Source organism: Lygodium microphyllum, chromosome 9 (genome assembly GCF_053477565.2).
Source record: "Lygodium microphyllum isolate KBCC chromosome 9, Lygodium_microphyllum_v1.1.10, whole genome shotgun sequence".
In the NCBI taxonomy this organism is placed as follows: domain Eukaryota; kingdom Viridiplantae; phylum Streptophyta; class Polypodiopsida; order Schizaeales; family Lygodiaceae; genus Lygodium; species Lygodium microphyllum.
In genome coordinates, this window is record NC_141143.1 from 164,174,545 (window position 1) to 164,246,633 (window position 72,089).

Below are 72,089 nucleotides of genomic sequence, written 5' to 3' on the forward strand. Positions count from 1 at the left end.
ATCAAACGAGGCCTAGTTTGTAGACCCGCAACAAGTTTCAAAACCCGAAATAATAAAAAATACACTGTAATTATATTTTTTCAAAGAAAATGGTTTTTTTTTCGCATTTTATGGGGTTAGCAATGTTCTTATAGGCTGAAAATTGATGGACATGTTGTTTTCTACTGGTTTTAGTCTTTCATAATAACAAACTCAAAAAACATACACTTAAAGTGTGGAAAAAAATGGGAAAAACCCGAAAAGCATGGTTTTTAGAGGAAAAATGGGGTTTTTGGGCTTAAAATGGGAAAAGCATGAAACCAAACACCAATAAAAACTACATGGTTGCTGTTCAAGGAATTAGGAGCCATAGCTCTAAAATAATGCTAATTTTCTTCCATTTTTATTGATAATAAATAAGGAAAAATGGGAAAAAATGCTTTTTAAAAGGGGGAGAAATGGGAAACGGATGAGGAAAATTATGGATGTGTCTGTGAGTGTATAATGAGGATAAAGCATGATGATTTGCCTCAGGTTATCCCCATTTATATGTTTTTGTGAGTATTTACTACTTATTTCTTTGTGCGAAATACACATGAAATCACCCCTTTACCTATGCAACGAGTTTTTCCCTGAGAAGGGTGGACAATATTGGTTGCATGTCTTGAATGTAACACACCAAGAGACAAATGAGAATGTCAAGGCCTATGCCAAGAAATGAAAGCAAGTTCTTCGTAAACTAAATACTTATATTCCCATTCCAGTGGCTGCCCAGTTACAATATTTCCTAAATGGATTGGATTTTAATATCCACGTGCAACTGAGTAGTGTTGCTTTGGCTGACATTGACATTGCTATTACCCAAGCAGAAGAAGTAGAGTCGCTATCCAGGTGCAGCTGAGTAGTGTTGCTTTGGCCGACATTGACATTGCTATTACCCAAGTAGAAGGAGTAGAGTCGCGCTTGCAAGCGGCTTATGCAGCAAGGATAAATTGAAATGGTAATAACTTGGCCTTAACCAATGGGAGTCAAGGGGATCCCATGTCAAATGCGAATGGGAGAGGAGGTATCATGTCAAATCTGTCTATGTTACCAGCTCCTCCTAGCATGACTATGCCCATGGCTAGTTAGGCGGCCTCACTAAATAGTGGGGGCCAAACAATGAATCCTAATGTTGTCCCAGTAGATCAATGGCCAATCCCTAATCAAGTGCGTAGGCCCATGGGATGACAAACTAACGATCGCCGCTACAAGTCGAGTGCCTCTAATGTCCTTAGTGAAGTTAAGGACATGATGAAGCACTACAATGATATGATCTCTGAACAGTATCGACAAATTGTGGATGTCAATTTTCTTAAGAAGCAACATAATTTGATAGGGATTCGACACTGTGAAGAGGGTGGCCCCTCAAGATTCAGTTGTAAGTGGTGTGGTGGCCAACATTTCCCTAGGAATTGCCCAAATGTCAAATGTGATATTTGCAGAAAGTTTTGCCACTTAGCTGCTCCTTGTTAGAGTAAGATCAGTTCTCTCCAACAAGGAAGTAAACAACCTAGTCCAGTTAGTCATCGCACACAAGGGAATAATCTCCAACAAGATGAGGGACCAAGACAAATACTGCAACGAGGAAAGGCTGTTATAGAGGAGTTGACTCACGGCAGTGGAGTCACCCTTATTGAGGTTGTATGTGAAAATGATGATAAAACTTCTAATCCACGAGCCATAACAAGAGGGCAAAAGATTAAAGAGGGTGATAAAGGAACTGTAAACCTGTTGAGGGAAACCCTAAGTAGGATGCTAGGAAAAAGCGAGTCCTAAATACGGATATGGAAGGTGGACCTCTAAGGCCTGTTGACGGTAAAGTGGATCCCGAGAATGATAGAGAGGTGCCAAGAAAGAAGACAAAAGTAAAAAAAGAGGCACTAAAGCTGGCTGTCCAATGACCAAAGGAAAGACTAGTTTGGCGCGAGAAGAGAACTTTGGCTAACTACCATGACTTTGACCTAGCAAGTTCTCTTTGCGAAGTCAAACCAGATGTGAATCTCCTACAATTGATTAAACTTTCTCTAGGAGTACGCAAAGAATTCAAGAAAATCGTGTATATCGGGTATATAGTAGAACCTTTGGGCATAGCTAGAGTGGGAGAAGATTGGTTTGATCATGCTGAAAATCATTTCCCTAGAGTTCCAGTGTATGTGAATGGAATATTAGTAGAGCATGCTATCCTGGACACTCGATCCTCCATCAATATCATAAGTTCAGACTTGATGGAGCGACTAGGTCTCGAAATTCAAAAAGACGGCTCCACACTTCTTAGGATGGCGGATGATAGTCTAAGACAACTGGAAGGTTGCATCACTAAAGTCCACATTATTGTTGCAAGCATGGAATGCTATCTAAACTTTAGGGTGATAAGGTTTGCAGGATGTCCTAGCTATCAAGTTTTGCTAGGAAGGCCCTAGATTTTACGAACATACTCTCAAGTCAATATACCTGCTGGTCAAGTGATTCTAGGTCAAGGTGCCCATCGTGTAATAGTGGATGCTTAACCTGAGTCTCCTTAGAGTGAGAGAGCTCCTTTATCCTCCACTGAACTAGAAACAGTAGATGATCTATCTAATAGTGAGACGTCATCGAGCGATGGATCTAAGGAAGGGTCCATTACATAGGATATTTATTAGATAACCTTGAATGAGCCGATAGAGCCTCATGATCAAATAAGAGACGCAGATGTTATTGAGCTAGATCTTGGTACGACTAGTGATTCATGGCCAATCAAATTGGGTTCTATGCTTAGTTTGGAAGAGAGAGAGGACTATGTGTCCCTGATTCAGGAGTTTCATGACATCTTTGCTTGGAGCCATGTCAAACTTTAGGGTATTCCTCCCAATCTAGCTGTGCATACTATTCCTGTAAAGGAAGGTACCTGCCCTATCAGAAAGTAAGGCATATGCCTTTTGAATTAAGGGAGGGGTTGTTCGAGGAACTACAGAAGTTGTGAAAAGTGGGTTTTATCTTCCTTGTTCAGCATACTGAATGGTGCTCACCAGTTGTGATCAGGAAGAAGAATAATAATTAGATCTGGCTTTGCATAGATTTTAGAGAGTTGATTAAGCAAAGTGTTAAATATTACTACCCGCTGCTGTTTATTGACCAAATTTTGGATCAACTAGCGAGTAGGGAAATCTATTCGTTTATGGACTACTTTGCAGGGTATAACCAAATGGCGATTGCTGAGCAAGACAAGCTAAAAATGGGATTTATTACTCTCTTCGGTACCTTTGCGCACCATGTGATGGCATTTGGGTTATGTAATGCACCAGGTTCGTGGCAAAGAACAGGCAACAAGACATTTGGTGACATTTCCCCTGAGGAATTGAAAGTATTTATTGACAATTTGGGGGCAGCCATCGTAAGGGATAGACAGTTAATTATCTTACGGAAGTGTTTGAGCATTGCAGACAATTCTACATAGCTCTCAACCCACGGAAGTGCATCTTCAGAGTCCCTTATGGGCTCTTGTTAGGCCATGTGGTCAGTTCCGTAGGTATTATGGCTGATCTTGAAAAGATCAATGTCATAGTCGCCATGAGTCCACCGCGTACTCCAAAGGAAGTGCATAGCTTTTTGTCATCGGTAGGGTATTATCGGAGGTTTATCGATGCCTTGGCAAAGAGAACGTTGCCACTGACAAATCTATTATCCTTTAATTGTCAGTTTTCATGGAGTGACACTTACAAAGTATCTTTTCATGATGTAAACCAAGAGCTTGCCAAAGCACTTGTTTTAAAAGCACCTAAAAAGAGTGAAATGTTCTATATATTTTTAGCAGCAACTATGTATAGTATCAGCTACTGTTTGGCCCAAATTTGGGAGAAAAGTGGTACCATCCAATAGATTTTGCTAGTCAGAAGTTGGGCATATCAGAAATTAACTACATCTATATGCAGAAGTTGTGCCTTGAGATGGTATTTGTAACCAAGAAGTTCAAGCACTACATTCATTATGAGAGGGTGGTTTTTTATATGAAGGCGGAAGGGCTTCAATTATTGTTGAATAAGTTATAGCTGCCTGATCATTTAGCAAAGTGGTTAATCACTTTGCAGGAGTTTGATTATGAGATTAAGAGCAAGCCGCCGAAGCTTCAGGGCATTGTCGAGTGTCTTGTGGATTTCGGAGAGCCAAAAGAGGTCGTGGCTGAAGGAAGTGACATGGAAACATTGTTTAAGATTGATACGGCATCTATTCCCTCCTAGTATGCTGCTATAACGCACTATCTTTCTACGGGAGAGACTGGAGCTACTCTATCAAAACCCGAGAAGAGGAAGATTAAACAACAGGCATTGAAATTTTCCTTGATTGAAGGGACATTATATCAGCAAGGTGTTGATGATATCTATCGCCGATGTGTGATGCCTGACGAAGTTTCCTTTATTTTAAAAGAGTGCCATGACTCCGCTTGTGGAGGGAACTTTGCTGGGTGGTTGACGGCACAGAAGGCTTTACGAGCTGGTTATTGTTGGCCGTCCATCTTCCAGGATTCATTTGACTATGTTAAGAGATGTGATACATGTCAAAGACATGACAGTCGAGAGAATAGAAAGCGTTCACTTGCGCCTATTATATGGCTATCCTTCCATTTGATAAGTGGGGCATCAATTTTGTGGGACCTATTACCGCATCGTCTACTACTTAGAAAAGATACATTATAGTAGCAACTGATTACAAAGTGGTCAGAAGCAGGGATGATGAGGTAGGACAATGCAAAAGAGACTGCTAGTTTCCTACTTGAGCAGATCATCTACCATTTTGGTCCCCCAAAGGAAATAGTATCGAACCGTGGAACTCACTTTTTGAATAAGGTAATTAGAAGCCTAATTGAAGCATGGAACATTAAGCATAATAAGATGACCCCCTATAATTCGCAAGCCAATGGACAAGTTGAAAGTACTAATAAGCATCTTGTGGGTATCCTATCCAAGATAGTCTTTGAAAAGAAACGGGACTAGGATACAAAATTATATGTGCGGTTTGGGCATATAATACGACGTTTAAACGAGCCTTTGGCCACACCCCATTCAAATTAGTTTACGGGGAGGAGTGTGTTTTGCCCTTAGCAATTGAGTTGCCGACCATAATATTCACAATCAATCATTCTTTGGGTGATGAAGATGCCTTATTTGAGTGGTTTACGACTATAGCCCACTTGGACGAGCTCAAATTGCAGAGTTTGTTGCACTAGGAGATAGCTAAATGTCAAATGAAGCAGTTGCATGATCTAAAGGCAAAGAAGTATACCTTTAGAAAAGGGCAATTAGTTCTGTATTACGATGCGTGTAGGGAGCTATTTCCAAGAGAGCTGAAACCTCGCTGGGATGGCCCTTACAAGATAGTTTGGATAGGTAAAAATAAGTCCACTATTTTGTTAGCTGATCTACAAGGAGTGGAATTTAAGAATAAGGTTAATCTTTATAAGATTAAACCTTATTATTTCTTAATATGCTAACGCGCTAAATGCATTGCAGGTCCATGTTGGGGCTGATTTGAGACCTGTAGGAGAGTTTAAATTCGTTGATGGGGCGGTTAATTCCTTATTTGGAGCACCCATATCTAGAGCAAAGATATCATCAAGGGAGGCTAATCTGGTGGAGCAAGGGATACCAAGTGGTTGATCAAGAAGACGGTACCTTTGTGTGGGAGATTAAAGTTTTCTACTATCAGTGTTTACAAATATTAACAAGCATCCCTATTGAGTTTAATGAAGAAGGTGGGATGGAGCCATCAGTTCATCCTCTAAATATGTTGAATTTTGATTATCATAATTATGAATAGGGGAGTTCCTGATGGCTGGCTATGTAAACCCATTGTGGATGTACATGTTATGCTTTGATGGAGCATCCAGGGGGCCTCATAGAAAAGGGAGTGTTGCAGTAGTTATCCAAGATCCCCAACGTAGAGTTATAATGAAATTAGATGCTTATCTCGGAGTGGGATTCACTAACAACATGGCGGAGTATAAAGCCCCGATTATGGGATTGAATATTGCCAAGAAAGGTGGCATTAGGCGGTTGTTAGTAAAAGGGGATTCCCAGTTGATCTTAAATCAACTTATGGGATATATATAGTCTGGAATCCTATCCTTTGTATGTATCATTGACTTAATGGGACATATACAGTCCGGAATCCTATCCTTCGTATGTATCATCAAACTACTATAACCCTACTTGATGAATTTGAGAGCATATCTCTTCAGCTCATTCCACATGATTGGAATCAATTTGCGGATTCATTAGCCAATTTTGCTTATGAGGAGGACCTCTTTTTCAACTACGGTCCTAGTTCGAATGTTGTTGTTGATAATGAGGCGGGACATGGTCACTTGTGGGGAATGTTACCACACATTATATGGCAGGTGATGGTTGATATGGGTAATGAGAAGAGTAGCCGAGACCCATCTACCACTATTATCTTGGACCCATAGGTTGATTCGATGACATGTTATGTGTACGCCTCTTACTGTATATGCAGGAGGTATACGTCATAACTTGATTCATTTAGTTTAGGGCTGAGCACCCTGTCTTTCCCCTTGGAGTGGAGCGTGTACTGTTTGTATACCTGCCCTCTTTCAAGGAGGGATCTATATGAGCAGGTTTGCTTGACTTCTTTAGGCCAAGAGGGCCAGCTAGTTTGCAGTGCAATGTGCTATTTGTTTAGGCCAAGAGGGCCCTATGTCTGTTTGGTGGGGGCACATTTAATGGGTTTTTTTTGTAGTGATTGCATCATACAGGCTTCCATTAAGGCTTCCATAAGCATTGTTTACCCGTGCCTTCGTGGTTTTTAAAACTGCGTCTTGTAAGGCCAATTTCTGCGAGGGGGAGAAATTATCGGCCTAGTAGGCAGTTTTGGAGATCGGGAAAAAGGGGAAGGAGGGTTCACAGAGTCCAAGTCCACTGCCCCAATGGCTCCTAAGCAAAAGGCGAGAGGAGCACACGCGGGAGCTTCCACCCTGAGTACGCGAGTGGACAACGCCTTGGTTCCTAATGCCTAGGTTCCTAAAATTAATTCCTCATGAAAAGGATGCACTAGGCATGTTTAATTCTTGTAGGCAAGTTAAAACACATTGGGAAATTTATTTGCACGTTTGATCTGCAAAAATTATTTGCATGTCGAGTATTTGCAATTGCTTGCATTTCCATGGTCAAGGGTAACTGCAAATTCTAAACGCATGATGCATAAGTAAAAAGACGGAATTGTGCAAAGGCATCTTTGTTGCATCGCGCATAGGACAAGGCATATAACACATAATGCATAGTTGTGATTTGTGTATAAAATAATCGTAGATGCCCATTAAATGATGTCCAAATTAGTTGCAATGCATGGAAAGGATTTATGTACTTTGTGAATTGCATGCGATGATAATTACATCCTAGGTTGGGTTAAGTGCTAAAGGAAGGATTAAGTCAATGATAGACTCATGGCATTTTCTCAAGCATGGAGTTATTTATCAAAGTTTGAATGCATCTTCATTAAAAATATTAATTTTTTTATCTCATTGCATCATTATAGTTTAGGGCAAGGAAAAGAAAAGATCATTGTAAATCTTATAGCTGCATAGAAGGAAAAGGTCTATAGTCTTGAAATCGCAAATTTGCATGTTAAATCAACTAAGTAATTCACGTATAGTTGAGTTGCTCACATGAAAATCATAAAGGTACGATTAGATTGCATATGACGATCACCTCAAAGTGCTAGGTCGGGTTATGTTACGTTAAAATTCTGCCTAGTATCGCACTTGAGTTGCCAACCTAACATTTCCGATCCCAAAGATCCTACCCACATTCTCGAAAATGTTAGGATTGTCAGATCAGCCGTGCAAGAATGATCTAGGGTTCTCACCCTAGTGATTGGATGACCAAATGCTAGATTTCCACAAGGAAACTAGGAACCCTAGGGCCAAAGAGTTATTGGCCTAGTAGATTTAGGGGTTTGGATTGGGTCAAGAGGACTCCCAAAGGTATTCTTAACCAAGGAATACCATGTGATGGAAGAAATAATCCCACAAGCTAGGTGCTGACACCTATCTCGTGCAACAAGTTGCAACGTCGCATGGTTTTGTGTCTAAATCACAAAATAGTATTGCCACTCCTTAGACCAAGTTTGGTGAGTTCGAAGCACAAGTCTAATCTTCTAGAGGATGAGTAGTCATCCTACTACACCACTCTTCCTTGGACTTATCTGCCGAGCTAGGGGAGTTATGAATTTGCCAAGAAAGCAATTGACCAACCAAGTGAGGACAACGGGGTTGTCCAAGATTTATTGATCTTAACATAGGGAAACCTAAGGTAATGAAAATTTGGGTCAATAGGGTATAAACCCTAGCCCAAGGATAAAGGGGTAAACAAGCAACTTAGCTTATGAAACCCTTAGGATCTTGCCAAGTCACGATTGATCCCAGAATCGAATGCTGGATGTATTTGGAGAGAAGGATTCACACCTTAGCAATTGGCCGTACAAATGACCACTGGAATGCTCGTGATTGTACACTTAGGAGAACTGTTTGTACTTCTTCACTCAAGGAACTAATGCCAAAAATAACTAATGCTTCAGGTTGAAGGCCTGGAGGGAGAGGCAGCATCAGTTACCTCTGACTGTCTGCTTGACCCTATCCAAGGGGGCTGTTAGCCTCGCCCGGTATGTGGACCGAACCCCCCGCAAGAGATCTCTCCATGGGTGCTACTTGGAGCAGGAGGACGCCTGGGTGCTAGTGTGGGCTTTGGCTGTAAATCCCTTGCCTTCGGATCTTGCACAAGAGGCCGACGTGACTCGAGATTGGATCTCGAAGCTGCATACTAGTCAACAGGCGGAACTTGGAATAACGATCCTGAGGATTGTTGGAATAGCCTTCAGGTGGATTATATGATGTATTCCAAAGACTGATAAATAAATATCAAATGTTGAAAAGGAACTTGCTTGACATTGTTTTTCTATGTCATTGCCTCATGAAGGAACCAGTGCTTAATTGGTTAATTAAAGAAGATACTTTTGCTTGTCAAACTAAATGTGGTAGGTAATTAGATAACTAAAGCAACCAAGGACAGTGCGGGGTGGATGTGACCCAGGGTCCATCCCACCGAAGGGTGGTTGCGGTTGGCTAGGAACTTTTCTCAAAGGAATTGATAGCGAGGTAACAATGACCTAGAATCTAGAGTGCTAGAGTCCTGATCTATATTGTTTTAGGGGAATGGAATGGGACTATGCCTTACGGGCAGAGAGGTCAAGCTTCGCATCCCTCTCATTTTCCACTCTCCTTGAACCAAGTGCAGTATTAATCCGCTTCGACCTGATGATTTTGCACAAGTAGTTTGTCTGGGGCTCGACGCTAGCTACCTTCTAGGAACTTGATCATTAGGGAAATCCTGATTCAGGTCGGTCCTAAAAAGTGGGAACGACCGAAATGCTTCTGCTTCGTGGCAGACTTGGGAAGACCTAGATTTCAAACCCTGTGACATTCCTTGGGAGTTCCGGGTGGCGCTTTCTAGACTCTCTTCTCGATGGGCTGCTAAGACGTGTCCTACAAGTGGACAGGGGGACACATTACAATTGGTATCATAGCATGGTATCAGAGAAAACCAACGAGGATCTAATATTTATAGGAAAAATTAATGAGAGGAAGTAGAGCAATGTTGCCGATAAGAACATTTCCTTACTTACCTATGGATGCTGGCCTGCACAGTTGCGAAGCATGGAACAAATTCTTGGTGTTCTAGGTAATGTTTATGACTGCAATGTGTGCTTTGGATTACCAACAGAGGCTAGGCATGATGAATATTCTAGATAGTATCTACAGTCCTTCACCCCTGTACGTGGAATGGAGATGGACGGGTGATTCAAGAATTTATTACATAGTTGCCCACTGACTTGCATACCTTCGGACCAACTTGAAGAGAATCAAGTGGATGGAGGATTTAAAGATCGTGAAGCTGTTCATCTTTGTTGAGGTTCACACAAACGCAACCCTACATGTCGGCGATTGAAAGATTAAGCAGAACAAGTATGTGTACAAAGAAGTGACTCGAATAATCCTTGCCGATAAAATCAAGGTGTTGGGGCGTTATGAGAAGAACAAGTATCAAAGGAAAGGATACCCTAAGCTTCCTATGACCTATCGATTCCTGAAAATCCATGACCCCAATCCATATTATTACTCAGTTCCCGTAGCACAACTGGGCATTAAGATTTTTATCACTATCTGTCTTGGCTATAAGTGTTGGTAAAGGATTTAAGTGATTAGGTCACTTGGCTAAAAGCTGAACTGGGCATGTTAATGTAATGTGAGAAATGCTTAGCAAGTTTTTAACGTAAAGAATCTTAATGCCCAAGCACAACCTCAAATGCAAATTCCTAGTCCGACCCCTGCACCAAGTACAGTTGTAATTCAGGAGAAGAAGTTTCTTCTCAAACAAATCAAGCCACCTGAATTTGATGGTAAGGGAAGGACTGTCCAAACTGATGCCGAGATCTCGATAGAATCCATGGAGGATTACTTTGAAGCAGCAGGTATTACTGCACCCGCTAACCAAGCGATGCTCGCCAAACTGAAGCTTACCGACGAAGCAAGACTTTGGTGGAAGCAATGGTGCAGAGACCAAGGGATCTCGGAAGGGTCAGTTACTTGGGAGAAGCTTAAAAGAGTTGTGCAAGGGAGATATCTACCACTTGCCTATTGCACACAGAAGATGAACGAGTTCTATGAATTGAAGCAGCTTGGTATATCCCTTGATGCATACTATTCAAAATTCGTCTCTCTTAAATTACGCGCCACAAATGGATATGACACAACATGTGTCAAAGTTTTGTGCCGCATTAAGCTCACCCATAAACACCCCTGTGGAATCAATACGCCCAACAGATCTATAGGATGCGCTCATTCGAGCTGCACCGTTAATACAGGAGGTGCAGACCAAGCCAAGGAATAACATGACTTGGTCTTACAAGGATCAGAACAAGGGAGTGTATAGGTCTCAGGCTAAGAGAGCGTGGGGCCAAAATTAGGCACAAAGGAAGAAATCTAGGACCAACACTACCAACAATTTTGTTCCTACCCAAGGTAATGGCTGCAATCTCCGTTGCTTCCATTGCAAGGAGCCTAGTCGTTTCAAAAGCTAGTGTCCCAAGCTTGGCAGAGGACAACGTCAAGGGCCATTCCAAGGAGCCACCCATGGACAAGGAGCCACCATCAGGGCGAGAGGGAGAACCTCCACTATTGCCAACAAGGAGCTGGGTGATGAAGAAGACCCAACCATGGAAGTTGACATGGAGAGGGCAACAGTTCACACCGCTCTTCACAAGAAAGGCCCGAATCGGCAATTCTCAGTGATTCAAACCCCTTCGCATTATCAAGGTAAAAGCTTCAAAGCCTTGATTGATTGTGGCAGTACACATGCCTTCATTTCACCAATATGTGCAAAAAGATTAGGAATTGCCACATTAGATGCACCTACCTTACTTGTGGAATTAGCATTGGGTAATAAGTTTACTCTAGTAACTGACCATAAGAGTCTCAAATGGATCTTTACCCAGAACGAGCTCAACATGAGGTAACGTCGGTGGATTGAAGTGTTGGAGGAGTATGACTTTGAAATCAAGTACCGACCAGGAAAAGAGAATCTACTTGCCGATGAACTCAATAGCAAGGCATTCCTTAATTCTTTAATCCTGCAAAATCTATCAACAGCTAGATCTCTAACTACAAAAGTATCTATGCCAAATAACCCTATACTTGAGTTAGTTAGAGAGGAAGCATGCCACGATCCGGCCTACCAAACAATGCTAAGGGAAATCTCTATCAAGGAACAGAATCAAAAGCTACATGCTAAGTATCATGAATTTTCTATCAATAATGGACTTGTCTACTATAGAATAAGGCTGTGTATACCAGCAAGCCAGTCACTTAAGCAGAAGATATTGTGGAAAGCTCATGATTCCCCTTTCGCAGGACATTTTGGCTATGCTAAGACTCTTAATGCAGTTAGGAAGAGCTACCATTGGGAGAGGCTCAAAGGTGACGTTCTCAAATATGTCACCGAGTGTTTGTCTTGCCAATGTATCAAAGCCAAACATGTCATGATGCTAGGGAAACTGCAACCGCTTGACATCCCCCAAATGAAATGGGAATTCATCAGTATGGATTTTGTTATAGGCCTACCCCATGTCCAGGGAGGGTACAACTCCATCATGGTTGTGGTTGACATGCTTACTAAGGTTGCACACCTTATTCCAGTAAAGCCAAACTATAAAGCCTCAGACATTGCAAGATTGTTTATCAAGGAGATATTCAAGCTACATGGTTTACCAAAAGAATCATTAGTGATGGTGATTCTCTCTTCACATCACACTTCTAGAGAGCTATCTTTGAAACTATTGGGACTCAACTCTGCTTTAGCACCGCTTACCATCCCCAAAAGGATGGCCAAACAAAGCGAGTAAATCAAGTCATGGAGGATATGTTGAGGGCATACTACTGTCGTGAACCAAAGATGTGGATTCAATTCGTGCCTTTGGTTGAATTTTCCTACAATGCTTTTTACCAACAAAGCATTCAGATGACCCCTTTCCAAGCATTATATGGTCATGACTGTCAAAGTCCCCTAAACTTTTCAAATCCAACCTTAAGTGTTGGAGCTTCAAGGCAGATGTTGGAAGAGATGGAAGACCAAATAAAGTCAATAAGACATGACATCCAACCGGCCAAGGATAGACAGAAGGCATGCGTGGAATTGAAGCATCAAGATATAGTCTTCAAAGAAGGAGACATGGTCTTCGTTCGAGTATGCCCTAAAAAGAGTTCCCTATCCTTAGGAGATTGCAAGAAGCTAAGTCCAAGGTATTGTGGGCCGTACAAAATCCTCAAATTCCTAGGACCTAATGCTTATAAATTGCAACTTCCTGAGAACCTAAAGGTTCACAATGTATTCCATATCAGCCTATTGAAAAAATATGTACCTAATCCTAACCATGTACTTCATGATCAACAAGTTGTAATGCCTAGTCAAGGAGTCCTTGAACTAAGGCCTAACTAGATCTTAGATGCTAGGGAGAGTCAATTAAGATCCAGAATCTTGAGAGAATGCCTCATCCAGTGGAAAGATTATCCCGAAGAGGATGCCACTTGGGTAGATGAAGGCACTCTTAACCATCAATATCCCTAGTTTATCTTGAGATGAGGACATCTCCATTCCTCCAAGGGGGAGAGAATGCAATATATCAAAATTCATGGGAAATTTGTTTTCTCTTCTCACCGTTGGGACGGTCATGCTGGAAGGGGAGAGGGAAATAGAAGGCCAGCAAGCTCCTTGCTAGAGCTTGCTTGGCCTCATGGCCATGCAAATTGACACGTAAGGTGAGGAGGACCTTATCCCCTCCCCTATATAATTGAGGGGGGGGAGGGGGAGGGGGGAGGGGGGCTGCAGGCTAAAGAAGAGGGGGGAGAAGCGGAGATATGTGAGGAGAGACGACTGACAGAGGGCCGCCATTCTGAATGCTAAGGTAGAGAGAGAAGGGTAACAGACAACGCTGCTGCCGCCCAGCTAGCACTCGATACTGTGCCAACCCCCCCTGCACATGTCCGAGATGGTAGCCGACCAGCTGTTCCCCGTCGCCGCCATCATCTCATACACCACCTGCAGCTCCTCCGGGTCCGTGTAGGGGTGGTGGGTGTCATCGCCACATCAGCCGCCACCCTTCACGCCATATCCAATATCTGTTGAGCACCCGTCAACGTATGAAGCTTCCAAAAGCTTCAAGGAGGGAGCTTCATAAGCCCCCATTCCCTTGGCCTCAAAACCACTATCTTTTCCCCCCTCCCCGGTGCTAAACTCAATAGCCCTTTGTCTTGGGCTGTATAAACCCCTTTCACCCCCCATGATGAGCTTTTCAAAAACCTTTCATCCCCTTTTATGCGCCCTCTAAAAACCTTTTATGACTCCCTGATTTAGCCTTGAGCCCTTTCTTATGGGTTTCAAAACCCTTAGCCCTTCCACCCCCCTTCTTGTGCGTTTTAAAACCCTTTGTATTATTACACCCATGATTTAAACCTTTAAGGCCCCTCTTATGGGCTTTGAACCCTCTTTTTTTCCCCCATGTTTTATCCCTTGAAACCCCTTTCATCCGCGTATCGTAAAACCCTCCAAGGGCCCTAATTGTGCCTATTATTATCCCCCCTGCCCCCCGTGTTTAACCTATAAGGCCGTTTTCCTTGTGTTTAAAACCCACCCTCATTTTTCCCCCTCGTGTTTAAAACCTTTGGCCCCCTTCCCTTGTGCCATTTTGGAACCCCCCTTGTGCTTAAAGCTCATAAGCCCCTTTCCTCTAACTTTTAAAACCCCTCACCCCCGTGTTTTAAACCATCACAAGTCCTTAACCCTTTTCCATGAATGTTGAAACATCCCTTCCCCTCCCAAAAGAATTAAGGTCTTAAAAGGTCTTATTAAACCCCCTTCCTCATGGTTAAACCCCTTAGCCGTTCCTTGCCCTTTTCAAAATACCCTTGGGACTTTGGTTTTTTTTCTTTTCTTTTCCCCCACTTGAAAAAGACAAGAAGAGTGTTGAAGTGCAAGGGAGCAACGGTGGAATTCCAAGGAGGAGTTGTAAAGCTGCTTCCATGTCCAAAAAACTACAATTGCGATGCCTCCTAAGAAAGTCCAAGGCGTAACCGCGGGAGGGTCATCTCCCGGTATCCATGTGGATATCTCACCCCAAACTCAGGTTTTCCTTCTTAATTTTTATTTTATATCGTTGTAATTCAATCATGCAAGGTTATTTGTTAGAAATAGGATATATTTTGTCCTAGTTGTTTACGATGAAGGAACCTAGTCATTAATACATTTAATGGAACATGCAAAATAAATAAAGCATAAACGTATTTCTAGCAAATAGCTTTATGCATTGAAATGAATTATGAGCTAGATTGCTACCCATTAAAATAGTATACTTCGGTTAAGCCTAAAGGTATAAAACTGCATCTCGCACTATTAACCCCTATTCTTTTTGCAATGAATCATCAAGGAAAGTGCAAATCATGAAATGACTCTAACAATGCATAAACTCTATGAAGTTATTGTTGTTAATTGCATAAATTAGCAAGAAAAGGGTTGCTTATTTAGCATGAACTTTGTTCGCAAAGAAAAGGGAAGATTAGTTGAAATTAACCTAACCTATGACTGACCTCGAATTGATAAGTTAGGGTTTTTCATAGACAATGAATCATGTGGAAGTAATCTCGAAATTATCTTCTAGAGTTAATCAAATTGATATAAACTTAAAAAATGCCTATGCTGTGAAATACCCGATGGGAATGAGTAAAATTCCAAGAAACGCCTATACCTTAAATACTTGCCCACATTCCCTGAATGTAGGGTCTATGAGTCGTAATTCTAAAAAGAACTAGGGTTTGTCCCTGAGATTCTTACAAAGATGAAGCTAGGCAACCCTAGGTCTAACGACGTCAGCTTAAAGAACCTGAAACGGATTGTTTCGTGACTCCATTATCGCATAGTAGGATGCGGAACTTGCGCAGCAAGTACGGAGTCATATGGTCTTATGATTGGTTCACAAGAAAAAAGGCCAAATTCTCGCAACAAGGATGGCGGATCCTTATGCAAGTTATCTTGCAAGAGGATGAATACTTTGGTATCCTTCTTGAGTAAGGAAGATTAATTGAAAATTAAAGACCGGAAACTGAAGTACCCAATGAACTTAAGGTTTGACCAAGTTGGGTTAATAGGGTGCGCCCTAACCCAGGATATAGGGAATCTTGCCAAGTTGCAAGTCATCCCGGATCGAGTGTTGGATGCATTCGAAGGGAAGGATTCATTCCTTAGCAGTTTGCTAATAATAAAAATCAATGGAAATGTTTGTGCTTGCTACAGTTTTTAGGGAATTGTTTGGCTTTGTTTGATCAATGAATTAAAAGATAAATGGATATCTATACTTCAGGTGGAAGTCTTGAAGGGATAGGCAGCTTCAGTTACCCCCAACTGCCTGCTTGACCCTAACCGAGGGGGTTGTTGACCGCGCCGAGAAAGTGGACCGAACCCGCCATGAGAGGTCTCTCTTTATTGAGCGCTACTTGGAGTAGGAGGACGCTGGGATGTCAGGGTGGCTTTGGCCCTAAATCCCTCGCCTTCTGGGTCTTGCACAAGAGACTAACGTGACTCGGGATTGGATCTCGCGGCCAGCATACTAATCTACGAGCAAAAACTTGGATTAGTGATCCTTGTGGATTACTGGATAGCCTTCGAGTGGACTGTGGATAAGCCTACGGGCTCGACTCTTTGTATTTCAAAGATAAATATGATGACCTGTTAATAAGGAACTTGTCTGATATTGTTTTTCTATGTCAAGTGATAAAATTACGTGAATGAACTAGTGCCTAACGGGTTAATTAAAGAAGCTGGTTGTTACATGTCCAACTAATGTGTTAGATAATTAAATAACTAAAACAACTCGAGGAAAGTGCGAAGGATGGGCCATAGGTCTGTCCTACGAATGGGTGGTCCTGGTTGGCCGGAAACTTTTCTCAAATCAGGAGGAACAACGGGATGATCGTTAAAGGACATGAACAACAAAAGCGTTGACCTAGAGTTATGATTTAACCCAATTTACGCTGTTTTAGGGGAACGGAATGGGACTATGCCTTATGGCAAAGAGGTTGAGCTTTGCATCCCTCTCCTTTCCCATTCTCCTTGAACCAAGTGCAGTGTGAATCCGCTTCGGACCTGGCATTTCTGCGTAAAGTAGTTCGCTTGGGTCCGACACTAGTTGCTGCTAGGAAATCACCAATTAGGAAAACCCTAATTCAGGTTGATCCTAAGTGGGAATGGCCGAAATACTTCCGCTACGTGGCAGACGTGGAAAACCCTAGATCGCAAACCCCGTAACATTCCATGGGAGTGCCGGGCATAGCTTTCTAGACATCTTTTCCGATGGACTGCTAAGACGTGTCCTAGATGATACTAGTGGACACGTTACAGTTGGTATCAGAGCCGACCAACAATGGAATTGTTTTTATGAAATCTTAATAAGATGAAGTAAAGAAAATGTTGTTGTCCAAACATTTTCTTACCTTCAATGCTGTCTTGCAAAATTACGAAGCGTGGAACAAGTTCTTGGTATTTCGAGTCATGTGTATGACTGCAATGCATTCTCTACTTTATAGACAAAGGGTTGGGATTATGAACATCCTAGAGTAGATCTATAATCCATCACCTTTGTACATGGAACGAAGATGGATGGGTGCTTCAGGAATCTACTATATAGCTGCCCACCGGTTTGCTTATCTACAAACCAACTTAAAGAGGATCAAGTGGTTGGAAGACGTGAAAGTCGTGAAGCTATTCATTTTTGTAGAAGCTCACATAAACTCAACTTTACATATTCGAGCTCGGAGGGTTGAGATGAACTCATATGTATATGAGGAAGTAACCTGTATAATCCCCGCCGATAGGATTAAAGTGTTGGGCCACAATGAGAACTATGGATTCCAATGGAAAGGATATCCTGAACTTCCAATGACTTACTGATTCCTCAAGATCCATGACCCGAAACCTTACTATTATACAGTTCCTGTAGATAAATGTAATACAACGTTGTTCTCCTAAAACTAAATGTAACAATTGGCTTATCATCGCATGAAATGTTGTATTCGAAAGGGCTATGGCCATATAAATACAAATAAAGACTTCTTTTTATCAATGTCTAATTGTGCATAAGAGTTGATGAAAAGTTAAGTAGCTACATCATTTACATGATAGCAGAATTGAAGATGTAAAATAAATTAAAGACGATTATCGTATAATAACGTTAAGAAAACCTTTATTCAGGCACAACACCAGGTACAAGTTCCTAATTCGCCTTCTACATCAAGTACTGCTGTGATTGAGGAGAAGAAGTTCCTTCTCAAGCAGATTAAGCCACCCGAGTTTGACGGGAGAGGCAGATTCGTCCAAGCTGATGCTGAAATTTGGATTGAATCCATGGAGGATTACTTCAAAGTAGTCGGTATTGCACCTGCCAATCAGGCTATGCTCGCCAAGCTAAAGCTCACCAGAGAAGCCAGGCTTTGGTGGAAGCAATGGTGCAGGGATCAAGGGATCACAGAGGGATCTGTTACCTGGGAGAAGCTGAAGAATGCCGTGCAAGGAAAATACCTGCCACCTGTGTATCATACGCAGAAGATGAATGAGTTCTACAAGAGAAAACAATTGGGGCTCACGCTTGATGCATACTATTCTAAATTTGTCTCACTTCTTAAGTATGCACCGCAGATGGACATGACACAGCAGGTGCCCAAATTTCGTGCGGGTTTGAATCCACTAGTCAATACCCGTCTCGAATCTATGCATCCATCAGATCTTCAGGGCGCACTCATTCGAGCGGCACCTATAATTGAGGAGGTGCATGCTAAACCAAGGGTAACAAAACTTGGTCTTATAATGACCCGAACAAAGGAGCATTCAGACCTCAAATGAAGAGAGTTCAAGGTCATAATCAGGGGCAAAGAAAGAAAGAAAAGACTAGCAATGTCAACAACTTTGTTCCTACTCAAATCAATGGCCGAAACCTCCGTTGTTTCGATTGCAATGAGCCCGGTCACTTCAAAAGGCAATGTCCCAAGCTTGGGGGAGGACATCACCAAGTGCCTTTCCAAGGAACAGGCCGTGGTCAAGGAGCCGCTTCCCGAGGAAGAGGAAGAACCACCTGCATTGCCAATAGACAAATGTGTGAAGAAGAAGAAGAAGAAGAAGAAGAAGAAGATCTGACCATGGAAGTAGAGTTTGAAAGGGTGACAGTCCATGCCGCTCTTCACAAGAAAGGGCCGAATTGCCAGTTCTCGGTGATTTAGACACTGTCAAACTATCAAGGTAAAAGTTTCAAGACCTTGATTGATTGTGGCAATACACGTTCCTTCATCTCACCAACATGTGCAAAAGGATTAGGAATAGCCACAGTAGAATCACCTACCCTGCTTGTGGAATTGGCAAATGGTCGTGAGGTTACTTGTACTAGGCAAACTGCTAAGGTGGAATTCTTTTTGGGAGGAAAGAAGACTTCGGTCATATTCAGAGTCATGAATTTAGGTATCCATGAGTGTCTACTTGGAATGGATTGGCTTAAGCCTAACGATGCCCACATTCACTATGAAAAGGGTCAAGTTTCCTTTCGAAACTCTGAAAGGGAATTAGTCACAACTCAAGGTGATGCTGGAGTGCCAAGAATCCAATTGGCCAAAGTATCTCGGATCATAAAAGGATTACCTGTTTACTTGATCAAACTCAACAAGTTAGATCAGAAGCAAGAGTCTAATGAAGGACCTTCTTCGATAAAGGAATACACGGACATATTCCCTAAAGAGTTGACTGAACTCCCGCCTCAAAGAGAAGTGGATCATGAGATTAAGTTAGTACCAGGAGCTGCGCCAATTGCAAAGAGACCTTATAGAATGTCCATACCAGAAGCAATTGAGCTGAAGGAACAACTCAAGCAACTACTAGATCAGGGCTACATCTGGCCTAGCAATTTATCGTGGGGAGCTCCAATACTATTTCAAAAAAAGAAAGATGGGACACTTCAACTATGTATTGATTACCGAGGGTTGAATCAATCAACAGTCAAGAACAAGTATCCTATTCCTAGAATAGATGAGCTTCTTGATCGTCTTTAGGGTGAGAAAATCTTCTCCAAGATTGATCTCAGGTCAAGTTACTATCAAATAAGGATCAAGGAAGAAGATATCCCAAAGACGGTCTTCAATACAAGATATGGGCACTTTGAGTTCCTAGTTCTGTCATTCGGGCTTACGAATGCACCTGCCACCTTCAATAGGTTAATCCAGGATATCTTTAGGCCATATCTTGATGATTTCGTGCTTGTCTTCTTCGATGACACTTTAGTCTATTCTAAACAAGAAAAAGATCATGAACCCCAACTTCTGATTGTCCTTGAGACAATGAGGTCACATGAGTTGTATGCTAAAATGAAGAAGTATGCATTCTTCAAGCGTCAGATTGAATATTTGGGATTCATAGTATCAGCAAAAGGAATCTTAGTGGACCCAACCAAGGTCAAAGATGTGCTTCAGTGGGGCCAATACCAACATCCGTCAAAGAGATACGCAGCTTTCTTGGATTGACAGGATGGTATAGGGTCTTCATCAAAAACTATGCTTTGACTGCAGCATCTCTAACGGACTTACTGAAGAAGCAAACTTCCATTGCATGGTCAACTCTCGAGCAAAATAGCTTCGATAGATTGAAGAAAAGTTTGGTATCAACACCTATTCTAAAACTTTGAGACCTCAATAAGGAGTTTGAGGTAGTAAACTGATGCTAGCATTCTTGCCTTGGGGTGTGTACTTATGCAGGAAGGTCATCTAGTAGCATACTCTTCAAGGAAATTGAAGAGTCATGAAAAGAATTATGCTACGCATGATCTGGAAGAATTGCTAGCAGTCATCCATGCTCTAAAGCTTTGGAGACACTACCTATTGGGTAATAAGTTTACTCTAGTAACTGACCATAAGAGTCTCAAATGGATCTTTACCCAGAACGAGCTCAACATGAGGAAACGTGGATAGATTGAAGTGTTGGAGGAGTATGACTTTGAAATCAAGTACCGAACAGGAAAAGAGAATGTAGTTGCCGATGCACTGAGTCGCAAGGCATTCCTTAATTCTTTAATCCTGCAAAATCCATCAACAGCTAGATCTCTAGCTACAAAAGTATCTATGACAAATAACCCTATACTTGAGTTAGTTAGAGAGGAAGCATGCCACGATCCGGCCTACCAAACAATGCTAAGGGAAATCTCTATCAAGGATCAGAATCAAAAGCTGCATGCTAAGTATCATGAATTTTCTATCAATAATGGACTTGTCTACTATAGAACAAGGTTGTGTATACCAGCAAGCAAGTCACTTAAGCAGAAGATATTTTGGCTATGCTAAGACTCTTAATGCAGTTAGGAAGAGCTACCATTGGGAGAGGCTCAAAGGTGACATTCTCAAATATGTCACCGAGTGTTTGTCTTGCCAACGTATCAAAGCCGAACATGTCATGATGGTAGGGAAACTACAACCGCTTGACATCCCCCAAATGAAATGGGAATTCATCAGTATGGATTTTGTTATAGGCCTACCCCAAGTCCAGGGAGTATACAACTCCATCATGGTTGTGGTTGACATGCTTACTAAGGTTGCACACCTTATTCCAGTAAAGACAAACTATAAAGCCTCAGACATTGCAAGATTGTTTATCAAGGAGATATTCAAGCTACATGGTTTACCCAGAAGAATCATTAGTGATCGTGATTCTCTCTTCACATCACACTTATGGAGAGCTATCTTTGAAACTATTGGGACTCAACTTTGCTTTAGCACCGCTTACCATCCCCAAACGGATGGCCAAACAGAGCGAGTAAATCAAGTCATGGAGGATATGCTGAGGGCATACTACTATCGTGAACCGAAGAGGTTGATTCAATTCTTGCCTTTGGTTGAATTTGCCTACAATGCTTCTTACAAACAAAGCATTCAGATGACCCCTTTCCAAGCATTATATGGTCATGATTGTCGAAGTCCCCTAAACTTTTCAGATCCAACCTTAAGGGTTGAAGCTTCAAGGCAGATGTTGGAAGAGATGAAAGACCAAATAAAGTCAATAAGACAGGACATCCAAGTGGCCAAGGATAGACAGAAGGCATGCACGGATTTTAAGCGTCAAGACAGAGTCTTCGAACAAGGAGACATGGTCTTCATTCGTGTATGCCCTAAAAAGAGTTCCCTATCCTTAGGAGATTGCAAGAAGCTAAGTCCAAGGTATTGTGGGCCGTACAAAATCCTCAAATGCCTAGGGCCTAATGCTTACTAATTGCAACTTCCTGAGAACCTAAAGGTTCACAATGTATTCCATATCAGCCTATTGAAATAATATGTACCTAATCCTAACCATGTACTTGATGATCAACAAGTTGTAATGCCTAGTCAAGGGGTCCTTGAACTAAGGCCTGACAGGATCTTAGATGCTAGGGAGAGACAATTAAGATCCAGAATCTTGAGAGAATGCCTCATCCAGTGGAAAGATTATCCCGAAGAGGATGCCACTTGGATAGATGAAGGCACTCTCAACCATCAATATCCCTAGTTTATCTCGAGATGAGGACATCTCGATTCCTTTAAGGGGGAGAGAATGTAATATATCAAAATTCATGGGAAATTTTTTTCTCTTCTCACCGTCGGCGACGGTCATGCTGGAAGGGGAGAGGGAAATAGAAGGCCAGCAAGCTCCTTCTTGGAGCTTTCTCGGCCTCATGGCCATGCCAATTGACATGTAAGGTGAGGAGGACCTTATCCCCTCCCCTATATAATTGAGGGGGGGCTGCAGGCTAAAGAAGAGGGGGGGAGAAGCGGAGATATGTGAGGAGAGACAACTGACAAAGGGCCGCCATTCTGAACGCTGAGGTAGAGAGAGAAGGGTAAAAGACAACGCCGCTGCCGCCCAACTGGCACTCGATACCATGCCACCTCCCCTTGCACACGTCTGAGATGGTAGCTGGCCACCGCCCATCTCTTACACGGCCTGCAGCTCCTCCGGGTCCGTGTAGGGATGGTGGGCGTCATTGCCACATCAGTCGCCACCCTTCGCGCCATATCCAGTATCTATGGAGGACCCGTCTCAATGCAAGAAGCTTCCAGAAGCTTCAAGGAGGGAGCTCCATAAGCCCCCATTCCCTTGGCCTCAAAACCACTATCTTTCCCCCCCCCTCCCCGATGTTAAACTCAATAGCCCTTTGTCTTGGGCTATATAAACCCCTTTCACCCCCCCTAATGAGCGTTTCAAAAACCTTATTATTCCCTGATTTAGCCTTGAGCCCTTTCTTATGGGCTTCAAAACCCTTAGCCCTTCCACTCCCCTTCTTGTGGGTTTTAAAACCCTTTGTATTATTACACCCGTGATTTAAACCTTTAAGGCCCCTCTTATGGGCTTTGAACCCTCTTTTTTTCACCTGTGTTTTATCCCTTGAAACCCCTTTCATCCCCGTATCGTAAAACCCTCCAAGGGCCCTAATTGTGCCTATTATTATCCCCCCTGCCCCCCGTGTTTAACCTATAAGGCCGTTTTTCTTGTGTTTAAAACCCACCCTCATTTTTCCCCCCCGTGTTTAAAACCTTTGGCCCCCTTCCCTTGTGCCATTTTGGAACCCCCCTCGTGCTTAAAGCTCATAAGCCCCTTTCATCTAACTTTTAAAACCCCTCACCCCCATGTTTTAAACCATCACAAGCCCTTAACCCTTTTCCATGAATGTTGAAACACCCCTTCCCCTCCCAAAAGAATTAAGGCCTTAAAAGGTCTTATTAACCCCCCTTCCTCGTGGTTAAACCCCTTAGCCGTTCCTTGCCCTTTTCAAAATACCCTTGGGCCTTTGGTTTTTTTTCTTTTTCTTTTCCCCCACTCGAAAAAGAGAAGAAGAGTGTTGAAGTGCAAGGGAGCAACGGTGGAATTCCAAGGAGGAGTTGTAAAGCTGCTTCCACGTCCGAAAAACTACAATTGCGATGCCTCCTAAGAAAGTCCAAGGCGTAACCGCAGGAGGGTCATCTCCCGGTATCCATGTGGATATCTCACCCCAAACCTAGGTTTTCCTTCTTAATTTTTATTTTATATCATTGTAATTCAATCATGTAAGGTTAATTGTTAGAAATAGGATATATTTTGTCCTAGTTGTTTACGACGAAGGAACTTAGTCATTAATACATTTAATGGAACATGCAAAATAAATAAAGAATAAACATATTTCTAGCAAATAGCTTTATGCATTGAAATGAATTATGAGCTAGATAACTACCCATTAAAATAGTATACTTCGGTTAAGCCGAAAGATATAAAACTGCATCTCGCACTATTAACCCCTATTCTTTTTGCAATGATTCATCATGGAAAGTGCAAATCATGAAATGACTCTTACGATGCATAAACTCTATGAAATTATCGTTGTTAACTGCATAAATTAGCAAGAAAAAGGTTGCTTATTTAGCACGAACTTTGTTCGCAACGAAAAGGGAAGATTAGTTGAAATTAACCTAACCTATGCCTGACCTCAAATCGATAAGTTAGGGTTTTGCATAGACAACGAATCATGTGGAAGTAATCTCGAAATTATCTTCTGGAGTTAACCAAATTGATATAAACTTAAAAAATACCTATGCTGTGAAATACCTGATGGGAATGAGTTAAATTCCAGGAAACACCTATACCTTAAATATTTGCCCACATTCCCTGAATGTAGGGTCTGTGAATCGTAATCGTAAAAAGAACTAGGGTTTGTCCCTGAGATTCTTACAAAGATGAAGGTAGGCAACCTAAGTCTAACGACGTCAGCTTAAAGAACCTGAAACGGATTGTTTCGTGACTCCATTATCGCATAGTACGATGCGGCACTTGCGCAGCAAGTACGAAGTCATATGGTCTTATGATTGGTTCACAAAAAAAAAGGCCAAATTCTTGCAATGAGGATGGCAGATCCTAACGCAAGTTATCTTGCAAGAGGATGAATACTTTGGTATCCTTCTTGAGTAAGGAAGATTAAATGGAAATTAAAGACCAGAAATTGAAGTACCCAATGAACTCAAGGTTTGACCAAGTTGGGTTAATAGGGTACGCCGTAACCCAGGATATAGGGAATCTTGCCAAGTTGCAAGTCATCCCGGATCGAGTGCTGGATGCATTTGAAAGAAAGGATTCATTCCTTCGCAGTTTGCCAATAAAAACAATCAATGGAAATGTTTGTGCTTGCTACAAATTTTAGAGTACCGTTTGGCTTTGTTTGACCAATGAATTAAAAGATAAATGAATATCTATACTTCAGGTTGAAGGCCTAAAGGGAGAGGCAGCTTCAGTTACCCCCGACTACGTGCCTGACCCTAACCAAGGGGGTTCTTGACCGCACTGGGAACGTGGACCGAACCTGCCGCGAGAGGTCTCTCCATTGAGCACTACTTGGAGCAGGAGGATGCTTGGGTGCCAGGGGTCCTCTGGCCATAAATCCCTCACCTTCCGGATCCTGCACAAGAGGCTAACGTGACTCGGGATTGGATCTCGAGGCCCGCATACTAGTCTATGGGCGGAAACTTGGATTAGTGATCCCTGTGGATTACTGGATAGCCTTCGAGCGGACTATGGATAAGCCTATGGGGGCTGGACCCTTTGTATTTCAAAGATAAATATGATGACCTGTTAATAAGACACTTGTCTGATATTGTTTTTCTATGTCAAGTGATAAGATTTCGTGAATGAACTAGTGCCTAACGAGTTAATTAAAGAAGATGGTTGTTACATGTCCAACTAATGTGTTAGATAATTAAATAACTAAAACAACTTGAGGAAAGTGCGGAGGATGGGCCATAGGTCCGTCCTACGGATGGGTGGTCCCAGTTGGTCGGGAACTTTTCTCAAATCAGGAGGAATAGCGCGATGATTGTGAAAGGACACGAACAACAAAAGCGTTCACCTAGAGTTATGATTTAACCCGATTTACGCTGTTTTAGGGGAACGGAATAGGACTATGCCTTATGGCAGAGAGGTTGAGCTTTGCATCCCTCTCATTTCCCATTCTCCTTGAACCAAGTACAGCGTGAATTTACTTCGGACCTAGTGTTTCTGCGTAAAGTAGTTTGCTTGGGTTTGATGCTAGTTGCTGTTAGGAAATGACCAATCAAGAAAATCCTAAGTGGGAACGGCTGGAATACTCCCGCTACGTGGCAGATGCGAAAAGCCCTAGATTGCAAACCCCGTAACATTCCATGGGAGTGTCGAGCGGAGCTTTCTAGACATCCTTTCCGATGGACTGCTAAGACGTGTCCTGGATGATACTAGTGGACACGTTACAAAGAACACGAACAACTAAAGCGTTGACCTAGAGTTATGAGTGAACCGGATTTACGCTGTTTTAGGGGGAACGAAATGGGACTATGCCTTATGGCAGAGAGGTTGAGCTTTGCATACCTCTCGTTTGTCATTCTCCTTGAACCAAGTGCAGCGTGAATCCGCTTCAGACCTGGCGTTTCTACATAAAGTAGTTCGCTTGGGTCCGTTGCTAGTTGCTATTAGGAAATGACCAATCATGAGAACCCTAATTCAGGTCGATCCTCAGTGGGAACGTGTAACGTGTCCCCTAGTATCATCCAGGACACGTCTTAGCAATCCATCGGAAAGGATGTCTAGAAAGCTCCACCCGACATTCCCATGGAATGTTACGGGTTTTGCGATCTAGTTCTTCCCGCGTCTGCTACATAGCGGAAGTATCCTAGCCGTTCCCACTTAGGATCGATCGGAATTAGGGTTTTCCTAATGGGTCACTAGCTAACAGCAACTAGCGTCAGACCCGAGCGAACTACTTTACGCAGAAATGCCAGGTCCGAAGCGGATTCACGCTGCACTTGGTTCAAGGACAATGGGAAACGAGAGGGATGCAAAGCTCAACCTCTCTGCCATAAGGCATAGTCCCATTCCATTCCCCTAAAACAACGTAAATCGGGTAAAACGTAACTCTAGGTCATCGTTCTCGTTATTCTTTTCGATGATGATGATCATTCCGCTGTCTCTCGAGATTTATGAGAAAAGTTCCCGGCTAACCGGGACCACCCAACCGTAGGACAGACCCATGGCCCATCCTCCGCACTTTCCTCGGTTTGTTTTAGTTATGTAATTATCTAACACATTAATTTGACATATAACAATCAGCTTCTTTAATTAATCTTGTTTAAGCACTGGTTCCTTCACGTAATCTTATCACGTGACATATAAAAACAATATCAAGCAAGTTCTTTTAACATCTCATCATTTTGTCTTTGAATTACAAGAAGTTCCACCCATAGGCTTGTCCGTAATCTACCCGGAAGCTAACAAGTAATCTCCAGGGATTACTATTCCAAGCTTCTGCCCATCAACTAGTATGCGGGCCTCGGGATCCAGTCCCGAGTCACGTTAGTCCCTTGTGCAGGACCCGGAAGGCGAGGGATTTACGGCCAGAGCCCCCCCTAGCACCCAAGCGTCCTCCTGCTCCAAGTAGAACTCAACGGAGAGACCTCTCGCGGCGGGTTCGGTCCACGTTCTCGGCACGGTCAAACAACCCCCTTGGTTAGGGTCAGGCAGGCAGTCGGGGTAACTGAAGCTGCCTCTCCCTTCAGGCTTTTAACCTGAAGTATAGATACCTATTTAATTTGTAATTCATAAATCAAACAGAGCCTAAAATCTTTAGCAAGCACAAACATTTCCATTAACCAACCCAGTTGTATGGCAAACTGCTAAAGAAGTGTTCTTTCCTTTTTGAGTGTATCAGCAGTCGTTCTTAAGATGTCTTGTAACTGGGCAAGATCCCTTATATTTGGATGTAGGGTATACCTAGCTTGGTTAACCCTAAGGTACCTTAGATATGCTAGTTTCTATTTTACAACTTTTCTTATTTTGAAGGATATCCAAAAACTACGTCTTTTTGCAAGATAACTTGCGTAAGGATCTGCCGTCTTTGAAAAGGGTTTTTCCCTTTTCTTTTTGTGAATCAATCACAAAATGATTTCATATATGTTGCGCAAGTCAGACGATGGAATAATCTGTTTAGACTCCTTAATCTGACATATGTCAGGCCTAGGGTTTCTTCATTTGAGAACCTTAGGGACGAACCCTAATTTCTTATCTTTATGAATTTATTGTCCTTGCGGTAAGGTAAGTAGTCCAGTGTTTTAGGGTATGAATGTTTCTATGTTTAGATTGGTCCGGTTATCTTTTGGAAAGATTGGTTTGGTCAGCTTTAGGAAGGTAATCTTACTCGTCTTGTCACGGTTTTACTATCTTTGATTACTTTCTCAATCAATACAGTTTAATTTGGCATATAGCATAATGCCATGATGATACAAAGAGTGACGATACTCCTTGGGACAAATACCTAGCTAAGGAATTGGTGAATACACACTTTATTTGTTCCAAGTCCTCAATTTGCAGGGGAAAAGTGTTAATAAAGTATCATCCAGCAATTCCCCATTACATTTTCTTTCCAAATGATTTCGTATGTCTAATTTTTTTATACTTGTTAATTTCTAACATTTAACTTCCGTTTTCTTTAAAGATAAACTCATGCCAATTAACAACAGTTGCCTTGCAACTAGCAAAGATAACTCTCTAGTAATTTGAGTATCGAAAGAAACTTTTCATGAATTTAGCCATTTTGCCATGATCCGTTGCGAAAAGAATAAGACTAATGGAGCAAGATATAATTTCTTCATTTTAGGACTATAATACTATAGTAAATGGATAGTATTGCCTATTATTTTATAATGCTTGATGCAATTTGAGGAAAGCTAATTTGAATACATTGTCATTCATAAGCTAACTCCTTCGTTAGAATTAATTTGAACAAATATATATATTTCCTTAATAATTTTTCTTTGCATGATTGACTAAAACCCGAATTAACATCAAGAAGACAACCTGGCTTTGAGGTGAGATATCCACATGGATACCGGGAGATGACCCTCCTGCGGCTACGCCTTGGACTTTCTGAGGAGGCATCACAAGTGTGGTCCGTCGAACGTGGAAGCAGCTTTACAACTTCTCCTTAGAACTCCACCATCGCTCCTTGCACCATTCGTCAAAGTAGTTTTTGGAAGGTTCCCTCCTTGAATTCGGGAATTGAAAAGGGTATTTTTAGAAACTTTTACAACTAAGACCCATTGAAGCCATGGGGAAGGCTTAATGGTCTTTGTAAGCTCGCACGAACAGAAATAACAAGGTGTGGAGAAGACACAAGGTGTAGGAGAGCTTTAAGGAAAAATAATAGCCGTAAAGATTATAAGTAAGGGTCTAAGGACCCTTAGGTCAAACTTGGAGAAAAAGGGCTTATGGGGGCTTACACATGGGGGAGGGTGAAAGGTTTTTGATGCCAAGGTAAAGGCTTAAGGGGTAATTACGGGAGAAGTGGTTTTAAGAGGCCACAGGAAGGGGGTGATTCCAAAGCCAAGGGGATAGGTCTTTTAGGGATTATACACAAGTAAAGAAGTAATAAGACCCTTAAGGCCTTTGTGCTCATGGGGGGAAAGTGACTCCAAGTGAAAGAAAAGGGGCTTTAGTACGAGGGTGAAAGGGTATTTAAGGGATTTTTAAATCCCGGCAGAGGGGGTTCTAATACCCATGGAAAAGGGTTTTAGATATGGGGGTTAAAAGGGCTTCATAACGTACAAGGAGGGGGTGAAAATTTTTGAAATCCAGGGGAAAGGATTTTAGCACGGGGGAGGGGAAAATGAAAGGGGGCTTAAGGGATTTTAACCCCGGGAAAAAAAATAATAACAAAGGGGTAGTAGGGTATAGGAAGGGGGTTTAAAGAGGCCCCCCCTTTGGAAGCTTCCAAGCTTCCAGAAGCTTTGGGGGGGTGGTTATGGTCGTCCGACCTGACGGGGAAATTTGGAGGCGGCTCCTATCTGCTGCCCTGGCGGCCAATCAACAGCGTCCCGTCCCCTCTCTCTTCACAGCGTTATGAACTTCGGCAACGGCGTCGATTCTTCTCACGGTCCCCCCCCCAGCATTCTCTGTCCTGCGGCCCCTCCCCTCCCCTTGTTTAAATAGTGGAGGGAGGGGGATCTTCTCCTCCTGCGTGTCGACACGCATGCCCTCCCTCCCTCCACAAGCTCCACCAAGGAGCTTCGTAACTCCTTCTATTCCCCTCCCCCCTCCAGCTCGTCAGTCGGCTAGAGGGATAAGGGGGGAAATAAAATAATTTTTTTTCAAAAGCCCAATCAATTATTTTCCCACGTGGACTTTTACATTCTCTCCCCCTTGGAGGAATCGAGATGTCCTCATCTCGAGATAAACTAGGGATATTGATGGTTGAGAGTGCCTTCATCTATCCAAGTGGCATCCTCTTGGGGATAATCTTCCCACTGGACAAGGCATTCTTTCAAGGTTCTAGATCTTAACTGTCTTTCCCTAACATCTAAGATCCTTTCTGGCCTTACTTCAAGGACTCCTTGGCTAGGCATTACAATTTGTTGGTCCTTAAGTACATGATTAGGATTGGATATATATTTTTTTAATAGACTGATATGGAATACATTATGAACCTTTAGGTTCTCAGGGAGTTGCAATTTATAAGCATTGGGTCCTAGGCATTTGAGGATTTTATACGGCCCACAATACCTTGGACTTAGCTTCTTGCATTCTCCTAGGGATAGAGAACTCTTTTTAGGGCGTACTCGAATGAAGACCATGTCTCCTTCTTTGAAGACTCTTTCTTGACGTTTCAAATCTGCATATGCCTTTTGTCTATCCTTGGCTGCTTGTATGTCTTGTCTTATTGACCTTATTTGATCATCCATGTCCTCCAACATTTGTCTTGAAGCTTCAACTCTTAGGGTTGGATCAGAAAAGTTTAGGGGACTTCGACAATCATGACCATATAATGCCTGGAAAGGGGTCATTTGAATGCTCTGCTAGTAAGAAGCATTGTAGGCAAATTCAACTAATGGCAAGTATTGAACCCACCTCTTCGGCTCTCGACAGCAGTATGCCCTAAGCATATCCTCAATGATTTGATTCACTCGCTCGGTTTGTCCATCCGTTTGGGGATGGTAGGCGGTGCTAAAAAAGAGTTGAGTTCCAATAGCTTCAAAGATAGCTCTCCAGAAGTGGGATGTGAAGAGAGAAACTCGATCACTAATGATTCTCCTAGGTAACCCATGTAGCTTGAATATTTCCTTGATAAACAATCTTGCAATGTCAAAGGCTTTATAGTTTGTCTTTACTAGAATTAGGTGTGCAATCTTGGTAAGCATGTCAACCACAACCATAATGGAATTGTAACCTCCTTGGACTTGGGGTAAGCCCACAACAAAATCCATACTGATGAATTCCCATTTCATTTGGGGAATGTCAAGCGGTTGCAGTTTCCCTGGCATCATGACATGTTCGGCCTTGATACGTTGGCAAGACAAACATTTAGTGACATATTTGAGAATGTCACCTTTGAGCCTCTCCCAATGGTAGCTCTTCCTAACTGCATTAAGAGTTTTTGCATAGCCAGGATGTCCTGCGAAAGGGGAATCATGAGCTTCCCATAATATCTTCTGCTTAAGTGACTGGCTTGTTGGTATACACAGCCTTGTTCTGTAGTAGACAAGTCCATTATCAATGGAAAATTCCTGATACTTGGCTTGTAACTTCAGATTCTGCTCCTTGGTAGATATTTCTTTTATCATTGTTTGGTAGGCCAAATCATGGCATGCTTCCTCTCTAGCTAGTTCCAGTATAGGGTTGCTTGGCATAGATACCTTTGTAGCCAGAGATCTGGCCGTTGATGGATTCTGCAAGATTAGGGAATTTAGGAATGCCTTGCGACTGAGTGCATCGGGAACTACATTTTCTTTCCCTGGTCGGTACTTGATTTCAAAATCATACTCCTCCAATACTTCAATCCACCGCCGTTGCCTCATGTTGAGCTCGTTCTGGGTAAAAATCCATTTGAGACTCTTATGATCGGTTACTAGAGTAAACTTGTTACCCAACAGGTAGTGTCTCCAAAGCTTTAGAGCATGGATGACAGCTAATAATTCCAGATGGCATAATTCTTTTCATGACTCTTCAATTTCCTTGAAGAGTATGCTATTGGATGACCTTCCTGCATAAGTACACACCCCAAGGCAAGAATGCTGGCATCAGTTACTACCTCGAACTCCTTATTGAGGTCAGGAAGTTTTAGAATAGGTGCTGATACCAAACTTTGCTTCAATTTGTCGAAACTATTTTGTTCGGGAGTTGACCATGTAATAAAAGTCTGCTTCTTTAGTAAGTCTGTAAGAGGTGCTGCAATCAAAGCATAGTTCTTGATAAAGACCCTATACCATCCTGTCAAGCCAAGAAAGCTACGTATTTCTTTGATGGATACCGGTATTGGCCATTCAAGCACATCCCTGACTTTGGTTGGGTCTACTGATATTCCCTCTGATGATACTATGAATCCTAGATATTCAATATGACGCTTGATGAATGCACACTTCTTCATTTTTGCATACAGCTTATGCGACCTCATTGTCTCAAGGACAATCCGTAGTTGAGGTTCATGATCTTCTTCCTGTTTAGAATAGACTAAAATGTCATCGAAGAAGACAAGCACGAAATCATCAAGATATGGTCTAAAAATATCTTGCATTAATCTATTGAAGGTGGCAGGTGCATTTGTAAGCCCGAATGACATAACCAAGAACTCAAAGTGCCCATATCTTGTATTGAAGGCCGGTTTTGGAATATCTTCTTCCTTGATCCTTATTTGGTAGTAACTTGACCTGAGATCAATTTTGGAGAAGATCTTTGCACCTTGAAGGCGATCCAGAAGCTCATCTATTCTAGGAATAGGATACTTGTTCTTGACTGTTGATTGATTCAACCCTCGGTAATCAATACATAGTCGAAGTGTCCCATCTTTCTTTTTCTGGAATAGTACTGGAGCTCCCCATGGTGAGTTGCTAGGCCGGATGTAACCCTGATCTAACAGTTGCTTGAGTTGTTCCTTCAACTCAATAGCTTCTGGTATGGACATTCTATAAGGTCTCTTTGCAGTTGGCGCAGCTCTAGGCACTAGCCTAATTTCATGATCAACTTCCCTTGGAGGCGGAAGTTCAATCAATTCCTCAGGGAATATGTCAGCGTATTCCTTTAGCCAAGAAGGTCCTTCATGAGACTCTTGCTTTTGATCTAACTTGTTGAGTTTGATCAGGTAAACGGGTAATCCTTTTCTGACTCCTTTTATGATCCTAGATACTTTGGCTAACTGGATTCTTGGCACTCCTGCCTCACCTTGAGTTGTAACAAACTCCCTTTCAGAGTTTCGAAAGGAAACTTGACCCTTTCCACAGTGGATGTGGGCGTCATTAGGCTTAAGCCAATCCATCCCGAGTAGACACTCATGGATACCTAAATTCATGACTCTGAATTTGACTGAGGTTTTCTTTCCTCCCAGAAAGAATTCTTCCTTAGCAGTTTGCCTGGTACAAGTTACCTCACGACCGTTTGCCAATTCCACAAGTAGGGTAGGTGCTTCTACTGTGGCTATTCCTAATCTTTTTGCACATGCTGGTGAGATAAAGGAATGTGTACTGCCACAATCAATCAAGGTTTTGAAACCTTTACCTTGATAGTCCGACGGTGTTTGAATCACCGAGAACTGGCGATTCGGCCCCTTCTTGTGTAAAGCGGCATGGACTGTCGCTCTTTCGAATTCTGCTTCCATAGTCGGATCTTCCTCTTCTTCTGCTTCGCATCTTTGCCTATTGGTAATGCAGGCAGTTCTTCCTCTTCCACGGGTGGCGGCTCCTTGACCGCGGCCTGCACCTTGACGATGTCCCTCGCTGAGCTTGGGACATTGCCTTTTGAAGTGACCGAGTTCGTTGCAGTGGAAACATCGGAGGTTTCGGCCATTACTTTGAGTAGGAACAAAGTTGTTGACGTTATTTATCCTTGCTTTCTTCCTTTGTCCCTGATTGTGACCTTGAACTCTCTTCACTTGGGGTCTGAATGTTCCTCTGTTCGGGTTGCTATAGGACCAATTTTTGTTACCCCTTGGTCTAACTTGCACTTCCTGAATTATAGGCGCCGCTCGAATGAGTGCATCCGGAAGATCTGATGGACGCATAGATTCGAGACGGGTATTTACGGGTGGATTTAAGCCTGCGCAAAATTTGGACACCTGCTGCGTCATGTCCATCTGTGGCGCATACTTTAAGAGCGAGACAAATTTAGAGTAGTATGCGTCAAGGGTGAGTCCTAGCTGTTTTAGCTCATAGAACTCATTCATTTTCTGTGTACGATATGCAGGTGGCAAATATCTCCCTTGCACGGCTTTCTTTAACTTCTCCCAGGTAACGGACCCCTCTGAAGTCCTTTGATCCCTGCACCATTGTTTCCACCATAGTCTAGCTTCGCCGGTGAGTTTTAACTTGGCGAGCATGGCCTGATTGGTAGGTGCAGTACCAGCTGCTTCAAAGTAGTCCTCCATAGATTCAATCCAAATTTCAGCATCAGACTGGACGAATCTGCCCCTCCCGTCAAACTCGGGTGGCTTTATCTGCTTGAGGAGGAACTTCTTCTCCTGGATCACGGCAGTACTTGATGTAGGGGGCGAATTTGGAACCTAAACCTGGGGTTGTGCCTGGATAAAAGTTTTTCTTAACGTTATTATATGATAATTGACATTAGCTTATCTTTAGTTCAGCTATCTCGTAAATCATGAAGCTACTTTTTAACCACTCTGATGCATAGCCAGATATTGATAAAAGAAGTCCTTATTTATATTTACATGGGCGTCTCCTTGTACAACGTCTTGTGTGATGATAATTCAATCATTACATTCAGTTTGAGGAGAACAACGTTGTATTGCATTTGTCTACAGGAACTGTGTAATAGTAGGGTTTTGGGTCATGGATCTTTAGGAATCGATAATTCATTGGAAGTTCAGGATATCCTTTTCGTTGGAATCCATACTTCTCATGGCGGCCCAACACCTTAATCCTGTCGACTGGGATTACACAGGTTACTTCCTCATATACATATGAGTTCATTTCAACCCTCCGACCTTGAATATGTAAAGTCGAATTTACGTGAGCTTCCACAAAAATGAACAGCTTCACGACTTTCAAGCCTTCCAACCACTTGATCCTCTTTAGGTTGGTCTGTAGATAAGCGAACCGGTGGGCAACTATGTAGTAGATTCCTGAAGACCCTGTCCATCTTCGTTCTATATATAAAGGTGATGGATTATAAATCTGCTCCAAGATGTTCAGCATCCCAACTCTTTGTCTATAATGCGGAGAATGCATTGCAGTCATAAACATGACCCGGAACACCAAAAACTTGTTCCACGCTTCATAGTTCTGCAAGACAGTATTGAAGATGAGGAAATGTTTGGACAGCAACAATTTCTTTACTTCATTTTATTGAGATCTCATAAAAACAATTCCGTTGTTGGTCGGCTCTGATACCAACTGTAACGTGTCCCCTAGTATCATCCAGGACACGTCTTAGCAGTCCATCGGAAAGGATGTCTAGAAAGCTCCACCCGACATTCCCATGTAATGTTACGGGTTTTGCGATCTAGTTCTTCCCCGTCTACTACGTAGCGGAAGTATCCTGGCCGTTCCCACTTAGGATCAATCGGAATTAGGGTTTTCCTAATGGGTCACTAGCTAACAGCAACTAGCGTCAGACCCGAGCGAACTACTATACGCAGAAACGCCAGGTCCGAAGCGGATTCACGCTGCACTTGGTTCAAGGACAATGGGAAACGAGAGGGATGCAAAGCTCAACCTCTCTGCCATAAGGCATAGTCCCATTCCGTTCCCCTAAAACAACGTAAATCGGGTAAAACATAACTCTAGGTCATCGTTCTCGTTATTCTTTTCGATGATGATGATCATTCCGTTGTCTTTCGAGATTTATGAGAAAAGTTCCCGGCTAACCGGGACCACCCAACTGTAGGACAGACCCATGGCCCATCCTCCGCACTTTCCTCGGTTTGTTTTAGTTATGTAATTATCTAACACATTAATTTGACATATAACAATCAGCTTCTTTAATTAATCTTGTTTAAGCACTGGTTCCTTCACGTAATCTTATCATGTGACATATAAAAACAATATCAAGCAAGTTCTTTTAACATCTCATCATTTTGTCTTTGAATTACAAGAAGTTCCGCCCGTAGGCTTGTCCATAATCTACCTAGAGGCTAACAAGTAATCTCCAGGGATTACTATTCCAAGCTTCTGCCCGTCAACTAGTATGCAGGCCTCGGGATCCAGTCCCGAGTCACGTTAGTCCCTTGTGCAGGACCCGGAAGGCGAGGGATTTACGGCCAGAGCCCCCCCTAGCACCCAAGCGTCCTCCTGCTCCAAGTAGAACTCAACGGAGAGACCTCTCGCAGCGGGTTCGGTCCACGTTCCCGGCACGGTCAAACAACCCCCTTGGTTAGGGTCAGGCAGGCAGTCGGGGTAACTGAAGCTGCCTCTCCCTTCAGGCTTTTAACCTGAAGTATAGATACCTATTTAATTTGTAATTCATAAATCAAACAGAGCCTAAAATCTTTAGCAAGCACAAACATTTCCATTAACCAACCCAGTTGTATGGCAAACTGCTAAAGAAGTGTTCTTTCCTTTTTGAGTGTATCAGCAGTCGTTCTTAAGATGTCTTGTAACTGGGCAAGATCCCTTATATTTGGATGTAGGGTATACCTAGCTTGGTTAACCCTAAGGTACCTTAGATATGCTAGTTTCTATTTTACAACTTTTCTTATTTTGAAGGATATCCAAAAACTACGTCTTTTTGCAAGATAACTTGCGTAAGGATCTGCAGTCTTTGAAAAGGGTTTTTCCCTTTTCTTTTTGTGAATCAATCACAAAATGATTTCATATATGTTGCGCAAGTCAGACGATGGAATAATTTGTTTAGACTCCTTAATCTGACGTATGTCAGGCCTAGGGTTTCTTCATTTGAGAACCTTAGGGACGAACCCTAATTTCTTATCTTTATGAATTTATTGTCCTTGCGGTAAGGTAAGTAGTCCAGTGTTTTAGGGTATGAATGTTTCTATGTTTAGATTGGTCCGGTTATCTTTTGGAAAGATTGGTTTGGTCAGCTTTAGGAAGGTAATCTTACTTGTCTTGTCACGGTTTTACTATCTTTGATTACTTTCTCAATCAATACAGTTTAATTTGGCATATAGCATAATGCCATGATGATACAAAGAGTGACGATACTCCTTGGGACAAATACCTAGCTAAGGAATTGGTGAATACACACTTTATTTGTTCCAAGTCCTCAATTTGCAGGGGAAAAGTGTCAATAAAGTATCATCCAGCAATTCCCCATTACATTTTCTTTCCAAATGATTTCGTATGTCTAATTTTTTTATACTTGTTAATTTCTAACATTTAACTTCCGTTTTCTTTAAAGATAAACTCATGCCAATTAACAACAGTTGCCTTGCAACTAGCAAAGATAACTCTCTAGTAATTTGAGTATCGAAAGAAACTTTTCATGAATTTAGCCATTTTGCCATGATCCGTTGCGAAAAGAATAAGACTAATGGAGCAAGATATAATTTCTTCATTTTAGGACTATAATACTATAGTAAATGGATAGTATTGCCTATTATTTTATAATGCTTGATGCAATTTGAGGAAAGCTAATTTGAATACATTGTCATTCATAAGCTAACTCCTTTGTTAGAATTAATTTGAACAAATATATATATTTCCTTAATAAATTTTCTTTGCATGATTGACTAAAACCCGAATTAACATCAAGAAGACAACCTGGCTTTGAGGTGAGATATCCACATGGATACCAGGAGATGACCCTCCCGCGGCTACGCCTTGGACTTTCTTAGGAGGCATCGCAAGTGTGGTCCGTCGAACGTGGAAGCAGCTTTACAACTTCTCCTTAGAACTCCACCGTCGCTCCTTGCACCGTTCGTCAAAGTAGTTTTTGGAAGGTTCCCTCCTTGAATTCGGGAATTGAAAAGGGTATTTTTAGAAACTTTTACAACTAAGACCCATTGAAGCCATGGGGAAGGCTTAATGGTCTTTGTAAGCTCTCACGAACAGAAATAACAAGGTGTGGAGAAGACACAAGGTGTAGGAGAGCTTTAAGGAAAAATAATAGCCGTAAAGATTATAAGTAAGGGTCTAAGGACCCTTAGGTCAAACTTGGAGAAAAAGGGCTTATGGGGGCTTACACATGGGGGAGGGTGAAAGGTTTTTGATGCCAAGGTAAAGGCTTAAGGGGTAATTACGGGAGAAGTGGTTTTAAGAGGCCACATGAAGGGGGTGATTCCAAAGCCAAGGGGATAGGTCTTTTAGGGATTATACACAGGTAAAGAAGTAATAAGACCCTTAAGGCCTTTGTGCTCATGGGGGGAAAGTGACTCCAAGTGAAAGAAAAGGGGCTTTAGTACGAGGGTGAAAGGGGATTTAAGGGATTTTTAAATCCCGGCAGAGGGGGTTCTAATACCCATGGAAAAGGGTTTTAGATATGGGGGTTAAAAGGGCTTCATAACGTACAAGGAGGGGGTGAAAATTTTTGAAATCCAGGGGAAAGGATTTTAGCACAGGGGAGGGGAAAATGAAAGGGGGCTTAAGGGATTTTAACCCCGGGAAAAAAAATAATAACAAAGGGGGTAGTAGGGTATAGGAAGGGGGTTTAAAGAGGCCCCCCCCTTTGGAAGCTTCCAAGCTTCCAGAAGCTTTGGGGGGGGGGTGGTTATGGTTGTCCGACCTGACGGGGAAATTTGGAGGCGGCTCCTATCTGCTGCCCTGGTGGCCAATCAACAGCGTCCCGTCCCCTCTCTCTTCACAGCGTTATGAACTTCGGCAACGGCGTCGATTCTTCTCACGGTCCCCCCCCAGCATTCTCTGTCCTGCGGCCCCTCCCCTCCCCTTGTTTAAATAGTGGAGGGAGGGGGATCTTCTCCTCCTGCGTGTCGACACGCATGCCCTCCCTCCCTCCACAAGCTCCACCAAGGAGCTTCGTAACTCCTTCTATTCCCCTCCCCCCTCTAGCTCGTCAGTCGGCTGGAGGGATAAGGGGGGAAATAAAATAAAAAATTTTCAAAAGCCCAATCAATTATTTTCCCACGTGGACTTTTACAGAACGACTGGAATACTTCCGCTAAGTGGCAGACGCAAAAAGCCCTAGATCGCAAACCCCGTAACATTCCATGGCAGTGTCGGTGGAGCTTTGTAGACATCCTTTCCGATGGACTGCTAAGACGTGTCCTGGATGACCCTAGTGGACATGTTACAAACTTGGTGCAATGGAACATATTATTGCTTATGGTTGTTTCCAAGAGATTGAAAAAAACTCAAAAAGGTGGTGTTAATAAACACCTTAGTTTTAATATCCTTGAAAATCTTCAAGGAAAATATTCAATCGATGGATTCTTGTAGACATTCTTTGGCCTTCAATACAACCTTTGGGGGAATTTTAAAATTTTTGGGAGATTTTGTACCTTTCTTCATCCAAGAGAAGACAATGCTATCTATTGTTTCCCATCATTTAGGATCTTTTTTGTTGCACATCCAATATTTATCCTAGCAATTAAAATACACCTCTGCATCTATAGCATTTTGACTACTACAAATTGGTGCCCAATATTGTATATGTACCTTGTTAAAGTTTTTGGAATTTCTATTTGTATCCACCTCACTTTGTGCAACACCAAGCCATATTGGATATACTAGATCTGAAGGTCTAACAAGCACAAAGTCATCTTTCTTAACATCAAGCATTGGTTAAAATTCATGTTTGGGTCGTTTGCCTGAGAGGACCACAATAGTGATCATTCAACTCTTCCAATCCAATAAAGTCATCTGCATTATCTACATTTATATTGGTTCCATCACTTTGTGTTCTTGGCCAAAAATCTATGAAAAATAAATCTTCTTGGACATTTGGAGTTTGAAGAGTGTAGATCATATGTTTCCAATAATCAACCACTGGTGTTATAAACTTTGTGAACTCTGCTTCTGGTCCTTTTACATTTGACCATATTTTCCAATACTTCAAATAATCTTTAACTCCACTTACGACTTCTTGATGATCCTTTATGTACTCAAACATGGGCAGCAACATTGGAACACCCTTTGGAAGAGTAAGCTTTCTTGCAATGTCTCTCTTCCATAATTCAATGCCACCTTCTCTTGGTAGCCAGTCTGGGGACTTTGGATGCATCTTATAGTGCATGATAGGTGTATCTCCTTGCATATAAAATCAAAATTGAAGAGGTTTTGAGTGACCAACAAGTGTATCTTTGGAATCACACAAGTATCCCTCAAGGTACATGTGTCAATAAGAAAGGTGTAGGACTTGTCATTAGGCATGATAAAAAATGTTGCATAAGATGAGGAAAAGTGAAGGTCATGCTTTTCCTTAGCTTCTTTGAAAATTTGCTAAACATTGCATCAATGTCTTCATGTGTATATCTCTTTTCTGTGAATATGAAATATATTATTTGTGTAATGTTGAAAAACCTGATCTCTTGGATGTGAATATGGAATAAATGGTTTGTGCAATGCTTTCATCAATGAGTGCTTTCAAAATACTAACCTTTCTTTCTATTGTGTGATGCTGTATACCTTAAGGCTTCGCCTCAAGGCTAAATCTAGCCTTATATTTCTTGTATCCTTCAGTAATATTAGAGCATTTTATCAAGTTCTTATACATCATATTATACTTTACTATATAGAACTTTCTATTATGCTGTATTTTGATAGTGGAAGCATTTCCATAAGGTTTTATGGTTACATTCTTTATAATTTTGCAATAAGCATATGGCCATACAATACTTACCAATACTCGATATGATTTTGCCATAGGATGTAATTTGATCTTCTCACAACACATATCATGATCTTTCATCAATCTATAGATTAGACCATATGGTCAAAAATTTTCTTACAATATAAGAAGTACTTTTGGTTATTTTATTCAATACAATCCAAGATTTGTCCATGAGATCAAATCTTTTCTTATAATATAAGATGTAATTTCTGTTATTTTTCCCAATATACTATGAGATCTGGCCATGCGGCCAAATCTTCTCCTTAAGCTATCTCTTGGCCAAAATAAGGACTCTTGTAGTGTCACAATGTCTTGCAACAAATCAACCACTTTGTTCACTTTACTACAAGAATGACATTTTGCCATTTGGTCAAACACATTCTTATATTATCAACCCTTACGTACTTCTAAAAGGAAAGACTAGTTTCTACTTAGAATTCCTTACTTTTCATAATTTGGCCATGTGGTCAAATCTTGCAACAAACCACTTTTTTGGGAATTGATCCTGAAAAATCTTCTAAGATAAACATATTCTATATTATCTCCAAAAAGAAAGACCATGTTCTACTTAGAACTCCTTGATTACCTAGTATATTTATAGGAAGTTTCGCCATGTGGTCAAAACTTATCGTGCAATAAATGAACCATTTTGTTTCCATAAACCATTTCTTTCATTTAAATTTTTCAAAAATTCCTATCTATATGTTCATATATAAATATAATATCATTTTACCACAAATTAGCCACTTTGTCCATTCCACAACAAAATAAAAATTGGCCATATGGTCAAATCTTTCATTTTATTATCAATGCTAATATCCAAGAATCCCCCATTCTTGTTTCATTGATCCATATGATCAAATATAATCTCATGCATCTTCCAAACCATGAGACCAATTTTTCCATTCCACTATAAAATAATATTTGGTTATATAGTCAAATCCAATTTCACAACATGTTACAATAAATGAATCACTTTTTTCATATGGTTATGAAACTAGATTTATCCATATGGTTAAAACTAGTTTATAAAAATATAGATATCTTGTAGGTTTCACCATGAGGTCAAATCTCCACCTTCACATGTTTTTCATGTTACCTTATATTGATATCTATGGGATTTTCTACATAGCCATATTTGTTTATATGTGAATCTCATATCACAATAAATTGCATCCTCTGTTTAACTAGCCTTTAAAAACAATATGGTAAAAAACCATGGAAAATTTTCTAATCTTATAGATAAGTCTTATGACTAAATAGGATTTGACCACATGGCTAAAACTAATGGCAATGTTTCTACAATATGACTCCTTTGAAGGGAAACTTACATGTACACTAATTAAAATGTTAACTTTGGGCCAAATGGAGTCGTGAGATTGTTACATAACCACATTGATATATGGGTGGATCTCATATTGGACTAAATCTCATTATTTGATTAAATAGGATTTGACCACATGGCCAAAAATATTAGCAAGGTTCCTAGAGTATGATCCTTGCATAAGAAACTTATATGGAGAAGAAATCCAATGTTAACTTAGGGATAAAATCATCCATGAAATTTTCTACATAACCACAATGATTTTTCACTATATCTCATACCACACTCACCCTCAAATTTTCATTGTCACTTAACCATTTGGTTAAGCCCATGGTCAAGTCTCACTATGAATAGAATTTGATCTTCTCATCGAAGTCCATGGCAAAGTTTTTACTATATGATTCTTGCAAGAGAAACATAATTAATGCTGCCTTAGGGCTAGAATAATCCATGAGATTCGATACATAAGCACATCTATTTATGGTTAGATCTCATACCACACTTAATCTCAAATTTTAATATTTCATTTTATAGAAGAGTCCCTTTGGAGTACATTTGTCTTGTATTTTTTAAAATCTTGTGTTGTGTTTTCAATTTTCAACCTAGAAATCTTATACATTTATTAATTTTTGTGAATTTTGACTATTTTTAAATCCACTTTTGTTTGACAATGTTTTCTCTTTGTAGAACTATTCAATGGCAAAGAAAGATAGCACATCCAAAAAGGAGACCCAAACCATTGACAGAGTTAGTGGTGATTTTGTGTATCCATGGTACCTGGATGTTTATGATAGTCAAGGAAAAAGGGCTAACAATGTTCTCTTATTTACTTTAAATAGTGATATTTCGTTTTTTCAACAAGTTGGTGTCATAGAGAAGATAACAGATGGATGTGCTGGGAAAGAGGGAATACCATGTAATCTTGTTAAGATCAAGGGGAAAAGTATAATATACAACTTGATCCTTTGTCATTTCACTTTTCACGTATTAAAGAGGATGAATAATACTCTTTGAAAACAATGCAATGGACCTTATTTGAGGAGGTAAAGGGCACAGAAGACATTATATCAGCATTCCAAGCTGTCCAAAATAGTGAGCTACTTTCCCTATCAAGAAAAGGTGATCGCCCCAACAAAATAATGAAGCTCCAAGTTAAAAAAATAAACTTGAGATCTTCACCTACTCCTCAAGAAGAAAATAATTCACCGAATCCCACAAATCAAAGTCAAAATCACCTCAACAAAGTTCCTTGTCACAAGCTCTTATTGTTAGTATGGTTGCTAACACTACTATGAATGATGCTACTAATTTACCTTCCATGTTGGAAGTTACACCTACAAAGCCAATAATGTCTCTTGAGGCCAAGGGAGTAGAAAGAACATTCGATTTTCCTGAGATAGTTAAGAAGAAGGTAAAGAATGAAGATTTAGGATTTCACATGTTTGAAAAATTCTTTCCATTTGGTCCAACAACACAATTTCCTATTCTCGTTGATAGGTGTTATGAGGCACCTCCTTTGTATGCTTGTAGGTCACTATATTGGGATTATCTAGAGAAGCTAACCACGTCTTTCATAAAGAATCCCATGAAACGAGCAAAAACATCATATATTATGCCTTTTGTATAAGACAACAATGAGAAGAGACCCATGCATGGTGATGAGGTGGATGCTAATAAGTTGGACACTTATAGTTATTGGATTATATCAGGGCTTCACTCAATTCATGCAGCAAATATACATATTCAGAGTAATACTACACATTGTCTAGCAACCAAGCATTTATACACCACGAGAAATGCTAGAATATTAGTTGATTGTCTTGTAGAAATGTGCATTGAGATTTCATGAATGACAAATATGGAATCACATAATGTTATGAAGAATGCCCCTTATGTTGAGCAACTTCAACAATTAAGAGATCAGTTGCTAGCATTTGGTTCTCCACCAAAACCCCAACAAGGGCTTTCTAAGACAAGCTCTCAAAAGAGTACCATGGTAGGTAATCACATATAAGCTTACCTTCTCTTTTTGTGAATATTAGTGTGATGCTCTTTCTTTTGTACTATGCTCACTATTTTGATCTTTTTTTTGCAGAGATTTGTGGCATACATTGGAGAAAATTGTGCATCTAGAGATTGCCCTATGATTGTTAGCTTCTAAGAAGTATTTGATAGTTGGATCAAAGTCATAAAGAGATACTCTAGAGGTGAGCTTATATCCCAAGAGGAGAGTTCGAGAAAAAAGGGAAGGCAACCTTCTCCTACTGAATTTCGTTGCCTTATGGGTCTAAAGGATGGAGAAATCTTTACACTACAAGAGGAGATGAAGGTCATATTCTTTTTCTTAGAAACAAATGGGATAAGGAAGATATGATTGGCATGGAAACAAGGGCTAAGAAAATCAAGCAAGATAGGGTCCTAAAGGAGGAACTAATCACTCTTTTCAATGCCTCAGTTTGAGAAAGTATTGCTCTAATGAAGACTTGGGAAGAGCTTGTTGATGACGATGATATCAATGATGAAGTCTACACAAAGTATTTAGGCATTTGCAATGATTGGGTATCAAAGAATCTCACACGTGGAGCTGATGCAGGGTCCCTACTAAATGGAACAAAAGATATTGTGAACTTCCTAATTAGAAAAAAGCAAAATCCTCTTCAATCCTCCACTACTTCACCTTGGAGTATATCTGTTGTCGGATGCAATCTAGAAACCTTTGATCTTATACATAATGTTTACAGAGATCCAATTATCATTGGGGTTGTTGTTTTAGATGCAGCACATGGGGTTGAGGGAATGAAATGGGAATCTATAAAGTTTGGAAAGGCTATATTCACTCTACTAAAAATGACATGTGAACCTAAAAAATTCATGTTATTATCATTTCTTGATTGAAAGCAAATGGCAACTTTGAAAAATGCTCTTGAAAGCATTTCTTGCAAGTATCACATGCTAGTTGGCAGTGTTGACCTCCTACCAATGGATAGAACCTTTGCTTTTGAATCTTTAGATTCTTTTGTGGTTTTGACATTAGTGACCATGGAGAAAAGCTTCATCAATTTTGAGCGATATATAAACAATGTCAACAAGCCTTTCATTTTGGACTTTAAAGGCTTGGACAAGGAGTGCAATGATGAAGATCTTGAAGAAGAGCAAAGGATTGCAAAGGCCGTTTTGATAAAGAAAATGAAAGTTATGGGAACTACAATCAAAGCATTCAATGATGTACATGAGGTTGTATTTGATGTATATGCAAGTGGACTTGCATCTAAGGTGGCATTGGTAAATCACATGAAGAGTATTACAGTGGTTTGCAACACTCAAGAGCAAAGAGAGGTTGAAGCACAATTGTGGAGGGTCCATGAGAGTGTCAAACAAAATTCAAACTCCCAAGAGGTCCCTTCTACTAAAGTTCAAGTTCTTGAACTACCACCCGAGGGCATAGAAGAATCAAGCCAAGATATAGCAAGTCTAATTATAAAAGAGAAATTAAAGGCTACTTCAGGTGTTTAAACTCCGTTTCTTCTCCTTTCATCAAGGAAGACACATTGATGTAATTTTGATTTTTTTCTTGAGAAGTTACTTCCATTAGCATTTGCAATATTTTCTTTCTTTGGTGATATTACTTAAAGAAAATATATCTTTAGTTTTTTTAATTTTTTACAAAAGGTACCAATCATGTTTGGTTTAAAAAATCTATTTAATTAAATCTTTTCCTAAAATAGTATTAAAGAGCTCATTAAAATTGATTAGCCTTTGTAGTAAGGATAACTATTTAATTGTAATCTAGTGTGTAAGAATATTTATCATAATGAAAAGTTTGAGCTAGCTATAAAAAATTTATTTAAGTCTATTTTATATCTTATTTAAATTAAACTCTTATATGTGTTGTGTAATGATCTTGTCATGTTAGTTTTGGTTAGATTTGTCCACATGGTCAAATCTCTTATCTCTTAGAACCTCTTTTACTACATGTAATATTTCCGTGTAACCGTACCGTAAATATTAACCTTGCGCACGCCGTGTAACCCTGTGCAAAGGGTATCTCTCGCATTTAAATTATTGGCAGTATAATATGTGACCCGCGCGCGTGAAATAGGGTCCTCTACAATGGTAAATCAAAACCCGGAGTTCAAAAACCGCAAGAACCGCAAAAACACCCTCTTGGGAGGGGCAATTTAATTAAATTAATGCAAATTTTTTTTATTTATCCCTTCCCCCAGCCGATGCATGGCTGGAGGAAAGGGAGTGTGGGGGGAAGGATGGCAAAGTGAGGGTTGCATGGGGAAGTTCTCCACGTGGGTGGAGACCCCCTTCCCCACCCCCAAGGCCTATAAAAACACCCCCCATCAAGGGGGTGTGCTTAGGAGGGAGAGGGAAGACTGTGTGAAGGAGAGGCTGTGACTGTGGAGAAGGGGGAGGAGAGGGAGAAGCCGTGAAGGCCCGCCACCGTGCTGGTCGCCGCCAGCACCGCCGCCAGTCCAGACGCCGCCACCAGCTGCTGTAGCTGCCGTCGCCAGCCAGCCAGCCAGTTGCTGCCGCCCTGTCCGCCGACCAGATCAGGCCGCCGCCACGTTGTCACGACCCCCCCTGCCCACGTGGAGCTGAAGAAGCAGAAGCTTCTTTAAAGAAGCTTCTTTAAAGAAGCTTCTTTAGAAGCTTCCAAAGGGGGCCTCATTAACCCCCTTTCCCACGACACTTTCCCACCCTTTTCCAAAGGCTCTTTCCCACCACGGTCCCGAAATACCCTTCCCACCACAACTCCGAATAGGCCATTAACACCCCTTTCCCGGGAATCGAAGAGGGCCATAAGGATCCCACTAGACCGTCGGAAAAGATCCCACAATAAGTCTTTTAAAGGCTCTTCACCGCAAGCGACCTACCGTTACAGAATCTTCCGTCTACGAGGAGAGGCAAAGGCCGGAAGGTTGCTTGTCAAGGCAAAACAATCCGTAGGCGACGAAAGCGAATTCAGAAACCGAACCTACGTGTACGATGGCCCCGAAAAGATCCCAAGAGGCGACCGCGAGAGGCTCATCTCCGAATGTACAAGTGGACATCTCTCCGACTCCACAAGTCCAGGTTCTTCCGTGTAAATTCCGCATAAGGAAATGATTAGGCGCGCTTAGAAAGGAAATTTCATGTTTACGTTTAAATTAAAAGCATATGGAAATTGGAAAGGAATACATGTGATAGGACATCTCTCGAGCGTTATGTAAGATTGAAATATGTCGTGAATGTGAACGAATAGAAGGCTAGTTGCATGTATTTTTGGTACATCATCAAAGTAATGGGTCTAAACTTAGGCAATGAAATGGAATTTATAAGTGCATTATCTTCGTCCTAGACATGGTAGAAACAAGGGTATACTACACTTTAGGTAACATGCTTCTCGTAATGACTTCATAGGAAAAGGTTAGCACCATAAGGTATCATTCATTCGGAAAGAATTTAATAGGGTACTAAAGTGTACGTATGGACTTGAAAAATAGCTTGTAAGATGGAATAAAATTAACACTAGTTTTGCATGAGCTTCAGTAACTACTTCGTAGCTAGGAGAATGTTATAAATTGCGTGTCGTCATGAGAAAAAGGATCAATCATTAAAAAGCCGTAATTAGGTGTAAAAGCATAAGATGCCAAAAGGTAAACAACAAGGTTGTAGGTACGACTATTGATGTAAGACCTAGTAGGTCCTACGAAAAGTTAGTAGCCAGATTATCATGCACCAAGGAAAGATAAGTTATCGTGAACCATGTGACACGTAGAGGAAATTAATCGCATGCTTACGCGTAGTGGTGGAATTGTAACTATTGATCCCGTTAGATTTAGTTTATTACCCTTAGAAGGATTATCCTTGTCGCGGGACAAGCGTAATTAAATTGACTAAGTAATCTAAACCACAAGGATTCGTATAGACATGACTGAATCGATATGATAGGAATCCTAAGTGTTAATTAGGGTTTAGTGCAATAATAATTCGACCAAGCTTTAGGCAAAAACCATAAACCTAAAGATCCTACACATCTTCACAAAAATGTCGAAGCAATTGAATGTTCATCCTAAGGATCATTCGTCTTAATGATGGAACTCCGACAGAGTTGCATATTCTAGAATCATGAGCCAAACCTAATTAGGAATGATTTGAAGGATACCCAATAAAACCCTGTTACTCGATGGAGGTAAACTCCGTGATCGGGAAACGCGAAGTAATGGATAGAAGGATTCCGTGGAATAGATGCAATAATTGTGCACAAAGCCGCAACATTGTATAGTCTTGGAATTTGTCCACAAGAGAGTTTTTGTCATCTCTGGAAAAAGAGGTTGGCAAGTGACTGAAAGAATTTAACTTACAAGAGGATGACTAATCATCCTGTTACTCCTTTTCTTGGGAATAATTTGCCAAGGAAAAGGAAAGTTAGATATTTGAAAATGACCAGACAATTAACTGAAGCGACATGGTCGCTGGAGCCTGCCACAACAAACCTAATGTATTGGAAGGGCATGACCCTAACCCAAGAATGATAGGAATCTTGCCAAGTTGCAATTGATTCCGGATCGAATGCGGGTTGCATTCGGAGGAAAAGGAGTTACTCCTTGACAGTTTGCCAGCCACAACGACCATTGGAATTTGTTTGTGCTTGTAACCGTTAGAAAAGCACTGTTTGCATTGTTTGCTCAATGAACTAAAGGAGGAAAACATATCTAAATACTTCAGGTTGAAGCCTGAAGGGAGAGGCAGCTTCAGTTACCCCCGACTGCCTGCCTAACCCTAACCAAGGGGGTTGTGAACCGCGCCGGGAACGTGGACCGAACCCGCCGTGAGAGGTCTCTCCGTTGAGTTCTGCTTGGAGCAGGAGGACGCTTGGGTGCCAGAGGGGGCTCTGGCCGTAAATCCCTCGCCTTCCGGGCCCTGCACAAGAGACTAACGTGACTCGGGATTGGATCTCGAGGCCCGCATACTAGTCTACGGGCGGAAACTTGGATTAGTGATCCCTGGTGGATTACTGGATAGCCTTCGGGCGGATTATGAATACGCCTACGGGCGGGAACTCCTTGTATTGCAAAGATAAAAGGATATAATGATAATAAAGAAGTTGTTTGGTACTGTTTTCTTTATGTCCTGTGATAAGATTACGTGAAGGAACCAGTGCTTAACAGGGTTAATCAAGGAAGCTGTTTGTATATGTCAAACTAATGTGGTAGGTAATTACATAACTAAAACAAACCGAGGAAAGTGCGGAGGATGGACCATGGGTCTGTCCTACGGATGGGTGGTCTCGGTTAGCCGGGAACTTTTCTCAAGATCTTCGATGGGCAGAGGATGATCGTCATCACCAAAACAAGCAAGGAGAACAATGACTTGGAAGTACCGATTACCCGATTCAGGCTGTTTTAGGGGAACGGAATGGGACTATGCCTTTTGGCAGAGAGGTCGAGCCTTGCATCCCTCTCGTTTCCCATTCTCCTTGAACCAAGTGCAGCATGAATCCGCTTCAGACCAGGCGTTCTGCGTAAAGTAGTTCGATCAGGTCTGACGCTAGTCGCTGTTAGAAAATGACCAACAATTCCAGCCGATCCTAAGTGGGAACGGCCAGGACGCTTCCGTTACGTGGCAGACGCGGAAAGTCCTAGATGACAAAACCCGCAACATTCCATGGGAGTGCCGGGTGGAGTTTTCTAGACAACCTTTCTGATGGACTGCTGAGACGTGTCCTAGAGGGTTCCAGTGGACACGTTACACAACATCACTAGTGTATGTCTATGTATGTACCTTAGGATAAGAGAGCTAGCAATATATTGCACACCCCAAAAAAGATTCATTGCACCTCCCAAAAGAGTTTTACCTCGGTAGCAAATATTGCAACAAAGATTTCACCTCCAATGTATCTTTTGAGATGTGTATATGGAATATTAAGGTAAAATCCTTGTTACAATTCATGAGTTTAAATATCTATGGGATATAACTAGTTCAAAAATTGAGAAAATTTATGAAAACTTATCCAAACAGAGTATAACTTATCTCAATTAAATTGTCATGTGTCACTTATATGTGACATAGTTTTGGTCACATGCTCAAAAGTATCATGTTTAAATTTTCTTTTAATAATTAGGACTAATTAACACCTTATTTGTACATGCCATTTTGAAGGCCTTTTTAGAAACTAAGTATGCTTAATATTATAATGATAAGATAATTTTTGTAACTAATTACAAGAATCTATTGTTAGTATCCCAAGTATACTTATAATTAGTGATAAAAAGTAGGTGTGGAAAAATGACTTTATTAGAAAAGGTTTTACTTCAAAGAAATCATAATATATATATTTTTTCACCTCATGATATTACTCTTGGTTAGATTTGTCCACATGGTCAAATGTCTCTTTTCTTACGATATCATTTATTAAGTAGTACCTATGTATGTATTTGTCAATGTGAAGTTAAATTGCTTTAGTGTTCTATGCTTGTTTATAGCTCAAACATTAAGTAGAATGATGAGGAAGTAAATGAATCTAATGTGCTTATTTTTCTTCTTTATAACTTCAACTAATACATTTATGGTTGGATACCTAATAGATTCAATAACAGTAGAGCACGATGATGTGATTGATGTGTCCTTAATAAGAAATGCAACACAATTATGTGTAATACTTGATCTCAATGGTCTTTTTTTTACAACGATGCTTTGCTAAGTCTAAAAATTTTCAAAGCTTTCAAATGGGAAAGCAATGGCTTGTTCTTCAACCAGGATGTATGGAGTTTCTTGAAGCCTTATTTGCAAGATTCCAAGTGGGAGTTTGGTCAATAGCTTTACATAAGAATGCCATGGCAGTTATTAAGTGCTTGGAGATCCATGCAAAAAGGAACTATCATTTCTTCATGATTTGGGGCCAAGAACAATGTCATAGACATTGACTCAAAATCATATATAGGAGAAATAAGATGGGAGTAGAAGCAATGTTCAAGCCTTTGAAGTATGTATGGGATCAATATGGAGATGTTTCTCAGCATACCAATACTATTCTCATAGATGACAGTCCTTACAAAGAATGTCCAAATCCTATTGAGAATTGCATTTATCCAAAAAATTTTGATATTGATCGTGGAGACTCTATCTTGATCAAATAACTTCTACCATACTTAACTCACTTAAGCAAATACCATGATGCACGTGAAGTCATTAAGTTTGATTGATATGGACAGGAGCCAGTTCAATATGAACATGAATTGTATGCTCAATTCAAGTTTGTCATTGATGAATGGACTAGAGCAAACAGTCATGGTATTTCATCATCATCAGCAGCACCGCATGAGACCATGATTGATAAAGATGGTATATATTCAACCTTCAATTACTTCTTACTTCAAGAGACCATCTATTATACAAACTTCCTCAACAAATGCCTCATGTCATCTGTCTCTTACATTGAAAAAATCACAATTATCCATGTTGAAGTATACTCCTTTAGTCTCTACTTTGAAAGATATGAAAGCAATGCAACTTGCTCATGAGTTAGGATTTCACAAACATTTCATAAATGGTAGTGCAACTAAACATTTTATACAAAATCTACAAAAGTTGTATTTTTCCAATATACATGATGTAATAAGGCAGTGACTCTATATGGACTAATTTTGACTTTCATAATAAATACATCCCTTACATTAAGGACTTTTACATGGCTATGAAATATATCCTTGGTATTTTTAAACACCACCAATATCAATGAGAGAATCTACTTAATGTTTTTAATTGTTTCAATAACATTAATTAATTGCGTTGAAATTTCTTATAAAGTGCTTTAAGTCCAATTTTGTACTTTATGTCTTAGCTAACAAATAAGTATTAATTAATAATAAAATCTATATCTATTTTTTTGAAAACAAAAAGCATTGGTCAAAGGTTAAATCTTTTGTCTTAGAAAAAGCATGAACTTCTAGCTTGGTATATAAATCTTTATTTTATGATATGAAAGTTCATTTAGCTAGTCAAAGTGTTAAGCTAGTTGATTCTGGCCAAAGCCAATATCTATCTTGTCCATATGTTGTCAAGAAAGATAGAACTTTTGAACAAAAGACATTTATATATCATCTATATACATACAAAAAATGCAAATGGGGTGAGCAATTATTTAACATACTTGTGTCTATTGGTTTACACAAAAAAAAGAACCATCACATCAAAGGTTATCCAAACTTATTACTATATGGTATTAGATAAGGTTATTAAACCACACCTAGTTTTAGTGGTGACTCTTTTAAGGTCCTAGTTCATGAAACTTATACATGTTACTTTAAATGATGCTATATCTAAAAGAAGAAACTCATATTATAATATCTTCAAATTCATAACATTATAAATTTTGGTCATGATAACATATCTTCATATAATGTTTAAGGCTCTTGTATTCTAAATTCTCTCTGTAATCCTTCAAACCTTTGTATTCTTACATTAAACTTAGAAATTTCCTAGATATATCCTAGCTAAGCCTCCTTGATGTTTCCACCACCATACAACATCACATTTTGTTAGTATGCTAGAAAAGATAGAGGTGAAATCCAAATCTCCTAATAGTTATATAGCTTACACTTCATCACTTAAGCTCTCAAGATGTGTGATCTCATATTTGTAACATACAAAGTGCACTTTAAAGACAAACATAAACATAGTGCTCTCTTTCATTCACAAAAGTAAGACATTCATTAAAAATGGAACTTGGAAATTTCCCAAAATCTCTAATATGGTGTTGGTTTGTGATGGAGTGCTCCAAAGAAAACAGAATACAGTTGTTAGAAATATGATTATTACCACAAGTGATATTGTAAATAAGAAAGCGAGAAGAAACAAAAAACTTACAAAGTCCTCTAGATAAGTCATGTGGCCACCACTCCCTAGATGATGCATGACCCCTACCTCCAACCGTGCCCTCACTACCTCCCGCTACTATCATCAATGTCCTGGAGAATCTATAGCCTCCTCTCTAAGTCTCCACCAATCATCTGTGTCTAGCCACTCACGCTTTGAGGCGCCACTCTTGAGTGCCTTGCATGCGTCTACCGATCATCTATGTGACATGTATGCACACATACACTCCATCATCCACCTACTAGTGGAAAACCTCTCTACCGTGGTAGGTACTGGAAACTCCTCATGCAAGGATGCCACTATATATTCCTTAATCCTCTCGGGTATATTCTTCCAATGGTCGAAGACATTGTCCCTAAAGCTTGTTGGCACAACTCTCTCTGCTAGACATTACCCTCCTTCCCTCAGCGTTCATGATCATAGCACATGTCCTATCATCTACGAGGTATCCATAACCCTTTGGGGTACATCTAAGGTGTGTCCTCTCCAACCTACGGCCGTGCTCTTGGGCATAACTAGGAGACCCCTGTATATCTGGCATACCCATGGGGGTAGTATCTGTCAAAGTAGCACCTATAGGGGTGCCACCTATAGGCGGCTGAGCAAAACCCAGAGTCACTAGAGTAGATGTCCCTATAGATGTGACAAATGCTGGAGGTGACAAGTACCCACCAGAATGATAAGACAAAGACATTGCATCGGTCCTCCACAATACTCACATGAGCCACCCTTTCTGAAAATTGTATGAGAGCGAGGATTAGTATCCTTATTTGGAACGAGCTCGTAGGCTCACAACATCCACATATTCACAGTACCCCCCATAACCACTCCCTCCAACCATGAAAGCTCAATCTAGAGAGTCGATCTCATCTATTGGAAACTGAAGCATCAGAGTGTGCCAAAGTAGATCTCATAGAATGGCTTGATGGTGTCTGAGATAGCTCCTCTTGGTCTACCATATCTCTAAATCAAGCCATTTGATTTGGAGACATACGTGTGCATATCTCCAAAAACTCCTCATCGCTCATCCCTCGACTCATCCTACTCTCCAAATATCATCAAAGGTAACCTGCACAAATAGAAAATGATGTTAGAATAATCAATATAAAGATTTGGAAAAAGCACGATAATATAACTCTGAAAAAAATGATGCTATTTACAATGCATATTCTAAAATACCCTCAAAAGTGAATCATCAATGAATTGAGTAGGTGGATGTAAATATGACCCAAACTATGGCCCCATGTCAATCTTATGGTATAACTCTGCATACATTGGAAGGTTTGTAGATAGGTCACCACAGAAGGAGGAGTCCACTTCGTTCTCAAAGAATTCCTGCCCTTCTATCTCTTCATCATTCACTACAAGGGTACACACATATAGCGACGCTAAGTAGCGACGTTTTTTTTTGTGTCGGTATTAGCGTCGCTATCTACATTGCTAAAAATGTCGCTATTTAGCGATGCTCTTATTGCGGTAACATTTCACGGAAACCCGAACGTTTCTTTCAAACGAGCGCGCGAAGGCGGAGAGAAAGAGAAAGGCAGGTGAGCAAGAGAGGGAGGTGAGCAAGGAAGCAAGCCTTGAGCCGCACGCGAGGAGAGGAGCGTTGCCCGCATGAAGAGGTCGTGGAAGAAGAAGAGAGCACGACGGTATGCCCTGTTTTGGTTTCTTTACAATCTTTGTTTTGCTTTGTAATGTAGGTTAGAAAGTGTTGGTTTCTCTTCGATCTTTGTGTTGCTTTGCAATGTAGGTTAGGAAGTGTTGAAAGAGAGAGAAATGGAAGCAAGTGTTTTCAAAATTTTTCCTGTGTTGGTTTTTATTCTTTGCAATGTAGGTACGAAAATGTGTGTGTGTGAGCATAGTTTAGAGCCGACCTCAAAGATAGATAAGTTTAGAGCCGAACTCAAAGAGATAGGTACAAATTTTTTTTAAAAAATACCTGAAATATATATAGTGGAGTGGTCCCAATATACAATATAGAATCGTTATTAAATTATCATTCCATTACATCGCAGTCAAGATGTCTAGCACTCACAACCAACATGGTGGTGATTGTGAGGCTTGGCTCAATCAACGTAACCCTTGTCCATGCGCGCAATGCAAATTGGCCATTCGTCAGAAACGTCGTTTGTCCATAGAGAATGTGCAACGGTATGAAGAGTTTCGAGTTGAGATAATCGACCAAGCAGTCTTGAATTATGAGATTGCAGTAAGTTCTCTCTCATTACTATATGACATGTAATTGATTTAAGTATAACACTTTGGGGTTATCTTAGAAGTTAGCTCCTTAATGTCCTTTACAGGGTCAAGGCCATGTCGATACATTGCAGTCCGCAGATCTCTTGCATCCAGTAAGATGGGTTCTTCCGCGCTCTATACAAATGCCATCCGAGATAACTAACTGTCTCATAGAAGGTGATAACTCTCAACCCCCTTCTATGGGTGAGAATGCTGGAGACATGGACGATCCTCCTGCTTTTTTGGAGCTCGAGTTAGAGGACATGATTAAATCATTGCTTCCAACGGACTCGGAATCCCAAGATCCTTTAATTGCAGAGGCTTCTATTCCATTGTATGATGGGAGTCGAGTATCCCATTTGAAGTCACTTCTTGCATTGTTGAGCATACAAACAAAGTATGGATGGAGCGATGCGAGTGTGACAGAGCTATTCAGGTATATTATGATGTGTATGATTATTTATTGAAAGCCATTAAAATGTGCTATGTAGTACTCTAATAAGTGCTTCATTGCAATTTGTAGAACATTGAAATCTTACATTTTTCCTACCCAAAACACGATGCCTAAGTCTCGTGATGATGCAAGACGTGCTGCGAAAGCTAGGCATGGATTATAATTGCATTCATGCTTGCCCCAATGATTGTGTTCTCTTCCAGGGAGAGTTTGAATTGTTGGCCACGTGTCCCAAGTGCCGTGTGGACAGGTATCGGAATGACTTGCAAGGACAGACTGTTCCGCAGAAGGTTTTGAGGCACTTTCCGCTGATACCGCGTGTTCGTCACATTTTTCGGACCAAGAGTTTTGCAAATTTGACTACATGGCATCTGGAAAATCAATCCACTGATGGTGTACAGCGTACACCAGCTGACTCAAAAGCATGGCACCACATTGACGAAACTTTCCCTGACTTTGCAAAGGAGGTGAGGAATCTACGATTCGGTCTTGCCATGGATGGGGTAAATCCTTTGGTTTATGTTCCACCTCCTATAGTGTATGGCCCGTGGTCCTTGTTAACTACAAAATACTGTCATGGCTTTCCACCAGGAAATGACACCTTTTGCTCAGCTTGCTTGTGCCTGGATGATACAGAGTCAAGAATATGGATGTCTACCTCTCTCCACTGATTGATGAGCTAAAGGAGCTGTGGGAGGGAATTGTAGTGGAGGACGTGAGCAAACATATTGGCACGCGATCCGCAACTATAAGGGCAATTCTTATGTGGACCATGCATGACTTTCCAGGTTATGGAGAATGCTCTGGTAAAGCGTGTTTTCTTATTTTGCTAGTTTTCTTTGAGCGATGTTGGTGTTATGACATGCCTCATTGTACATGTGTGTTCTGCAAGGCTAGTCACGTCAGGTTATCATGCATGTCCTCTGTATGGACCAAGGTTGGATTCGCGTATGTCAAAATCTATGAAGAAGATGGTATTTGAGGAACATCGGGATTTTTTGCCAGAGATTCATGTCATGAGAGTAGGATTTCTTGGTCGCCCTCCTGCGAGAATGAACACACTGAGCTAGTTTGATCGCAGGATGGTGGACCAAGTCTCGCTTCCCAGTGGAATGCAACGCTTCTCAATTTTCTACTCAAATCCCATGATTGGCATAAGATGTGTCAGGTATATATGGTATGAGGCTGTGTATGGCATGATTTTTCATATTAGATTTCAGAATCTCCGTTTGTTTATACACAATATTAATTACATGGTTTTCACAGTTCATATTACCGATCGCAATCGCGGGGTCTCTGACATCGGAGGTACAGACAGCCATTTACAAATTGTCCGAGTTGGTTCGGTTTGTCTCCCAAAAAGAGATTCACACATCATCGATTGAATCTGCGAAATGCATGGCAGTAGAGACTGCTTGTCTTTTGGAGAAGTATCTTCCCACTAGCATGCTCATGATACAAACCCATCTTCTAGTGCATATTGTAGATGAATTGCAGGTTGCAGGTCCAGTCCATAGTCGATGGATGTTTTTCCTTGAACGGTCCATGAAGACCTTAAAGGGATTTGTGCGACAATAGGCTCATCCTGAGGGTAGCATGGCTGAACGTTGGTTAGTGTCGGAGGCCTTGGTATACATTTCTGAGCGGTTGTCCACTGTGGACCGGGACAAAGGCTTGATATGGTCACTTAAGGATGATGATCGTCTGAATGGAGATGTCCTAGTGGGAAACGGAATAGAGAAGAAGATGGACGCATCCATGGAGTCCAAGGTGAACTGATTTTGTATGCTGCATAGCGCTACGATGGAGAAGTGGCTGCAATGATATGAGGATGCTCGAGCTGAGCGAGATTCTGCAAGATCTGACTTTCGACGGAGTACGTGGCAATGGCCCATTCGATATCCGAAGGGATTAGAGGAGATCCCTCTATTCATGTCCACTAGATGGCTACATGAGGCCCTAACCAAAGCATCTCAAGATGGAGAAACAGTTACTGAAGAAGAGTGGGACTTCTCACGTGGATGCAATCCCAAGGTATGCAATCCCAAGAAATTACAATCTATACTACAAATCGCAACTAATATACTTGTTATTCTCCGAGTATAAGGTCCATAGTGCAGCATGGTCACGTGGATGACATTTCAGAGTAGAGCACATTGACAAGTTACGCTCGACAATGGACTATGGAGTGATGGCAATGTTTGAGTAGGAAAGCTGACGACGTGCCACAGATCCAAACCGTGTAGTTGCAGAGATTGAGTATTTTGGATGTTTACAGAGTATCCTTGCAGTGGACTATCGAAGTTTCTCTGTGACCATATTTGATCTGCAATGGTTCAAGGTTACTCTCGAAGGAGCAAGTGCAACTGTTCGGCGAGGGCCAAGTGTCTTTGTTGAGATTGACTCAACGAAGAAGTGGACCGATTTGAGTGATACATTTGTTTTGCCAAATCACTGTGAGCAGGTAAGAGTCCCTAATACTTGACGCGCTTTAGCAATCTCAAAGTGGACTTTTATACTAATCGTAATATGGATCAGGTCGTCTTTTTCCCTAATCTGCAACAACCTCAATGGTGGTATGTCATTCCCATGACATCTAGAAGTATCCCCCTGTTTGCCAGAACCCCCATACCAATCGTAGAAGAGACACCTTTAATAGCGGCAATGACAGAAGGCATACAAGAAACTAGGATGAACCGCCTCAAGGACCAAGACATCTCACCTATGGAGATAGAGGAGATAGAGGATGGGTTTTTTGAAAATGAAGCACAGTCCTCATTTTGTGGAGAATTTTGTATAGATCTCTCAGTGTATACTGAGCTATGTCAAGATGAGATTGTGGAACCCTAAACAAAAGTGACTCAATCAAAACGTTCCTCCCACTACAGCAATGCCAATTTTTGCAAATCGGTTAGGACAGTTTGTATGTTTTTGGAGTATGGTGTTTTGTATTATCTAAAATTTTTTATTATTTTAAAATGAAGTCTTGCTAATTAAGTCTTAGTTTTATTATGTCTTGCAATTCATTATCTAATATTATTATTTTTCCTTATATGTGCAGGTTTAGGATTTGGGCACAAATGGCAGGATGAGTCACGATTTTACAGATGACGACATTGACGCGATGCTAGCACGTTTCTCACCGAAGTAGCTAGCATGGGTCAGAGATAGAGCTGATGCACAGCTTTTTCGTTCCACCTCAGCATGATCGGCAGACTCTAGACGGTCCTATGCTTCGGTCTCCCCACTCGCACTGCCACCAAGGAGTTGACATCGTCTTTCACTGGCGGTGGCGGGCAGATGTCTACTACTCCCACTCCTTCACGCACCCCACTGATCACTCCCAGGGCCGATAAGAAGTACACGAAACCCACTCCTCCAGGTATGTATTTTCGCATCCTTTTTTGCAGTAGCACTTATCAATTCAAGTTGTGTTTGACACATTTGTATTAATGTCATGAAATTACCCATTTGCAAAATCTTGCAGGTTACTCGTATCTCATAGATAAGGCCTCTGGCCATTTATACATGAATGATGATGGAAAAGCTGTCATCTCTAGGGTGCATGAGTTGTGCCAACAAGTATTTCGGCACAACATTACAGACAAGTGGAAGGAGATCCCAGATGCCAGCAAGGAGTACATAATCGATACATTGTATCGAGAGTTCCCTCAGCCCTTTAGCAATGATAGATTTTCGAGAGGGTGGATGATGATGTGTATGCATGACTATCAGTCGCATAGGCGGTCTGATGCACGCGAAGTAGTCAAGCAAGGCAAATTGAAGCCGGAGTGGCTGGATACAGAGGACTGGAGTAATCTCCAGGATGAGGCGATATCCACTCCAGACAAGTGGAAGCAGCAGAAGGACGCAGCAAAGGCGTGCTTGGACGCAGGATCGGTGCATCACCTTGGTAGCGGCGACCACGCAACATTCCTTGCAGATTTTGTAAGTATTAATAGGGTAGAGTACTCTAATTTAATGACATCCATGTTGATGTATGTATTTCAAACATGAATCTCAAGTACGTTGTTTTTCAATGTTTGTGTGCCACGGCAAGGTTTTACGAATCACGACCCGACTGCACTAGAGGTGACATACGGGGAGAAGCATGGCTTGAGTGCCTTGATCGAGAAGCTCTATGCTCGTGAAGGACCGATAAGTAGTAATAAATATCATTCCTAATTTGAGAAATCTATCATTATATGTCAATTTGTATTTGTACTCACAATTATATATTTATTTACTGTTGCAGACTTCCTTCGATATGCCACTACAGCAAGAGGAGTTTTCTGATGGGGATGAGTCGTAGAGAGCAGATTAGGCTACATAGGATTACTCCCCATCTTGTATTATGTAAGGCCTTATGGCCTCTATCCTCCATATGTACTAGCTAAGTGTATATGATTCGGACTTCTATGTTGTAGCATGACTCCATATTTGCTTTGCCGCAGTAGCACTTCTCAATTTAAGTTCTGTTATTTTCTTTATCAATGCAGTGCACATTTGTGTTAATTAATGTCATGAAAGTACTTGTTTGTAAAGTCTTGTCATTATTTGGGATCAATTGTCTAACTTCTTTGACAGCAGGAATTGTCTCTTAGCCCTGTGTGGCTCTAACTGTGGCAGGGCTACATCTGCAGCTCTGCCACAAAACAATTTTATTTTCTGCAACCATCGGTATCAGTGTCGGAAAATAATTATGCAATCGTCGATATTAGCGTCGAAAATTCCTCTGTAACCATCGCTATTTTCGTTGCTAAGTTCGTCAGTATTAGCATCGCTAAATAGCGACGCTAATACCGACGAAATTAGCGAGGCAAACAGTGACGATTTTGTAGCGACGCTAATACTGACACTAATAGTGACGACGGGGATATTTTTCATATATAAAGAAAACGTCGTTATAAACATTGTTATAGCATGTATATGTTGTAGTGATTGTTACCCATGTATGCCTCCTCTACACACTCCAAGCCCTCTTTGGCCTCCACCTTCCGCAATATCGATCCCTCCACATGCATACTATCCTCCTCTATGATGGGAACATTGCTCTCATTATACCCTCTTGCACTTTGAGAAGCTGATGGCACAAGCTACCACCATCAAGGTTGTCGGGGATATGGATAGAAAATTACCTGTTCAATATCACATATAAGAGTGAATCAACATTTGTGACTATTTCATATCATGATTTTTTTTAAAAAAAATATGTTATGGACCTGTTCACAATGGGCCAGCAGGACAAATGTGTCGCGCAAATCTATCCATCTTTTCTCGAAATCTATTTCTAGAAATCATTGTTTCAACTGTTAGATTTTTTCGTATTAATTATTTTTATTTCCATTTTCTAATGTGTTTTTACCAAATTTTTCCATGCAAACAAGTCTTATCCCTGTCAGATTCACATTCTGAGGTGACAGATTGGTTCGTCACATCATCCTAGATATTTTCTATTTCGGCTATCCTTCATTTTGACTAATGGATTTTCTAGTATTAAATTTCGTATGTGCTTGCAGACCCATTTTTGCCTTTTTTTCATGTGAATGCCCTTTTCTTCCCCCAGACATGCCGTTTCACTTTTTCCCCCTTTCCCTCTCATCCTTCGACATATTTTTCCCTTGGGCTTGTTCATTCATCGGGTTTTTGGTTTAATTGCTATTAATTTTTCCATCATTTGAGTTTTCATGTTTTGCGAGTCACCATGTGAACGCCGGTGTCTCATGATTTTGCACGCGTTGACGTGTTTGTGCCACCATCCTTCTTCCACATGTACATTTGACCATCGTATAGAACTTGCTGCTGCAATTTTTTTTACTCCCCCGCTCGTATTCATGCGTGAGGCGAAGGGGGATTCCAAAAAAACACCCAAATCACCACCAACACAAACAAATAAAAATAAATAAATAAATAAATAAAAACACACAATTTAAAAAAAAACCCAAACCAACAAACACAAAAATAGAAGACAATAAAAAAAAGAACCCAAATAAACACAAAAAAAGACAATTAAAAAAAACCACACACAAACCCAACCCCCCCAACCAATGACCCACCCTCCCCAATTGTCCTCCTCCCCCGAACTATGCACTCCCTCCCTCCTCCCTTCCCTCCCAATCCCATTCTCTCTCTCCCACTCCCACTCCCCCGCCCTCACGTAATTTCTCCCTCCTTCCTATGCTCCTCCACCATATCTTCCTCCTCCTACCTCCTCCTCCTTTCCCTCCACCCTCGTGCCGCCTCACTCATGGAGTAAGCCATGGATGCCTGCTCAGCGCCACCGTGCCACAAGCCGTAGTTGCTCGCTAAGGCGCCGTTGATGCCTGCATGCCCATGTCATGACCAACTACCAAACTTGGCCTCCATGCCGTGCTGCTAGACGTAGCCTCCCTATCAGGCCGCTTCCTCAGCCTCCCCTCCTCACATGGCCCTCTCACCTCTCGTGGCACTTTGACCCCGCCCATTCCATCCACCCCCACCTGCCCTCACACTCAACCCCACTAGCCCACCCTCAAGTGAACCCCCCTCCCCCCCCCCCCCCCCCCTCCGGGCAGTTTTTTTTTAAACACACATTACCTTCATAAAAACAATCATAACAAAAAGAATGTATATGATACAAAAAAAAATTATAAAAAAAACATCAAACAAACCACCAAAAAAAAAACACCCACCTCAACTTCACGTTAACAAAATAACCAATAGGCACACATACACAATTAATGATTAATTAATTAACCAACACAACAAAAAAACAACACCAATAAAATGAATAAATAAAAATATACCTCACGCACAAGAAAAAACCAAATAACCAAAAAAACACAAAAAACACCATATTTAAACACAAAAACAAAAATTAAAAAACACAAAAAACAAAATCAAACAAACAAACCAGAAACACACAATTAACACTCTTTTTTTTTTTCACTTTTCCCCCTTCCCTTTGAAGAAAAACCCTCCCCTGTTTTCCTTTTTTCCCTATGCATGTGACCGCCCTCTTTTCCGTTCTCATGCGTGTTAATGTGTGTGGGGTGTTGGACCTTGTTGCGCATGTTCGCGTGCTCATGATCGTTCATGCGCGAGGATGTGCATTGGATTTTTTCTGCGGGGTGGCGAGCTAGCTATTGTTCACATGTTGCTAACACGCAACCCATTTTTGGGCATTATTTTTTGAATTTTTAATATTTCAAAATTGAAAAATCCTTAAAACACATTACAATTTATAAAAACTCATTAAAAACATCAACATTCCATCAAAATTCCAAATAAATATGAAAAATAAAAATAAAAAATACTAATACAATTTTATACTTCTTAAAAAATTTAAGGTTTTTTAAACTGAAAATGTCAACAAAAAATTAGAAAATAATTAAAACCCTTCAATTTCATGATAATTTACCAAAAATTCTTGAAAATTTGTACAAAAGTATAGAAAATTTTCCAAAAATTCAAAAAAATCATGCTAACTTCTCTTTATATTTTTGAATCATTCAAATATGCTAGAATAATCAAATATAATTGGAAACCAATTAATGGAACAATAAACCCTTATTAAATGTGTAAATTCTTGTATAAAAAAATCAACTCTAAAGAATGGCTAGAAAAATTCTAGAAATTTTTGAAAAATCTATTAGACTTTTGTGCTTAGCTTCCAACCTACATTGCTGAATGAAGAAAAGAGAAAAAATATTAATTACACATCATATTAAAACTGATTAAGAAGAAGGACAAAAACTCAGAGAAAAATCCCAAATTGACAAACACACTGAAACACACATAGTAAAACCAAATTAAACATATTTTATGGACATAGTTGAATGAACACATGGCAAAAAAACACATCAACTTTTATTGAAAAGTATTTGCTATGTTCTTTGGTTTGTTTAGCTTATATTGCCAAAATTTTTCAACTCATTGGTTTCAAGATGGATCATCTTGAATGTTCCTTGTGCAACAAGCAATGATAGATATGTAGAGAGATAGCGATTTTTATTTTCTGATCCACAATTATCAAGTTGAAGTAGTAAGTTCTCTAGCAATCGTTTGAAATGCTGATGGCTATCCTATGGTGTATTATCTTCCATGCATGATTTATTTTGTGCAACACCTTGATGGTGGTCCAGTGCTTTTTTTGAGTTGAGAGCATTTAGTAGCACAGAGGTTGATGTCAACATTCCATCTACTTGTAGATCAGCATTTACATGCTTGTGTAGTCGCTCCAAGTTCCTGAAGCACAACGACAATGAGGCAATTGTGAAGTTAGGATCATGAGGCCAAAGATCAAGTTGGATGTCCATATTTGCCTTCTCCATGTCCATGTGTAATCATGCCTATTAAAGAAACTAGTAGTTGAGTAGATCTTTCGATCACTTTTGATTGAAGCCTTAACCTAGGGATATTTGTCTTTTGCTAGTCCATTTTATCATGTATGATGCACAAGTTTTTATCTCCATCTAATGGTGAGGACAAGTGCCAACTATAGTATATGTTTTGATAACTTTGTTGTTGTAGCATGTGACATTGATGTTTTTTTAGAAGCACATTTTACTCTTGAAGACACTTTGTTACTGCAAGCTGCTCTTTGATCTCTGACCAAATACTACATTTCGAGAACTCACTTGTCTATGCTAAGGTTACATGCTTGAACTCTGTGTTCCAAATACGATTGAAGGTGGACAAGGACATTTGCTTACATCCAATACCATTCAATGTTGTATTTACTTCTATCCATATATCTACCTACTTGTAAACATCTGGGATGACCAAATTGTGTCTCCCTTGATCCATCTTGCATTGTTCTACTCTTGTGTGGCATTTTCTCAACATTCTTCTTAACAAAGTCTCTAAGGATGGCTCTTCCCATCTCTATGTGATCCCAAGCTGCTCTTGTTACCCCCTTGTTTCCATGCATTGCCCTCCTCACACCATGCTCAAATTGTGTTTTGTACCTATAAAAAGATGTCTTTGGATTCCATGAATTTCATACCATGCCCTTCCACATACCACTTGTCCATTGAAGATGAAGCTGTACTCCCTTGTTCCCAAGTAATCAATCATGCATGATGATTCAAACTTGTCATAAACATAGTTTGTGCGGTCTTCAAATTGCAATCCCCAAAAGTATTTACGTAATTGTTGCATTGGTTCTCTATTAGCAAATTGACAATAGTTTTCTTGGCAACAATCAATCATGGAAACATGTGAAATGGAGTCCATAGAAGTCCTTAAGTTTGCACCTTTAGGGGCAATAATTCGAGGCTTTCTATTGACCATACAATACAATCTCTTTTGAACAAAATTTGATTTTTTTGAAGAAACAGAATCTTCATTGGTATCTTCCATGTTTTTGGCACAAGCATTTGTAGAGATAAATTGCTTGTATGATTGTTGTTGTAGTAGTAGTGTTCTATCATCAAAGGTGACTTGTTTAATAGGCCATCTTTCCAAAGTGACACAATGGAGGTTGTCATCTATGTATGTTCCTATGGTTTGATCAAGGGCTTTATCTACCACCACACCAACATCCTCTTCTCCTAGCAATTCAAAGTTTATCACATCATATGGAAAAGCCAATAATATAACCCCTGTCCCAACACACATTGTGTTGCCTTTTGTTTGTAGCATCACTCTACGTTCTCTCCAACTTTCACGAATGCTAAGAACATCAATATATCCACTGAAATATATCCATCTTCAAGTGTTTCTCCATGGCATGTCTCATTTGGATGTATTGCGTGCACTCTCCCAAGTGCAACAATCTCATGATCAACTAGCAAATTCACAATTTCTCCAAAATAAAATTTGTTATTCATGATACCTGTACAAGTGAGAAAATGGAGATTTTATATTTGTATCTTGTCACCTCTCAAAAAGAAGAAAATAGTAATGAAATTGCTAAATACAATGAAGTATCAAATTTCACTAAAATGAAAAAAGCACTAAAACATTAGATAGAATGAGTCCAACATCCAAATAGAAAGTATTAATGGAAACATCATACAAAAAGGGGATAGATTTGACCATATGGCCAAAAACAAACTTTCTCATGAACTATGCCCTAAATTAAAAAAGAAAAGTTTCTTATATTATTTTCAGTTGCCCTTGATATTACTTTATTTTATTAGCTACTCTTTGAATAAGCAAAAACTTCCTTGTGTGTTCTCATTGGGAAAAGATATAGCAAATGTTAAAAACTTGTACTATATCTATTCAACACGAGAACAATGATTAAAATTCTTTATAATGTCCATAGAAAAAGATTTAGCCACCTGGTCAAAAATCTACTGTATGTATTCCATACCATAGCAAATATAAAAGTTCTTTATGATCCCCATATGAGAAAACATAGTCAAATGATTGAAACCTTTGTTGTATGTATTTCACATGACAAAAGGGATAAAAGGTCATTGGGGTCTCCATAGAAAAATATTTAGCTAGATGGTCAAAACCTCAAGCAAAATACATACAACAAGGACAAAAGTTCATTGTGATCTTTATAAAAAAAGATTTAGCCAGATGGTCAAAACCTCTATTGCAAGTATTTTACACAAGACTTAGGATTAAAATTCTTTGTGATGTCCACAAGAAAAGATTTAGACATATGGTCAAAACATGTATTGTATGTAAGTTAGATGATAGCAAAGATAATAATTGTTTGTGATGTCCATACAGCAAGATTTAGCCAAATGGTTAAAGCCTTTATTGTATGTCAACAAGGATAAATAATCTTTGTGATCTCCATTAGAAAATATTTGATCAAATAATCAAAACCTTTATTTCATGTATTCCACATGACAACAAGGATAAATATATTTTATGAGAAACTTTGACCTCATGCTTAAATGTTGAAACTATAAGGACCTCTAAAGAATATGAGATTTCATTTCCTACGGCACCAAGCTATAAAGATTGAGGAAATTTTAGCACCAATTAGAAGCTATTTGAGAAGGAAAGATAATTTTTATCATGGTTAAATATGTATAAATCTTATACTACCTAGTTGTTCATAATAGTAAAATGTATCATATTACATTTTATTTTTAAGTTATACTATTTTATTCTAAATCATGTTATATTAGTATATCGTACTATGTCCATATTATAGAATATAGTATCAAAATATATATATTAATTTAATCTAGTAATAATTAATAAATATAGTTAAAATATATTAAATCATATTTTGTAAGGTTATATATGTTAATGTGTCTAATATGCAATGTGTAATATCTTTGAGGATTTTGAAGCCACCTTAGTTATAGTTCAAGAGTAGAATCTCTAGCAGGGTAGGATAGAGAGTATGTAGGCAAAATCTTGGTTATGGAAATAGGGGCAATATCCCAATGGTGGGTTCTTAAGGAGGGGCAAGGAGGAAGCAGCGAGTCTAGGAGAAATGCCCCTGGTGAGTGTTTGAGGGCAATGTTCTCCTCGGTGGAGGTTTGGGAGCAATGCCCCTAGTCAAGGTTTGGGGATAGCGCCCCTTGTAGGGATTTGGGGGCAATGCTCCCAATGGGGGATTTGAGGGGCAGCACCCTTGGTGGGGGTCTAGGGGGGTAGCACCCCTAATGGGGGTTTGGGGGCAACGCTCCCAATGAGGGGTCCGGGGGGTCTGTATTTTTATCTCTGCTCCTATCACCCCTCTCTTACTGCAAGTTTTGCGGCCCTAATCTTTGGTGCTTCTATCCCCCTGCTCTTCTCTAACTACTCTCCATTGTTTCATTTTCTCAAGTTGAAATAGATTGTGCAGTGCAAACTTTGGTTCGAATCAGGGTATTGTGACCAAAACTACCTGTGTCTTCAAATAAAAAATCTTACTCCAAGGGTTTAGCAATTCAACATGGCAGTGAATGATCACCACTCAACAATATGTTTGCACTACTTCACAGGTGATTTTTGTTACGTTGGCATAGATTGCTTACTTCTACTAATTACAACATGTTTTCAACTCTTCCCTACTTCATTTCTGATTTTGAGTTAAACTACATTGATTTTGATCGTTTCAATCCATACAATTACTACAAATCACACTAATATTCTTTTGTATGATTAGTATTGAATAATATTAAGATCAAACATCACAATCATTTTCTAAATATATGAATCATGTATGAAAATTAAATGAATGTTTATTTCTATAGCAATGAGATTAGGCACTCACTCTTGAAAATTCAATGTCTTCTTCTTGTTCTAAATTGCTGGATTCATCTCCTGAAGTGCATGTCTTTTTTGTTGTACATCCACTACCTTGCAAATGATAGCTTCTTTGATGTGAATATAAAAAACATGATTTCTTACAACTATTATAATTGTTTCGAGGCACAGGAAGTCTTCCTTAGATAGGCAACCCTCACGGCCTAAAAGGTTGATTGGGTAGTCCTATCTCGTAAGTAGTGTTATTGTGATCCATATATTAATTATGTTTTGTCTGCATTGCATGATCCTATTGTTGTTCTTGGCCTATTTTATGCCAACAATTTTTATCGGAATGTCGTTGCTTAAGGCAAAAGGTGAAAGATGGAGGATGGTCATGCATTAATCTTGAAGGCATCAGGCATTCAGTATAGCCACATGACCATAGCAATGATACTTGCCATACCATATATTCAATCTAGGTGGGTTTGAAGTCGAGCTGCTTGAAGGATGACGCTCATTAACAACTTGTGTCATTATTGAGTAAAGTTCCTTCAATGGTGCTTGGACCACACCCATTATCTTCTCTTTGAATTTGTTGAGGGACTTTGTGATAATATTAGCCACTTTAACTTTGTCTAATATAGACTGAGTTTGGGGTATAGGTAGCTAGTCTACATCATATAGGGTGGAGTTGAGGTGTACAGATTCAAAGGTACTTTTGACACATCAAAACTTACAACTATAGATGGATTTAGGGGAACGGTCACATATGACACCTTCTTAGGCATCCCACTTGTACTAGTGGGATATTCCATTCAAGGTTCCTTGATTAGATCTTTCCATTATTGTCGGCTGAGTTGCACTTCTTCCCACCATCTAGCATGTGTTTTAACATCTATCAATGTAGCTGGCCTTTGTAGGCTGACATGTTAATGGACTTCGAGATTGATCCCATCAATAAATTTATGCTTTTGTGTAGGTTCATTTGGGGCTAGATTCATCTTTTGAATAATTTTTTCCATATGCTTAATGCAATGCTTGACACTTTTGATTTCTCCTTGGGATAAATAGTGTAATTGAAGAGCTAACCGATCTTGGATAAGGCAACATAAGTTCCCTTATGTTGAGCACCTAGGTCACCATACCACCTCACTGCTTCATCCTCAAGCATTGCTGGAAAAATATGAATCTTTTGGTCATTGTCCACTATCTCATTGGTGATGCAAGTCACTGCAAAATTTTGCATATTTGCATCGGGATATTCATCCCACAGTCCCCCAAATTGGGTAAAATTGGCTAGTCTTACGGGATTGTGAACCATTTCTTCTTTGAATAATGTCCCTAGCCCAAAATCTTGAGTAAAGTCAAGCCACATAGATTCCTTGGGCTCCTTGAATAGAGATCTTAATCCCAAATCATACATGTCCCTTGATTGCTCTCTTTGACAAGGGATACGAGATAAGGACTGTAATCCAAAATCAAACAATTGCTCTATCCAAATCATTTCTTTTGGCTCTTTAAATAGTTGGTTTAACCCAAAAGTATATTCTGAGTCCCAACTAAATCAAGATTCATTACTCCCTATCGTGGCGTTGGCCTTACTTTTTGCTATACTCTCGCTTTGCCTACTCCTATCCCTAGTAGGAGTATCAGTGCTTGAAACCACTTGGTCCCAATGATACGAATTTGTTTTGCTTACTTTTGATGGTGTTCTATCAAATGTTGTTGTGTTAGGTCCAAGAGGCTCCTCCTTTGATCTAGATGTCATGTCTATACCCAAATTTAGTAATGCATTCACATTTTCTAGCCTCTCTAGCAGCCAAGCTTCTTGCCAAGGTGCTCGTTCTCTTGCTCACTTATCTCTAGCTTCATTTTGTTGTTTTCGTCACTCCTTAGAATTCTTCCACAACTAGTTTAGTATATATTAGTGTCATTCTCTATATTTCCTTTCTATTTATGTGTTTTATCTAAAGCTCTAAAGTTAGGATTTTCATGATTGCATATATGCTCAATAGTTTGAGAATAATTGGCAATTCTAGGTCTACTTTTCCATAAGGCAATTTCTCCTCCTACTGAGGAATTAAACCTAAGATTTCTACAACCTCTTTTACATCTTTTGTGTCAAAAGTAACTCTTAAACCTCTATATACATGAATCCAAGGCAACACATCATCCCATGTGACCCTTCTAAAAGTTAGATAATACCAATCAAGATGGTATGACATGTTAATTGTGTTTATCAAGATTTCATCTACCAACCCAAAATGTGCCACTAAGAAAGCAATAGTTTGCACATAATCATTATATCCCCAAATCCAAGAGGATAGCTATTCTACATCCACAATTAGTTGTGGGCTTAAATATTTACCTCCCTTGACTAAATCTGTGTCTTTGGCCCAATCTAGCACTTGCCTTTGGCAATCCTAAGGCAAGTTTGGAAAATAGTCTCTTAAGAACAAGACTTCGAATTCGCTCATTAAAACCTCACACGCCTTCCTAGGATCAATTTTCCTTAGGAAGTTTTTACACATAATAAGTGCACTTGTCTCTTAGTAAATGCACCAAAAATGATCAGCCAAAGTCTAAGGCCCTTTAAACTAAGTTGACAAGCCAACTCCTAAGAGTTGTTGCACTAGTTAGGATGTATTTATCACTAAATTCTATGACTTTGAGTAGCCTTTCAAGTATTTATGACACTCTGTTTAAGTAGTTCAACCAATATTGCACAATGTCTATAAAACTAAGAAAACCTTATCAGTTTCATTTATGTTACTTTTATAATGACTCATGACTAGGTCTCTAAATTAGGCACTAGAACTCTAGTCCTAGGCTAGCTATGGTTTCCTCCCCATCTTTCAAGAGCGGCTCCTCATAATTTACTTGTAACGTGTCCCCCTGTCCACTTATGGGACACGTCTTAGCAGCCCATCGAGAAGAGAGTCCAGAAAGCGCTGCCCGGCACTCCCACGGAATGTTACGAGGTTTGCAATCTAGGTCTTCCCGAGTCTACCACGAAGCAGAAGCATTCCGGCCATTCCCACTTAGGATCGACCTGAATTAGGGTTTCCTTAATGGTCAAGTTCCTCGGAGGTAACTAGCGTCGAACCCCAGATGAACTACTTTACGCAAAAACATCAGGGTTGAAGCGGATTTATACTGCACTTGGTTCAAGGAGAATGGGAAACAAGAGGGATGCGAAGCTTGACCTCTTTGCCCATAAGGCATAGTCCCATTCCATTCCCCTAAAACAATATAAATCGGGACTTTAGCTTTCTAGATTCTAGGTCATCGTTACATTGCTGTCAATTCCGTTGAGAAAATTTCCCGACGAAACAGGACCACCCTTCCGTAGGATGGACCCATGGTCATATCCACCGCACTTTCCTCAGGTTGCTTTAGTTATCTAATTACCTACCACATTTAGTTTGACAAGAAAAAATAGCTTTCTTAATTAGCTAATTAATCACTGGTTCCTTCACGTAACTTAAGAACTAACATAGAAAAACAATGTCAAAAAAGTTTCTTTTCAACAATTGATCTTATTTATCAGTCTTTGGATTACATCATATAATCCAGCCCGAAGGCTAATCCATTATCTGCCTGAAGGCTATTCCATAATCTGCCCGAAGGCAATTCTAGCAATCCATAGGGATCACTATTCCAAGTTTCCACCCGTAGACTAGTATGAGGGCCTCGAGATCCAATCTCGAGCCACGTCGGCCTCTTGTGTAGGACCCGGAGGCAAGGGATTTACGGCTAGAGTCCCCCCTGGCACCCAAGTGTCCTTTTACTCCAAGTAGCACCCACGGAGAGACCTCTCGTGGCGGGTTTGGTCCACGTACTCGGCGCGGCTAACAACCCCCTTGGTTAGGGTCAAGCAGACAGTCGGGGGTAACTGATGCTGCCTCTCCCTCCAGGCCTTCAACCTGAAGCATTAATTATTTTTCCAACTTTAGTTCCTTGAGCAAAGAAGTACAAATAGTGCTCCTAATTGTACAAACACAATCAATCCAGTGGTCGTTTGTACGACCAACTGCTAAGGTGTGAATCCTTCTCTCCGAATGCATCCAGCATTCGATCCGGGATCAATTACGACTTGGCAAGATCCCCAAGGGTTTTGTTGTTTGTTTACGGTTTAAACCCTGTTAATCCAAATTAACAAATACCTTAGGTCCCTTATATTAAGGTCAATAAATCCTGGACAACCCTATTGTCCTAACTTGAATGGTCAATTTCTTGCTAGGCAATTCATAATTATCCTAACTTGGCAAATCAGCCTCAAAGAAGGGTGATGTAGCAGGATGTCTACTCATTCTCTTGCAAATTAGACTTGTACTTAGAACCTGCCAACCCTTGTTCTAAGGAGTGGGAATACTATTTTGTGGTTTAGACACAAAACTGTGCAAAGCTACAACTTGTTGCATAGGAGTCGCATCTAACTTGCAGGATTAGTTCTCTCATCAAACGGTATTTCTTGGTCGAGAATACCTTTGGTCAAGATGTAGGGTTTGGGAGTCCTCTTGACCCAACCCAACCCCTAACCCTACTAGGCCGATAATGCTTTGGCCCTTAGGGTTCCTAATTTCCTTGTGGAAGTCTAGCATTTGGTCATCCGATCATTAGGGTGAGAACCCTAGATCATTCTTCCATGGGCGTTTAGCTAACCCTAATATTC